The 62,168-nt window shown below is 47.8% G+C and overlaps 2 protein-coding genes across 4 annotated transcripts; both read right to left on the bottom strand.

Moving 5' to 3' along the window:
- Positions 1–3,753: 3,753 nt before the first annotated feature.
- On the bottom strand, positions 3,754–12,453 carry RBP7 (retinol binding protein 7). The gene is made up of 4 exons (XM_088482418.1): positions 12,331–12,453; positions 6,717–6,895; positions 4,561–4,662; positions 3,754–4,004 (listed from the first exon to the last, which is right to left on the bottom strand). The coding sequence occupies exons 1-4, from the start codon at positions 12,404–12,406 to the stop codon at positions 3,942–3,944; spliced, it is 420 nt and encodes a 139-aa protein (XP_088338544.1). The 5' UTR covers positions 12,407–12,453; the 3' UTR covers positions 3,754–3,941.
- A 7,948-nt stretch (positions 12,454–20,401) lies between these two features.
- On the bottom strand, positions 20,402–50,659 carry NMNAT1 (nicotinamide nucleotide adenylyltransferase 1). Of its 3 annotated transcripts, none has more exons than XM_088482412.1 (6): positions 50,396–50,659; positions 33,383–33,556; positions 31,721–31,904; positions 31,498–31,634; positions 30,777–31,109; positions 20,402–20,489 (listed from the first exon to the last, which is right to left on the bottom strand). In XM_088482412.1, the coding sequence occupies exons 1-6, from the start codon at positions 50,601–50,603 to the stop codon at positions 20,431–20,433; spliced, it is 1,095 nt and encodes a 364-aa protein (XP_088338538.1). In that variant the 5' UTR covers positions 50,604–50,659; the 3' UTR covers positions 20,402–20,430. The 3 variants fall into 3 exon arrangements, with proteins under 3 accessions (XP_088338538.1, XP_088338539.1, XP_088338537.1); XM_088482413.1 differs by lacking the exon at positions 20,402–20,489 and adding an exon at positions 29,473–30,485 and having other exon boundaries at positions 50,396–50,658; XM_088482411.1 differs by lacking the exon at positions 20,402–20,489 and having other exon boundaries at positions 30,540–31,109; positions 50,396–50,657.
- Positions 50,660–62,168: the final 11,509 nt, after the last annotated feature.

Raw genomic sequence — 62,168 nt, 5'->3', positions numbered from 1 at the left:
GGGGGGAACCCCGAAACATTGCACAAGTAAAGCTCGGTCTTTTTTTGATTTATCATCAGTCTGGGAGTGATGCTTTTTTATAAAATATATATATATATATATATATATATATATATATATATAATGGAAACCCCCCCTTAAAAATCCTGCGTTTGCCACTGAGCTAATAGAAGCAGAAGGAGAGATATAAATATATTGGTGGGATTTGTATGATAGATTTTTATGGCGACAGGTTGTGGATGTCATTGTCAATGTGTATAGAGAATTTAAAAGCTCATGTGTGTTTGTAAGAGGAGAGTAGATTAATGAGGCAGCAATATGTACAGAAGGATGAGCTGCAGGGAGAGTAAAGGATGTAGTAGCCTTAGAGGATTCCATGGAGTGAGATAAGAAATAGAAGTTTGTGAAGCATTTTTTTTCTTAATATAAAAACACAATGTTGAGTAATGGTTTTGTAATTACCTGGTAATAGATGTTGTTCAATGTTTTTCAACTTTTTTTTAACTGTTCATAAGGCACACGTGATTTTAACCACACTTAATGCATAACCACACCAAGCTGCACTAAGACTGAATTTTATCCATTATTCCAGCCCTTACTTCTTCTGGCACGCCTGACCTCGCTCTATCATTTGCCGCTGAGAAAACGTTTGCTCTTGTGTCATGGGATCATCTATTTCCGTCTCAGCTGAGGTTTGACTTCCCAGAGGAATTCATATTTTACGTTCCCTTTATGTGGGGGCTACGACACAAATAGTGGGGGTCATATCTCTGACTCGTTACAAATACATAGCGGAAGCGGGCAAGGATGCCCACTTTCTCCCCTCGTCTGCTCCGAAGACTTTGGTAATTGCACTTTGGCAGGGTACACTTTTTACTGGTCTTACTATTAAGCCCCATTGAGGCCAAATTTGCACTTTTTGCCAATGACATGATGTTATTTGTGTCTAGGCCTGAAACATCAATTCCCTCTATTATCGCTCTAATAAGCCGGCTTGTCTCCTTCGCTGGTTATAAGGTTAATTCGGATAAATCTGAGATGATGCCTCTGTCTGGTTGACAATGTAACCCCCAAATAGCACAAACTTTTGAAGTAATTACTCATTACCTTATATATTTAGGTATCAATAATCGCTCTGTTCTTGAGGACTTATATCGGTTCAACATCCCCCTCATCTTTCACAAGGTCACCAAATTATTATATACTGTGAATCATTTACCCTGCCCTAATACAGATTTCAGGTGAAACTCAAATAATAAATCTTTGGACTAAAATGTCTTCCAAGTGGCAAATTAATTTGGTTATGACGTTCTCACCCACCTAAGTTTACATTATGAGAAAACAAATTTTACACTCTGCTACAAGTGCGTTTCAAAACCTTGCAGAGAGCTTCTATATCTCAGGGGCAGAGGAGACCCATGGCAGTCTCAGGGGCAGAGGAGACCCATGGCAGTGAGTGAGGCTGGAACAGCCTACGGCTAGTTTTCTCCACCAGTTCTGGGAATGGCAGAAAATGTGGAACCTCTGGGACAAGGCCCTTTTGTCTATAGGTTCCATCACAGGTCCAAGGCTGGGGTTGACTTGACATTGTGCCAAACGAGCGGCCGATTCAGGTAAGTACACACACTTATTGATCAGCTGCTTGACATGTCCTGACATCACAGCTGAACTCAAATGCCCACCCAGCAGGGTAGTTGTCCCTGCAGCAATTGTATGGTTGGCCCGTACACACAGCCAGATATGCCAATGTCTGCATATATAATGGCCAAAGGCTGTGCTGCACAGCGATATGCCTGAACCAGGGGTTAAAGTGGGCCGGAACGGGGAAGAACTATGTTCCGTCAGTTCTAATTGGAGGCGAAACCAGTTCCACCTCCGTCCGCCCACCTTTAGAAACTGGCAGGTGCGCGCCTGCACCTACTACTATTAGCTAAGCCTGCCCAGCGTGCCTGCCCACCTTGCCCAGCTGGACAAACACCTGACGTGATTGAGACAGAGTGTAAGTACAGGCAGCCGCTGCTGCACTGCCTGATTAAGTGATGGTGGCATTGTCCACTGTTTTGTTTGAAAGTCAATGTCTGGGGCTCAGCGGTAAGCCAGCCGGCATGACTGCCATCTGCCCCACCCACCAGCACTGCTGCCCAAAGTGCCCGTAATGGGGGGCTCTGCATATAAGGAGCACGCGGTGTAACATGAATAAGGGGCAACACTACTGTGGGCACAGTGTATAAGGGGCACCACTATGTGGTAATGTGAATCAGGGGCACAATGGATACATTTATGCTACTGTGTAGCATAATTTGAATTGAGGACATTGTGTGACCATGCCCCTTTTCACAGCACTCACTGTCCCTTTATTAGAAGAAGGATTAAATAAAAAAAAACATAATTCATAATCTGCATTGGGCACCAAGGATGGAGGGGGGGGTGGGGGAATCCCGTGTGCGCGCGCGATTTCCACCACGTATCTACGACCACTTTAAGCACTGGTTGGAACTAAGTCGTTCAGACACATTGGGGATACACACCCGCCGATGCGCTCACAATATATTGGCCATTTCATTGATTATCACCCAGCGTGTTCCCAGCGTTAGACTTAGCCGCGATGCTTTGTTGTAGTTTTAATTACTGCTCCCCAGGCCCTGAGCGCAATAAGGTTATACAGTCTCACACGTCCTGACCGCTGCTGAAAAAGTTATTCTGAAAATCAGGACGGTAGCTGCCCCCTCCCCCCCTTTCTAGGGACACAAATCTATTTTACTCCAGATCTTACACTGGCCGTAGAGCCACTTATACAGTAAGTGAAAAGGGAATTGTTCATTATTATAAAACGAGTTGGGTCTATATTTGAATGCTGGAAACCTCAACTCAAGGTCATATAAAGTTCTAGTGAACAACATCTTGATATCTTTATAGAAAACGCACTTAAAGGCTGTTTACCTTATGTCCAGGTATCCTTGTATTACAGGGGGAATAGAGGACTGAGTAATGTCACCTTATTCTTAATTATCTTCATATTTCTTTCTTGTAGTAGAATGTGTGAGCGCAGTATACTATTATTTTCTCTCTATTGCCTTTATTATAGGTGTATATTGATCCTTTCACCAATGTTTAGCAAACAGACTGTCATATCCCAACTCTATTACTGGGACATCTTTTATGGCCTTGCAATAATAGACTTTTTATTAATAAATAAAGGCTTAGTGGAACAAGTATGGCCTATTATGGGTGGAGGGTGGGGTCGGTGTCACTCAGACACCTATGGTTCTAAGTTAGGGATGAAAGTCTCATTTTCAGGGGTTACATGTGAAATTTGTGCCTGGACAGGTGCTGTACAGCGGTTTATGGTGGAGAAGAGAGGGCGGATGTTGTGTGTTTCACCGCCGGCCGGGGGGAGGGGGGCAGAGATTGCTTTGTGTGGCATAATGGGGCAGCATGGTGGTAAGGAAGAGGTAGCCCCAAGAGTAAAGTATCTATAATTAGGAAAGATTGTGTGAGGGGTTATGCTGGGGGTAGTAGTGTTTATAGTATGTGCACCACATGTACTTGTGATGCCTACACCCCACCCCATTTACATGATTATGTTGTGCCATCCATGTTCTCCATTGAGGTGATCAAACACGGAGGCCAGTCACCTCACACGTGTTTTTCTCCATCACTGCAGAGTCATCGGTCATCTAGGGGGGGCAGAGGAACAGACCCTGCAGTCACCGGTACTTGTTTTAGGAGCTCAAGACACAAACATCACATAAGTTATCATACAAATGTTTTATTTTGCAGTTGCAGGGTGGAAATAATGAAAACCCCAATATCCATTGTCCCTGTAATACAAGAAAACCAGTCTTACAAAATATAAATATATACTAAGTGGTTACGGCATAGATACTTGTACAAGCATTGCGTTTCCCAGAACAGGTGGTGCTAGAACCATCACATAGACATCAGGAGGCCTCCTGCACCTTCCTGTACAGCTGCTTGCACACCTGGTCCTCACAGGTCAGCTCCTGGGGAGGAAACCAGGAGATTAGTATTATATGGTATTCCCGGTACAAGCCGCGTTGTCAGAGGGGATGTATCAGCGTGCAGTGGAAGCAGCCATTTTGCGCCCTGCTGTGTACAGGTAATAAGTACCTTCCTATGGTTCTGGATATAGACTATATATTGGCCAGTCTTGGGATCCGCAATGACCATCATATAGTTTATTTGGTGAATTGCGTGGTTGCATCTGCTCATCCGAGGTGCGACGTACGATGCGGTTTGCCAATATTAATACATCGTGCAGGCGTATGGAGGATTGTGTAGTATGTACGCAGGCACGATCGTATTAGCCTGTTGACGTTACAGCTACACAACATCTGGCAGGGAACAGTCTTACACGGTAAGGGGCGGCACGTGACAGACGTTTAATGCTTAGGAGGGATAGGATTTATGTATCAGTTTGGATTGTGCTCTGCGGCGTTCATGAAGAATTGTCGGGGGGCCCATTACTACCTACACATAGGAGACAGTGATTGTTACGCTGCCTAATCATACAAGACCCGTGTGTCACATAAGACGTACCAGATGTAGGTCATCTCCATCAATCCAGTGCACCCAGCCCCGGTTCTTCTTCTCTCCTTTCTGAACACATTCTAGACGCCCATTTTCCAGGGTAACCAGGCTCTGCAGGGAGGGATACATTGCAACTTGTTGGAAAAGTGGTAAATCTATATTTTTATAGATAATTAGTTTCATGGCCATCAGCACATCACATGCAAAACTGGACGACCAACTAATACAGCAAGATAACTGCAGCACAGCCACTGTACCACATAACGCACAGCCACTGTACCACATAACGCACAGCCACTGTACCACATAACGCACAGCCACTGTACCACATAACGCACAGCCACTGTACCACATAACGCACAGCCACTGTACCACGCGCGCAAAGAGGAAAAGCTACAGACTTCTTTAATTACAGCATAACGGCTATCAGCATGCCGACACATTGCAATCAGATAGTGTGTGTGTAATAAAGCTATTTTTGGAAAGTGTGTGTGTGTGTGTGTGTGTGTGTGTGTGTTCGTTCTCAAGAATTGCATTGCAGTGTATTGGAAGACAGACAATGGGCGTCTTAGTCAGAAATGGACAATACCATGAGTAGCTGCCAATGGAGCACGAGCCATTTGATATACAAATGTTTTGTCTGCAGTATTTCTTAGGGGGTGTAAGTTACACTTTGTGGAATCATTAAAACATCAAAATGCAAAATCTACAGTAACTTCACAGGGCTGAGGAGCAGAAGAACGTGGACGTAGTAGCAGCTACTGTACCCATCTACAGGGGATGCACTCGTATGACCCCAAAGCGGAAAGCTGGCTAGGGATTTATGATAGGAGTCGGTATTTCGATGCCTATCATAATCCCGATGCCAGAACGCTGAAGACGCCATCCCGAACGAAGGTAAGTCCAGGGTGCCCTTAGCGTTAGCCGCAGGTTTTTATTTTTCCCTCTAGGATTAGGGAGTCTAGCGGGGTTAGGGTTAGGCACCCTCAGGGAGAGGTTAGGCACCCCCGGGGGTAGGTTAGAGCTAGGCACCACTAAGGGAGGGTGTTAGGGTACTTACCTGCCCCTGTCGGGATCTTGATCCTGTCGGGCATCCGCTGTCGGGATTTGAACCAGCTAATGGCCCTCTGTCCCTATACACTAGTATGGGGACAGAATACATCAAGCTCCGAAAATACTATATTTTCGGAGCTTGACTGCAGGAGCATTCGCCATCCTCAGAGGACATTTGCTCAGGGTCCACACCCCGCTCCTTCTCCTTCCCTGTCCGGCTTCTTCCGCCAGACGATGGGGCTCTTGTGCGCATGTGTGACCTGTAGGTTATGCATGCGCACTGCACTAAAGATTTACGGCTCCGAAAGGAGCAGTGAAGCCGCTCGCTGAGACATGAGATTTTCAAATCAGCAGTCTCCACGCCGGAGCGTTAGTATGTGGCTCCAACTCTATGGAACTCTTCCCCGCACAGTTCGAGAGGCCTCCACTCTAGAGTCCTTCAAAAATAGACCCTAGACTCACCCAGCATTTCCCTAACGTCCATTGTTAAGCTGGTTTTGTATTTTGTGCTGTAAAGGCAAATGTAAAGCACTGAGTCCTTTTAGGAGAAAAGCGCTATATAAATAAAATTATAATTATCCGTTCGGACCCCGAAAATGAATAGACCTCTAAAGGGCTCAACACAGAACAGCCTGAAGCAGCAGACTCTGGTCATTTTCTCAAACACAAGTACATCAGTTAGGGCTGATCTACATTTCTATGCTGTAGTCTTCTGATCTACAGCCCCTGGCAATGGATCATTGCAATGAGTATATACACAGGGCAGCAGAATCACAAGTGTAATACAATTGTTCCTCCTGTACTAGTGTTACACTGCCACCTACTGGTGCATTGAGGTATTACCTACACCAGACGGGGAAATACATACATTCCTGACAACTGGCACTGCCCACATACAGCGTCATACATTCCTGACAACTGGCACTGCCCACATACAGCGTCATACATTCATTCATTGTATTCTATCAAATTCAATCAGATTTTGGTCTGTATAACATGTAATTATAAGACAGGGAAAGGATTGTGTGCAGCTTTAATCACTGGACAGGACATTATATTATATTGGCACATAGGTGGTGGCACCAGAGGCAGCGCTGCACTATATACAGTACCTTGCATTTCCTATTATCCAGGCCCTTTGTGTCCTCATCAAATTCCTCGCCCAGCGTGAACTGAACATGGTAATTGCGCAGACTGCTCAGCGTCCGGATTACAAACGAGTCTCCATTATGTTCAATGACTTTCTGAGGCTTCACCAGCTTTGCCAAGTTCCGTGTGATGATATCAATACCTGAAGGAGATGGGGAACCAGAGCCAGGTTACACACACCGCTGCCAGGCAGATTGGCAGCACTACTGTATTACAGGGGCATTGGCAGGTACGGTTTTGTTTGAAAGTCAGTGTCTGGGGCTCAGCGGCTGGCTTACCGCCATGACTGCCATCTGCCCCCCACCACTGGCACTGCTGCCCAAAGAGCACTACTAATGGGGGCCACCACTCCTGTGGGCTCTGCATATAAGGGGCACCACTACTGTGGGCATTGTGTATAAGGGGCACTACTCTGGGCCTGACATGAATAAGGGGCACCACTACTGTGGGCTCTGCATATAGGGGGCACGTGGTGTAACATGAATAAGGGGCACCACTACTGTGGGCATTGTGTATAAGGGGCACTACTGTGTCATAACATGAATAAGGGGCACCACTACTGTGGGCTCTGCATATAAGGGGCACGTGGTATAACATGAATAAGGGGCACCACTACTGTGGGCATTGTGTATAAGGGGCACTACTGTGTCATAACATGAATAAGGGGCACCACTACTGTGGGCATTGTGTATAAGGGGCATTACTCTGGGCCTGACATGAATAAGGGGCACCACTACTGTGGGCTCTGCATATAAGGGGCACATGGTGTAACATGAATAAGGGGCACCACTACTGTGGGCATTGTGTATAAGGGGCACTACTGTGTCATAACATGAATAAGGGACACTATATGGTGTAATGTGATGACACTATGTGCGGTGTAATGTGGATAAGTTTGTGCTACTGTGTGGCATCATTGAGTTGGGGACATTGTGTGACCATGATTTTTGCAGCACTCACTGTCCCTTCATTAAAAAAAAAAAAAAAAAAAAGCGCAAATTTATAGTCTGCAGGGGCAACAAGGACAGGAGGTGGAATCACCATTGTGGGGGAAAGGGGGATGTTCCACCACATATCTACCACCACTTTAAGCTCTGGTTGGAACCAAGTCGTTCAGACACATTGGGGATACACACTCACCGATGCACTCACAATATATTGGCCATTTCATTGATTATCACCCAGCGTGTTCCCAGCGTTAGACTTAGCCGCGATGCTTTGTTGTAGTTTTAATTACTGGTCCCCAGGCCCTGAGCGCAATAAGGTTATACAGTCTCTCCCTTGTCCTGACCGCTGCTGAAAAAGTTATTCTGAAAACCAGGACGGTAGCTGCCCCCCCCCTCCTCCTCTCCCCCTTTCTAGGGACACAAATCTATTTCACTCCAGATCTTACACTGTGGCCGTAGAGCCACTTTAGCAGAAAGTGAATAGGGAATTGTTCATTATTATAAAGAGTTGGGTCTATATGTAAACGCTGGAAACCTCAACTCAGGGTCATATCATAAAATTTATATTAAACAACTTTATATCTTTACAGACAACGCTCTTTAGGGCTGATTATCTCATGTCTTCCCATCGCTCATGGGAACAGACAAAGGGATCTATTTACTAAGCCTGGGAAGGAGATAGAAGCTGGTTGGGTCTTTTATCACTGTTCACTAAACGCCATTTTTCAGAGACAGCCTGTGACATGGCCGTTAGGAGCCGATTGGTTGGGACTTTATCTCCGTTCACTTTTGTCTCCATCCAAGGCTTAGTAAATAGACCCCAAAGAACCGGGACCTGGCCACTATGTGAGGACTTTGGCTTTCCTGTGTGCAGAGAACATTAAACATCACCAGACACAGAAGAGATAAAGGACCCTTTACAGGATGGGATCTAGCGATGGCGGCCAGTACAGAGTACACCAGCGCTTTGCGGGTCTACATGGTACAGCCAGAGGCACTGAGCACATGTGCAAGTAAATGGAAGATTCAATGAGAGTTTCCTAGCAGCAACATACATGACACACGGGCAGCTGGGACAGCACAGAGGACATTATTCCTTTATGTTCCCTCTGATACATGTTCTGCTGGATGAGGGCTCTGATCTGTGTTATGGAACACGGCCTAGAAAAATAATTTCATAGAGATTGTCAAAGCAGCAGCAATGAGTGCGGTGGTAAAGTGGGCGTGTACTGCTACATCCGAGAGGCGTGTCATACATGCGATGGGCGTGTACTGCTACATCCGAGAGGCGTGTCATACATGCCGTGGCGTAACTAGGGTATTTGGAGCCCAGGGCAAATTTGAAAACGGAGCGCCCCCTCCCCCTAATATACCGATATGTGCGCACGCCATAGGCGCACGTGGGGAAAAAAAGGGCGTGGTCACTTAAAAAAGGGGTGTGTCAACATGACACACCCCTTTATTTTCACGCTGAACATTCCTATCCATATGCACCTTAACCCCAGTAGTACCCCTTATACAGAACCCCCAGTACGCAGTCCCTCTTATGCAGGCCCAAAGTAGTGCCCCTTATACAGTATCCCCAGTAGTGGTCCCCCTTATACAGCCCCCAATTAGTTCCCCTTACTCAGTACCCCCAGTAGTGGCCCCCCAAATGCAGTGCCCACAAAGCAGTGCGCCCAGTAGCAGTATCCCCTTATGCAGTGCCCTTTATATGGTGCCCCCAGTAGTAGTCCCCCCCTTAAGCAGTGCCCTTTATATAATGCCCCCAGCAGTAGTCCCCCCCCCATGCAGTTTTCCCAGTAGTGGTCCCCTTATGCAGGCACCCTGTAGTGATCCTCCATATCCAGTGCCCCCTGTAGTGGCCCTTCCTATTGTTGCCCCCAGTAGTTGTCCCCCGAGTGCAGTGCCTCTAGTAGGCCCCTTTTATAATGCCCCCAGTGGTAGTTCCCCCCCCAAGTAGTAGTCCCCAGTAGAGTAGGTCCTCCCAATGGCCCCCCCCAGCAGTAGCCACCCCTCCCCCAGTAGAGGTCCCCCCAGCAGTAGCCACCCCTCCCCCGTTGTGCAGATAAGTGTGTGTGTATATATTAGATAGATACATATATATTAACCTACCTGAATCTCTGGTCCTGCTCGCGACGCCGCTCCGGGCGCGCGCGCTCAGCATTACGGGACAGACGTCGTGACGTCAGTCCCATTACCCACTGCAGGAGCCAGACGGAAGCCCGGCTCTTGCAGTGGGTGCTGCAGCAGTCAGAGTCTGACTCTCATTGGCTGCTGTTTAACACACGCATCGCCACCAGCGCTGGCTGCGATGCGTGTGTTATGCACAGCCTGAGCCCGCCTCCTGGCGCTATTGGGAAAACGCTCAGGGGGAGGGAACGGGCTCAGGCGTGCAGCACAGGACCGGCGCTGGAAGCCTAGCGCCGGTCCTGTGTAAATGTGTAGCGCTGACCGCACTCATTGTGGTCGGCGCTACACTGGCTAACTAGGGCGGGCCGGTACCGTGGCCGGTGACGCCCCCCCTGCGCCACCGGTCCAATGGCGCTCAGGGCACGAACCTCGCCAGCCCTGCCCTAGTTACGCCACTGCATACATGCGATGGGCATGTACTGCTACATCCGAGAGGAGTGTCATACATGCGATGGGCATGTACTGCTACATCCGAGAGGCGTGTCATACATGTGATAGGAGTGTACTGCTACATCTGAGAGGCGTGTCATACATTTGATGGGCATGTACTACTACTTCCGAGAGGCGTGTCATTCATGTGATAGGCATGTACTGCTACATCTGAGAGGTGTGTCATACATTTGATAGGCATGTACTGCTACATCTGAGAGGTGTGTCATACATGCGATGGGCATGTACTGCTACATCCGAGAGGCGTGTCATACATGTGATAGGAGTGTACTGCTACATCTGAGAGGTGTGTCATACATGCGATGGGCATGTACTACTACTTCCGAGAGGCGTGTCATTCATGTGATAGGCATGTACTGCTACATCTGAGAGGTGTGTCATAAAATGTATTTACATCCAAATGTAAATTAGTCCCAAAGCAGGTAACAGGATTTACTTGTTGATGAAAACAGATACATTTCTGAAAGTGCATGTAGCCATAGGGATCATTGTGTCTTACAACAAACACAGAAATTATACTTATGATCTAATTTGAATGTATTATATCAGTTTAGTTATAAAACTACATAATGGGGGTAAGGTGCAATCAGGGAGATTACTAGACTCCTCAGGGAGACAGGGAGATTACTAGACTCCTCAGGGAGACTGCTACTATTACAGGGAGGCTCCCGTACAATCAGGGACAGTTGGCAAGTCTGTCTAGATTATGAGTCTCTAATCTATCACATAGGTCATCTGAGGGCAGCGCCCACTTCATGCAATAAGACAGTGACTCTCAAACTCGGTCCTCAGGACTCCAAACAGCTCACGTTTTCCAGGACACCCAGCAGGTGCGCAGGTGTAATTCATTATAGGTGGAGCATATTATTTAACCTGTGATTCTGTGAGGAGACCTGGAAAACATGCACAGTTTGGGGTTCCGAGGACAGAGTTTGAGAACCTGTGCAATAAGACTTCAGGGGCTGAGAGAAGCTCTTGTAGTGACTACTGTCCAGGATAAGAAATGTTATTATAGTCCCAAATGAAATGTCCATTACATCCCTTTATTATAATCACTGTATACTTTATGGGCCTTTCATGCCTCAGATTACCCTACAACACAGAGTCCATTAATTAACCAGCAGCATTTTCTTCGTGACACTCAGGTCAGCCTGACCCAGATTATTCTGTACATAGGCGTCTGCACCACTCAGTAGCTGAAGGCAAAGCCTTGTCTTAGGTCAGGTGAGGAGTTCAGCCCAGGCCAGGCAGAGCCAGTGACATGCAAGACAGGTCAGGCAGAGAGCCAGTGCCAAGCCAGGCAGAGAGCCAGTGCCAGGCCAGGCAGAGAGCCAGTGCCAAGCCAGGCAGAGAGCCAGTGCCAAGCCAGGCAGAGAGCCAGTGCCAAGCCAGGCAGAGAGCCAGTGCCAGGCCAGGCAGAGAGCCAGTGCCAGGCCAGGCAGAGAGCCAGTGCCAGGCCAGGCAGAGAGCCAGTGCCAGGCCAGGCAGAGAGCCAGTGCCAAGCCAGGCAGAGAGCCAGTGCCAGGCCAGGCAGAGAGCCAGTGCCAAGCCAGGCAGAGAGTCAGTGCCAAGCCAGGCAGGTCAGGCAGAGAGTCAGTGCCAAGCAGACATGTCAGGCAGAGAGCCAGTGCCAAGCAGACAGGTCAGGGAGAGAGAGCCAGTGCCAAGCCAGGCAGGTCACGCTGCCCTCTGTACACTAGCTCAGTAATAAGCAGTTATAAACACCCCAAACAGTGATTTGTAAGAAAGTTCTGAATGATAAAATGTAATATGGTGACACTATATCAGTAGTAATAATTGAGTACATACCATAACCAGCTGCACTGTAGGTTGTACATCATGTTCTACTTCTCCTATGGGATCTTACATTAGCAGCAATCAGTGACCTGGCATTTTCCAATACACCACCCAGGTTATACAACCTAAGCTACCACCTGGCATAATACAGCCATTACTAATCCCCCGCCCCATCCCCAGGTCATCTTACCCAGACACTGCATGTAACGGTCAAAGTTCTCATTGCTGACCATGTTCCAGGTGCCACTGAAGCTTGGGGGAGCCATGATCAGCTTCTAGGAGAGCAATTCACTAATGACTGAGAACCAGCAGCTGGACCTAAAGCACCTCTGCTCACAGCCAGCCAGTCTTATAGTCCCTGGGAGGAGTGTGGGAGGTCTGGTGGGCTGTGATTAACCCCTTCTCCTCAGCTGGTATACAGACCGACATGTTACATATAATAATAACACAACGTTTAGTAATAGCTCAGTCTGTTCCTCTGCATTTGCAGTTTTCGTTGGTTCATGATTTTCTATAACATATATTGTTGAATTATTAAAAACTGCTGAAAAGTTCCTGAGTGGATAAGTATATATACATAAACACACATATATATATAAATTAATTCATTTATTTGTTATTAACAGTTTCTTATATAGCCCAGCATATTCCGTTGTGCTTTACAATCGGATCAGGAGACAATTCATTATTTCATATATTTTTGCACTATGTATGAAGTCTGTCTACTATATCAGCAATCAAAGCAGCTTCATTATTAATTCCTGTTATATAAATAAGCCTTATAAATTATAACATATGTGCACCAAGTAGTGGTACTCACGCCGTTACAGAGGGTGTAGTGGAGCTCCCGCCGTTACAGAGGGTGTAGTGGAGCTCCCGCCGTTACAGAGGGTGTAGTGCTACTCCCGCCGTTACAGAGGTTGTAGTCGTACTTTCCCCGTTACAGAGGGTGTAGTGGAAGTCCCGCCGTTACAGAGGGTGTAGTGCTACTCCCGCCGTTACAGAGGGTGTAGTGGTACCCCGCCGTTACAGAGGGTGTAGTGGAACTCCCACCATTCCAGAGGGTGTAGTGGAACTCCCGCCGTTACAGAGGGTGTAGTGGAACTCCCGCCGTTACAGAGGGTGTAGTGGAGCTCCCGCCGTTACAGAGGGTGTAGTGCTACTCCCGCCGTTACAGAGGTTGTAGTCGTACTTTCCCCGTTACAGAGGGTGTAGTGGAAGTCCCGCCGTTACAGAGGGTGTAGTGGTACTCCCGCCGTTACAGAGGGTGTAGTGCTACTCCCGTCATTACAGAGGGTGTAGTGGAACTCCCGCCGTTACAGAGGGTGTAGTGGAACTCCCGCCGTTACAGAGGGTGTAGTGCTACTCCCGTCGTTACAGAGGGTGTAGTGGTACCCCGCCGTTACAGAGGGTGTAGTGGAACTCCCGCCATTCCAGAGGGTGTAGTGGAACTCCCGCCGTTACAGAGGGTGTAGTGGAACTCCCGCCGTTACAGAGGGTGTAGTGGAACTCCCGCCGTTACAGAGGGTGTAGTGGAACTCCCGCCGTTACAGAGGGTGTAGTGGTGCTCCCGCCGTTACAGAGGGTGTAGTGGAGCTGCTGCCGTTACAGAGGGTGTAGTGGAACTCCCGCCATTTCAGAGGGTGTAGTGGAGCTCCCGCCGTTACAGAGGGTGTAGTGGAACTCCCGCCGTTACAGAGGTTGTAGTCGTACTTTCCCCGTTACAGAGGGTGTAGTGGAAGTCCCGCCGTTACAGAGGGTGTAGTGGTACTCCCGCCGTTACAGAGGGTGTAGTGCTACTCCCGTCATTACAGAGGGTGTAGTGGAACTCCCGCCGTTACAGAGGGTGTAGTGGAACTCCCGCCGTTACAGAGGGTGTAGTGCTACTCCCGTCGTTACAGAGGGTGTAGTGGTACCCCGCCGTTACAGAGGGTGTAGTGGAACTCCCGCCATTCCAGAGGGTGTAGTGGAACTCCCGCCGTTACAGAGGGTGTAGTGGAACTCCCGCCGTTACAGAGGGTGTAGTGGAACTCCCGCCGTTACAGAGGGTGTAGTGGAACTCCCGCCGTTACAGAGGGTGTAGTGGTGCTCCCGCCGTTACAGAGGGTGTAGTGGAGCTGCTGCCGTTACAGAGGGTGTAGTGGAACTCCCGCCATTTCAGAGGGTGTAGTGGAGCTCCCGCCGTTACAGAGGGTGTAGTGGAACTCCCGCCGTTACAGAGGTTGTAGTCGTACTTTCCCCGTTACAGAGGGTGTAGTGGAAGTCCCGCCGTTACAGAGGGTGTAGTGGTACTCCCGCCGTTACAGAGGGTGTAGTGCTACTCCCGTCATTACAGAGGGTGTAGTGGAACTCCCGCCGTTACAGAGGGTGTAGTGGAACTCCCGCCGTTACAGAGGGTGTAGTGCTACTCCCGTCGTTACAGAGGGTGTAGTGGTACCCCGCCGTTACAGAGGGTGTAGTGGAACTCCCGCCATTCCAGAGGGTGTAGTGGAACTCCCGCCGTTACAGAGGGTGTAGTGGAACTCCCGCCGTTACAGAGGGTGTAGTGGAACTCCCGCCGTTACAGAGGGTGTAGTGGAACTCCCGCCGTTACAGAGGGTGTAGTGGTGCTCCCGCCGTTACAGAGGGTGTAGTGGAGCTGCTGCCGTTACAGAGGGTGTAGTGGAACTCCCGCCATTTCAGAGGGTGTAGTGGAGCTCCCGCCGTTACAGAGGGTGTAGTGGAGCTCCCGCCGTTACAGAGGGTGTAGTGGAGCTGCTACCGTTACAGAGGGTGTAGTGGAACTCCCGCCATTTCAGAGGGTGTAGTGGAGCTCCCGCCGTTACAGAGGGTGTAGTGGAGCTCCCGCCGTTACAGAGGGTGTAGTGGAGCTCCCGCCGTTACAGAGGGTGTAGTGGAACTCCCGCCGTTACAGAGGGTGTAGTGAAGCTCCCGCCGTTACAGAGGGTGTAGTGGAGCTCCCGCCGTTACAGAGGGTGTAGTGGAGCTCCCGCCGTTACAGAGGGTGTAGTGGAACTTCCGCCGTTACAGAGGATGTAGTGGAGCTGCCGCCGTTACAGAGGGTGTAGTGGAGCTCCCGCCATTACAGAGGGTGTAGTGGAACTTCCGCCATTACAGAGGATGTAGTGGAGCTGCCACCGTTACAGAGGATGTAGTGGAACTCCCGCCGTTACAGAGGGTGCAGTGGAGCTCCCGCCGTTACAGAGGGTGTAGTGGAACTTCCGCCATTACAGAGGGTGTACCACGGAGGGAGTACCACGGAGCTCCACTACAGCGGCTACGGGTCCCAGAGGTGATGGAGAAGAGAGTGGGGGTCACATGTGGACAGACTGCATTGCTGGACCCCCCTCACATTTTGCTATGGACCCCGGTAATGTACTGTTACCTCCTTGTGAGCTCTCTAAACATCACCTGTTACGGGATGCAATCTGGAAGCCAGCTGACAGGAATTGGTATGAAATACCGTCGGCCGCATGGCCGGCGGTTCGAGATTCCCGTCAGCGGCAGCCCGACAGAAGCAGAGTGCGACGCAGCGGAAGCCCGACAGCGCTGGAAATCCCGATCGTGGATAGGAAAGTATCCACTAACCTAACCCCCCTAACCCTCCTTAGGGGTGCCTAACCCTAACTTCCCCCCAAGTGCCTAACCCTAATCCCTCCTCTAAGTGCTCAACCGTAACCACCCCCTTCCCCGCTGCCTAAACCTAAGTCCTCCGGGGGGGTGCCTAACCATAAGTCCCCCCCGGGGGTGCCTAACCCTAACCCTCCCGGGGGGGTACCTAACTCTGTCCCCCCTGGGAGCCCTAAAACTAACCCTCCCCCCCGCGGCTGTCCGCTCGCGGCGCCCGGCATCACTACAATCGTGATGCCGGGCGCCGGTCTCCCGGTGTCGGGGAAATGTGGGTGTCTATATCTAGACGCCCGGCATTTCACCCATGCCGGGATAAGACAGTCGGGAAGCCGGCTGCCGGTATTTAGGCAGTCGGCTTCCCGATTGCCTCCCAGCTGACATTATACCGACAGCCGGCTTCCCGACTGTCATTTCCCGGCGAGGGTGAAATGCCCGGCGTCTAGATGTAGACGTAGCTCATTTCACCGACTCCGGGAGACAGGCACCCGGCATCCCGATTGAAGGGATGCTGGGCGCCGCGAGCGGACTGCCGCGTGTCCATGCTGTACACTATGCATCAGTGACAGATCACCGGCTGTATGTCCATGCTGTACACTATGTATCAGTGACAGATCACCGGCTGTATGTCCATGCTGCACACTATGCATCAGTGACAGATCACCGGCTGTATGTCCATGCTGTACACTATGCATCAGTGACAGATCTGTATGTCCATGCTGTACACTATGTATCAGTGACAGATCACCGGCTGTATGTCCATGCTGTACACTATGCATCAGTGACAGATCACCGGCTGTGTGTCCATGCTGTACACTATGTATCAGTGACAGATCACCGGCTGTATGTCCATGCTGTACACTATGCATCAGTGACAGATCACCGGCTGTATGTCCATGCTGTACACTATGCATCAGTGACAGATCAGTATGTCCATGCTGTACACTATGCATCAGTGACAAATCACCGGCTGTATGTCCATGCTGTACACTATGCATCAGTGACAGATCACCGGCTGTATGTCCATGCTGTACACTATGCATCGGTGACAGATCACCGGCTGTATGTCCATGCTGTACACTATGTATCAGTGACAGATCACCGGCTGTATTTCCATGCTGTACACTATGTATCAGTGACAGATCACCGGCTGTATGTCCATGCTGTATACTATGTATCAGTGACAGATCAGCGGCTGCGTGTCCATGCTGTACACTATGCATCAGTGACAGATCACCGGCTGTATGTCCATGCTGTACACTATGCATCAGTGACAGATCTGTATGTCCATGCTGTACACTATGCATCAGTGACAGATCACCGGCTGTGTGTCCATGCTGTACACTATGCATCAGTGACAGATCACCGGCTGTATGTCCATGCTGTACACTATGCATCAGTGACAGATCACCGGCTGTGTGTCCATGCTGTACACTATGCATCAGTGACAGATCACCGGCTGCGTGTCCATGCTGTACACTATGCATCAGTGACAGATCACCGGCTGCGTGTCCATGCTGTACACTATGCATCAGTGACAGATCATCGGCTGTATGCCCATGCTGTACACTATGCATCAGTGACAGATCACCGGCTGTATGTCCATGCTGTACACTATGTATCAGTGACAGATCACCGGCTGTATGTCCATGCTGTACACTATGCATCAGTGACAGATCACCGGCTGTATGTCCATGCTGTACACTATGCATCAGTGACAGATCACCGGCTGTATGTCCATGCTGTACACTATGTATCAGTGACAGATCACCGGCTGTGTGTCCATGCTGTACACTTTGTATCAGTGACAGATTAGCGGCTGCGTGTCCATGCTGTACACTATGCATCAGTGACAGATCACCAGCTGTATGTCCATGCTGTACACTATGCATCAGTGACAGATCTGTATGTCCATGCTGTACACTATGCATCAGTGACAAATCACCAGCTATATGTCCATGCTGTACACTATGCATCAGTGACAGATCACCGGCTGTGTGTCCATGCTGTACACTATGCATCAGTGACAGATCACCGGCTGCGTGTCCATGCTGTACACTATGCATCAGTGACAGATCACCGGCTGTATGTCCATGCTGTAAACTATGCATCAGTGACAGATCACCGGCTGCATGTCCATGCTGTACACTATGCATCAGTGACAGATCACCGGCTGTATGTCCATGCTGTACACTATGCATCAGTGACAGATCACCGGCTGCATGTCCATGCTGTACACTATGCATCAGTGACAGATCACCGGCTGCATGTCCATGCTGTACACTATGTATCGGTGACAGATCACCGGCTGTATGTCCATGCTGTACACTATGTATCAGTGACAGATCACCAGCTGCATGTCCATGCTGTACACTATGTATCAGTGACAGATCACCGGCTGTATGTCCATGCTGTACACTATGTATCAGTGACAGATCACCGGCTGCATGTCCATGCTGTACACTATGTATCAGTGACAGATCACCGGCTGCATGTCCATGCTGTACACTATGTATCAGTGACAGATCACCGGCTGTATGTCCATGCTGTACACTATGTATCAGTGACAGATCACCGGCTGCATGTCCATGCTGTACACTATGTATCAGTGACAGCTCGTTATTGATTCACACACACAACTGCATAAGCAATGTCAGGCCATGGGCTGCGGAGGGACTGCTATTTGTCTAACCTTACATACAGACAGGCCTCCGGAGCTTGTTGGGAAAGAGTTCGCGGTGACATGGTGTCACAATGGGACTCCCAGGTGTAATGAGACTGGCGTGATAAGCTCGGTTTTGTCTCAATAGACTAATATTTATGCTGCACAAAAGTATACTGTTTACTTTCTCCTTCCACTTTCTCACTAATGAAACTCCCCCAAAGTATTACGTGTACAAGGAATTCACTACCATTCGCCAAACCTAGGCGGTGGCCTAGGGCGCCAATGAATAGCGAGTGCATAAAACGACATAATGTGCTTTCAATTCCCCACCTCCAAATGGAGTGAGGCCACTGAGAGGAAAAGCAGCCGGAAGTTTCTTAACGGTAACACTGCTGACCACTGCTCCACCGCGTCAGTGATACTCCAGGAATGTGGGGCTTGGCTATACTGTCACCGGCCAGTCCTAGTCTGAGGTGCTGAGATTGCTGCCACCACCTGCTAAGGTAAGAAGCAGCAAGGGTGGGGGCTTAATACGGGTAGGGGCCACCAGGGCCCCAGGGAGAAGCTTGTCAATAAGCCCCAGCCCCTCATGGCATAAGTCCGTGAATCCATACATGCCAACTTCTGACCTGCCCCTTCCGAGAGAAGTGACATGTGACTGGGGGCGCGATTACATCACCGTGGCCCCAGCCCGTGCTATACAGTGCGACTACCAGCAATCAGGTCATCGGCCTCCTAGACTACCCACTTCACGCGGTAACGGGCGGCCGTGGGCTGCCTCCAGGAGACTTGCCTACTCTTCTGGGGCACTTGGGAGAGATACCCGAGATGAATGAGCCTCCTCCTATATGTTCCAGGCCCGTAGGCATATATGAGCGGGGGTGGCCATCTTGTTGTGCCATTGGTTCCTGGATCTGAAAAGTTGGAAGGTATGCACCCATTAGTTTCCTCGTGTGTCCCTCCCGTGCCCTTTGTCCCTATCCTGCCTCACCCATCTCCCGCTTCTTACCCGCTTAGAGTGTGGCGGCCTCATCATCATCTGCTCCTCTGAGTACCGCTGGCTAGTGAGTGTCTCAACACAATGACTCAAATCATTCAGATGTTGGAATGATTCGAGTCACTCAGCGATTGGTGTGTTGAGACACTCCCCTCCCCGCGCCTCTCTGCGGGCGTCAGTGGCAGCTCCGCCCCCTACACTGCTGATCCGACCAACCTGATCATACTTCTGCGCTGTGTCAGTGGGATCAGGTCAGATAGATCAGCAGTGTAGGGGGCGGAGCTGTCAGCGACTCACTGAGTCGCGCTGCTACTGCCAGGGCTCGGGGGAGTGCGCTGACTCAGGAGAGTTAGTTCAGAACCCTGAGCTGTAGTGTTGGGCTGCGGAGCTGTCAGCGACTCACTCAGAGTCGCCGGCACCTCGGCTTCCTACAGCTCTAAAGAGCCGTGTCCCCAGACACTTCACTGAGTTGAGCCATGTGGCGCCTCTGAGCCAGCCTAAGACTGTGACATCATAACCCAGCGCCAGCTCCTGGAGGAGCTGCAGGCAGCAGCATCACAGGTAAGTAGCTGCTGGTTGCTCGCGGGTCCTCCATGTCAGAGGCTAGCGTTCAGTGGGGAAAGCAATCAGTGAATGACGTATTTAGGGGTCTATTTACTAAGCAGTTATGAGACAGAGTGAAAAGTGATAAGGTACCAGCCAATCAGCTCCCAACTGTCATCTCACAGGCTGTGTTTGAAAAATGACAGTTGGGAGCTGATTGGCTGGTCCTTATCACTTTTCACTCTGTCTCCTAACACTGCTTAGTAACTAGACCCGTTTGTGTTTAAGGCTGACAGCACCTATGAAAATACTGGGGGAAAAAAAAAAAGTGTAATACTGTAATAATTACTTTTATTTATACCAAAATGCTCAGATTTTATTTTTATTTATTGATTTGAATATTAAACTTGGAACTGAAAGCCCCAGACTGCGCAGATGGGTCCAAGCACTATTACCGGTTACCGCTGCCTCTGCTGCTCTGGCGATAGTCTCTCGCAGCGATAACGGATTCCAATGGCTGCAATAGAAAGTGTCTATGCTATCACTTCTTACTAAATAAGGGCAGCGAGAATCATAAAAGCAAAGAAATATAATGCAACATCGTTAATAAAAGCTGCAGAGCCGCGTGTACGTAACACTACATTAGAACCACCTGACGGTAAACGACCCATTTAAATCTGATTGTTTTGCACTTTACTTGCTTCAGGAATAACGTTTTCCAGTACATAGTTTATGGAAACTAGAAAAGGTTTAATATGTTAGTTAACATAAGGGTTAAACGTCTTTGCCTTACTCTAACAATCCATTGTTTGCTTGTCCTGTATATTTTTGAATGAAATCATTTTCTCTGGCTGTAAATTGCGTTTCCCGCTGATTGTTTGTGTGTTATACATTGGTGACGTCAAGCCTCCATTGTCTCCTGAGCTAAATGCAGCCTGCTGTCCCGCTATTAGAGGAAATCTCTTACGGCGCGCACAGATGACTCTCCTATAGTAGCGTTACACATGAATGGGCAGATTACAACTAGATGTCTATGGTGTTATTTCATCACAGGACTCTGTATGGTGGCATGCTGGACCTATGGCGAGTAATAGACCTGTAACGTTATGTTTTTCCTCATTGTGATGTCTCTTCTGTGGATTCTCATTTCTATACAAATTCTCCTGTATCCCTCACGATTGTATACTCCGGATCTGGCCAGCTGTGTTTGGTTTATGATTTCTGTGCTCCACCCGCTACTGTTTGTCCTCGTTTGTTACTCAACTGATCTAACTACCTGCTGTGTGTGCGCCAAATCTTGTCTAAAAAAAATACAATAAAAAATGTAAATTAAAAGAAATGTTAAATAAGCATAATTTTTGCTATTACCAGTGTTTGCAACGCGTTTCGCGGATCCACATTCCGATTCCTCTGACATCCATTTTTCTCCACCAATTACAATAGAGCTAAGCTACAGTATATCGCCTTTTAAAAGGACTTTAGCTCTCACTTACCAAACCACAACCTCAGAAAGTGGACCGTGGATCTGCGAAATGCGTTGCAAACACTGGTAATAAAAATTATTTTCTTCTACATATCTTTTTATTTTTGATTTGTCTTTATATGTTTATACATTAATAATATTGCCTATGATATTTTATGTGTGGAATTCAATGCTGCTTGGTCTTCTAGCTCAGAGAGGCTTTAACATAATTCATTTTTTTATACTTATTTTTTATTCTTCATGACTGTGATGTTTGTGTGTAAAGAAGTTATCACCATAAACGGCATAGAAATATTATTGATTTATTGTTGTTTTGTAAGTGTTACATTGAATATTGGACTGCCTGCTGGGAATAAAGACACACTCCAGCTACTATATAACATTATTGCTTTACCCAATAAAAGCCATATTAATTATTAATTGCTTTTCAGATGGTCTTTAATTATACTGAAAGATTGTTGTACGTAAGGAAGATGCTTCCTTTAGGCTTTACAATACCCTGAATAATAGCCGCCCTTATTTGCACCCATGGTTTGAAAATTCAGGGTTATCCGTCTTATTAATAAACTAATAACCCCCCTCCCCCAGTAAGATCCCGCGGGTGAGAAAGCGGGAGTGTGCACTGGCAGTGGCTTGCCATTGGAAGCGCTATCTGCTAACAGAACGCCAGACAGGCACTCTCAGGAAGAAGGGTTTCTCCCGCTGTGGCTGCCAGTCTGAGACGCGAACAGGCTAAACGCAAGCCACGCCTCTGCCTTTCCGACAACCGTGCAGATTATGCAGTCCCTAGAAGTCGGTGTTTGCGTGCATGCACCGGTACCGACGCCTGCAGGATCCATTGCGCAGGTGCCCAGGCAAAGGACTGTCTTCTCTCCAGACTGCAGCATGGGCAGATCAATCTGACTCCCTGCTCTGTGTATCGCACCCTGACCAATCTGACTCCCTGCTCTGTGTATCGCACCCTGACCGATCTGACTCCCTGCTCTGTGTATCACACCCTGACCAATCTGACTCCCTGCTCTGTGTATCACACCCTGACCAATCTGACTCCCTGCTCTGTGTATCGCACCCTGACCAATCTGACTCCCTGCTCTGTGTATCGCACCCTGATCAATCTGACTCCCTGCTCTGTGTATCGCACCCTGACCGATCTGACTCCCTGCTCTGTGTACCGCACCCTGACCAATCTGACTCCCTGCTCTGTGTATCGCACCCTGACCAATCTGACTCCCTGCTCTGTGTATCGCACCCTGACCGATCTGACTCCCTGCTCTGTGTATCGCACCCTGACCGATCTGACTCCCTGTGCTGTGTATCACACCCTGACCAATCTGACTCCCTGATCTGTGTATCGCACCCTGACCAATCTGACTCCCTGCTCTGTGTATCACACCCTGACCAATCTGACTCCCTGCTCTGTGTATCACACCCTGACCAATCTGACTCCCTGCTCTGTGTATCACACCCTGACCAATCTGACTCCCTGCTCTGTGTATCGCACCCTGACCAATCTGACTCCCTGCTCTGTGTATCGCACCCTGACCAATCTGACTTCCTGCTCTGTGTATCGCACCCTGACCAATCTGACTTCCTGCTCTGTGTATCGCACCCTGACCAATCTGACTCCCTGCTCTGTGTATCGCACCCTGACCAATCTGTCTCCCTGCTCTGTGTATCGCACCCTGACCAATCTGTCTCCCTGCTCTGTGTATCACACCCTGACCAATCTGACTTCCTGCTCTGTGTATCACACCCTGACCAATCTGACTCCCTGCTCTGTGTATCGCACCCTGACCAATCTGACTCCCTGCTCTGTGTATCGCACCCTGACCAATCTGACTCCCTGCTCTGTGTATCGCACCGTGATCAATCTGACTCCCTGCTCTGTGTATCGCACCGTGATCAATCTGACTCCCTGCTCTGTGTATCGCACCCTGACCAATCTGACTCCCTGCTCTGTGTATCGCACCCTGACCAATCTGACTCCCTGCTCTGTGTATCGCACCCTGACCAATCTGACTCCCTGCGCTGTGTATCGCACCCTGACCAATCTGACTCCCTGCTCTGTGTATCGCACCCTGACCAATCTGACTCCCTGCTCTGTGTATCGCACCCTGACCAATCTGACTCCCTGCTCTGTGTATCGCACCCTGACCAATCTGACTCCCTGCTCTGTGTATCGCACCCTGACCAATCTGACACCCTGCACTGTGTATCGCACCCTGACCAATCTGACTCTCTGCTGTGTATCGCACCCTGACCAATCTGACTCCCTCCTGTGTGTATCGCACCCTGACCAATCTGACTCCCTGCTCTGTGTATCGCACCCTGACCAATCTGACTCCCTGCTCTGTGTATCGCACCCTGACCAATCTGACTCCCTGCGCTGTGTATCGCACCCTGACCAATCTGACTCCCTTCTCTGTGTATCGCACCCTGACCAATCTGACTCCCTGCTCTGTGTATCGCACCCTGACCAATCTGACTCCCTGCTCTGTGTATCGCACCCTGACCAATCTGACTCCCTGCTCTGTGTATCACACCCTGACCAATCTGACTCCCTGCTCTGTGTATCACACCCTGACCAATCTGACTCCCTGTGCTGTGTATCACACCCTGACCAATCTGACTCCCTGTGCTGTGTATCACACCCTGACCAATCTGACTCCCTGTGCTGTGTATCACACCCTGACCAATCTTACACCCTGCTCTGTGTATCACATCCTGACCAATCTGACTCCCTGCTCTGTGTATCACACCCTGACCAATCTGACTCCCTGCTCTGTGTATCACACCCTGACCAATCTGACTCCCTGCTCTGTGTATCACACCCTGACCAATCTGACACCCTGCTCTGTGTATCATACCCTGACTAATATGACTCCCTGCTCTCTGTATCACACCCTGACCAATCTCCCTGCTCTATGTATCGCACCCTGACCAATCTGACTCCCTGCTCTGTGTATCACACCCTGACCAATCTGACTCCCTGCTCTGTGTATCACACCCTGACCAATCTGACTCCCTGCTCTGTGTATCACACCCTGACCAATCTGACTCCCTGCTCTGTGTATCACACCCTGACCAATCTGACTCCCTGCTCTGTGTATCACACCCTGACCAATCTGACTCCCTGCTCTGTGTATCACACCCTGACCAATCTGACTCCCTGCTCTGTGTATCACACCCTGACCAATCTGACTCCCTGCTCTGTGTATCGCACCCTGACCAATCTGACTCCCTGCTCTGTGTATCGCACCCTGACCAATCTGACTCCCTGCTCTGTGTATCGCACCCTGACCAATCTGACTCCCTGCTCTGTGTATCGCACCCTGACCAATCTGACTCCCTGCTCTGTGTATCACACCCTGATCAATCTGATTTCCTGCTCTGTGTGTCCCTTTAATTCCTGGACCAATAAGGTAATGGTGTAACTGCCTGTAACGGGTCAATGTCTGCAGACAGTGACCCAGCCTACAGTCTGGTCACATTTACAGTTCAAAGACGAGTGAGGAGATAAATGTTAAAATATTAACAAATAGCCGGGATGTGTTACAGAGCTGTCTGGTTCTACGTCCCCTCCCCAACTTTCTTATCATTTGCAAAATGTGCTTTTTCTTTTTGAAACCCGGTATCTTATAGTAGAGCCTCATTCTGTATATTCAGAGATGTACTGTACACTGGCAGCCTCATTCTGTATAGTCAGAGATGTACTGTACACTGGCAGCCTCATTCTGTATATTCAGAGATGTACTGTACACTGGCAGCCTCATTCTGTATATTCAGAGATGTACTGTACACTGGCAGCCTCATTCTGTATATTCAGAGTTGTACTGTAAACCGACAGCCTCATTCTGTATAGTCAGAGATGTACTGTACACTGGCAACTGCTGTGCTACAATGTGTTAATGCTGTATATGGTAATCAGATGTACTGTACACTGGCAGCCTCATTCTGTATATTCAGAGATGTACTGTACACTGGCAGCCTCATTTTGTATAGTCAGAGATGTACTGTACACTGGCAGCCTCATTCTGTATATTCAGAAATGCACTGTACACCGGCAGCCTCATTCTGTATATTCAGAGATGTACTGTACACTGGCAGCCTCATTCTGTATATTCAGAGATGTACTGTACACTGACAGCCTCATTCTGTATATTCAGAGATGTACTGTACACTGGCAGCCTCATTCTGTATATTCAGAGATGTACTGTACACTGGCAGCCTCATTCTGTATATTCAGAGATGTACTGTAAACTGACAGCCTCATTCTGTATAGTCAGAGATGTACTGTACACTGGCAGCTGCTGTGCTACAATGTGCTAATGCTGTATATGGTAATCAGATGTACTGTACACTGGCAGCCTCATTCTGTATATTCAGAGATGTACTGTACACTGGCAGCCTCATTCTGTATATTCAGAGATGTACTGTACACTGGCAGCCTCATTCTGTATATTCAGAGATGTACTGTACACCGGCAGCCTCATTCTGTATATTCAGAGATGTACTGTACACTGGCAGCCTCATTCTGTATATTCAGAGATGTACTGTACACTGACAGCCTCATTCTGTATATTCTGAGATGTACTGTACACTGGCAGCCTCATTCTGTATATTCAGAGATGTACTGTACACTGGCAGCCTCATTCTGTATATTCAGAGATGTACTGTAAACTGACAGCCTCATTCTGTATAGTCAGAGATGTACTGTACACTGGCAGCTGCTGTGCTACAATGTGCTAATGCTGTATATGGTAGTCAGATGTACTGTACACTGGCAGCCTCATTCTGTATATTCAGAGATGTACTGTACACTGGCAGCCTCATTTTGTATAGTCAGAAATGTACTGTACACTGGCAGCCTCATTCTGTATATTCAGAGATGTACTGTACACTGACAGCCTCATTCTGTATATTCAGAGATGTACTGTACACCGGCAGCCTCATTCTGTATATTCAGAGATGTACTGTACACTGGCAGCCTCATACTGTATATTCAGAGATGTACTGTACACTGGCAGCCTCATTCTGTATAGTCAGAGATGTACTGTACACTGGCAGCCTCATTCTGTATAGTCAGAGATGTACTGTACACTGGCAGCCTCATTCTGTATATTCAGAGATGTACTGTACACTGGCAGCCTCATACTGTATATTCAGAGATGTACTGTACACTGGCAGCCTCATACTGTATATTCAGAGATGTACTGTACACTGACAGCTGCTGTGTTACAATGTGCTAATGCTGTAGCCAGATGAAAATGCCCACAAGACCCAGATGCCCACAAGAGCTTTGCAGAACCAAGCAAGTGCGTACAAATACCCAGCCGCCATCGCAGATCATCTGATAGTAGCCCTATGGTCACATTGAAGGGTCACCTGACCTGAGGCGTCGGATCCACTTTATCTGCATACGGGGTGGCACGTGCAGGCTACGTCGAGCCTTGAAAATGGATAGGACACGCCTGCTTTATTGCCGTCACTCCCCATTACCTACCCTAAATGGTCTCTGTCAATCACTTTGCGTAGTCATTTTCTCTGCGAGCGGCATGGCTAGGGTACCTTGGCACGTGCGCCGTCGACCAATAATCACTCAACTGCCAAAATATGGGAATAGCGTACATCTCTGAATGAGGGGATAGGGATATAGTGGTTCTCGTTTGCCCTTGAATTTCCGCAGCTCAAAATTGGTAAAAATTTAAATTGGGTGGGTATATGAGCGCTTGTGTAAGAATGTACAATAACTGCCTATGAATCTAAAATATGTTGGTAGATAATGGTGCAAGTGTTACTGACGTCAATAATTATTGATTGAATGACAGTAGGTGCAAACCAAATAAAATAAAAATATGAAAATGGAATTAAAAAAAAAAATCCCCTTTTAAATGAGAAAAAAAAATTGAAAATAAAATGAAAGTTCAACAATAAATGATTAATAAAAGTGAGAAAAGGAAGGAGTCAAGAAAAGAGATTGGCATACAAGTTTTAAAATAATGTTAAAATAATGTTTATAGTCTTAATAGACTATTTGGAGGTGTGCCAGTTCTGTAAGTAGCCCAGTTGGATCCGCTATGATACAATCCTAGTGCCACCTAACTCACCCTGACTACCTTTGTGTTATAGTAGACTTCAGCTGCGGACTCCGGTCTGAGCCGCGACCACGTGATACGCCAGGTTGGCGTCGCTTGATGACACGGCGCGCCGGGGGATGTTCGGTGGACTGGTAGCGGTGGCTGCAGTGTTGTTGTCCGGGCACTTCCTCAGACTCTCCAACGCATTTCAGACCTCCAAGGGTCCTTTGTCAAGACGTGTCACGTGGTCGCGCCTCGGACGGGAGTCCGCAGCTGAAGTCTACAATAACACAAAGGTAGTCAGGTGCAAGGAGGGGATGAGAAAACGGCGGTGGGTATCTTCAAAAAACATGGCGGCAGCTTCTCAGATCTGCAGGGTAAGAAGACGCAGCACCAATGGCCCAAAATCAAGCAAGAAACTAATATCATTCACCACCAAGTCTCAAATCATTGTCCTGCCTAAGCCGGGGAAGGATCCAAAACTTCCAGACTCCTTTTACCCTAGATCTTTTCTCCCTATGGATGTTAAGATATTGGCTAAAGTATTGGCCCCTAGGCTAAAGCATGTCATTACACCGAGGATTTACGCCAGGCCAGTTCACCTCGGTTAATCTTCGGGGTCTGTTCACTTATTTGTAGGTCTCTCATGGGTCCTCCTCCTCCATAGTAGTCTCCTTAGATGCTGCTAAAGCATTAGACTCTGTGGAGTGGCCCATTCTGTGGGGGGCTATGTGGAGTTTTTATGTGGGCTCAAGGTTTGTTGGGTGGATTCTGCTTTTATACTCTATTCCTCCTTTCTCATAAATAGAGGTACGAGACAGGGCTGCCCTGTCTCACCTACTTTATTTGCCATAGCAATCAAACCCTTGGCCTGTCTTCTACAAGCCCAACAGGGCATCAAGGGTCTTGCTCTAAGTTCTAGAATGGACAAAGTTGCATTATGACACTTCCCTTCCCAATGTTCTCCTTTAAATAAATCAATTTGGTTCCATTTACGGACCTTACCATAAAATGGTATAAGTCCAGCATTCTCCCTCTTAGAGGTAACTGTCCAACATGTCCTCCCATTACAGTAGGGGGATACCTTAAATATTTGGGAAATGTCCCCCAGGATTAATGTAAATCTGGGCTGGTCACATTGATGCGTATTTTAGGACATTGGAGGAGATTTATACGACATCTCCTCCAAAAGCCCTGTGATAAATTTATGTGAAACTAAATGTGAAAAGGGTGTGAAACCCTATTTTTGGTAGAAAAAAAGATTGATAAATATGCCCCCTAGCTCACCTAGGCTGGGTGGCCTGGTGTTACCTCACTTTAGGTTCTACTACTACACCTCTGAGGACGCTCATTTACGGTTGCGGGTCCAAGATTATGACAGCAATGCGCTTCACAACCAGATGGTAGATCAGGTATTTCTGGAACATACCCCTCTTCAGGTGCAGCTCAGTAGGCTGGAGCCTAAGCCGGGTATCCATTTCTTACTCAAGTCATAAGAATTTGGAATTTAGTCTCCAAAACTTGCAGGGCTCAGTGTTTGGATCCTGCAGCCCATTTATGGAACGCAGGGGAGTCTCTCCGAGTTGTCTGTGCTGCAGACCAGTGCGGTGTGGGGCAGGTGGGGAGTGCTCTGTAGGGCGTAGGGCAGCTATAGGTCACTTGTATTTCCTTCACCCAGTTTTACTGCTGCCTACAGCTCCGTCACGTCCTGACCGTTCCCTTTTCTGATGTATTGTTCAGAACTCTCTGCTCCAGAAACTTTTGTACACATATGGCTCTCCGTCATATTGTTTCCTATATATATCCCGCTATTCTACAAGCTCACCATAGGGTGGCATTTACCAGCTCTTACGGTTAAATGGGAGTTGGATGTGGGGTCCTGGCAACATGAGGTGCGGCAGGTGGCTCTGGAATATTTACTTCCATACGCTTCCAATAGATTCAATTATTTATTCTCCATAGAATTTATATGACCCCTGTTCACCTATGTAGGTTTGGAGGACGGTCTAGCTCTGTATATCCTAAATGTACTGCACCCCTGGGCACCTTCTGGCAATGGATATGGGCTTGTCCTACAGTCCGGGACCTTGGGAGAGGGTGTCGACGGCAATTTCGTCACGGGGGATTCCTCGTGCCTTACTTACCCCCTACTGTCTGTACATTGGGTGTGGTGGTTGAAAATCTGTTTGACATATATACTAGACAGTATGTTATTAATACATGTATACTTGCAAAAGTGCGTAGTGGTATGGTGCACCTCTCATTACCATGTATGCTGCTTTTTGCTTCCTTTTTGTAATCAATATGTATCACGTTGTTTTATTGTTTTGTTTCTAAATGAAATGCCATCACGATGTCTCTATTATTATGTGATGCATGTCCTCTGTACATTGATTAGCTTTTTCTTATGTCTTTGTTTTCTATACTTTCGTTTTATTTGCTTTCTTAATAGAAACCTTAACAAAGATTACTTAATCTAAAAATAAAAAGACCTGAAAACATTCCCCTCCGTTGACCCATGTTATTGCCACCACACACGTTTACGGTTACCGTGCGACGATAGAAGAGAATCGGGAGGACTGGATGTATTTTTGGTTGGAAATAGCGGATTCATCTTTGACTCTTTAATCCCATCCTTTGTAGCCAGCACGATAAGCTTCTACATAATAGACAATATGGCTGATTGCGTGTGGTGTAAGACGACATCGTAACATATACTTTGGGGAGGAATACAGTTCAGCGTGATGCGCCACGGCTGTACATATACTGGCCATATACTGTAGGGCTGACATCTCAAGTTTTCCCTCACATCTCTATGGGATCCGGGGGGTAGAGTTGCGATGCTAGCGGGTGCGAGGTGGCGTTTCGGAATGACACATTGCTTCCATCGCGCTGAATTGAATCCCCACCTTTGAATGTGCGCAGATTGTTACATTTTCAGTTTACTAATCACCTGCCAGAGAATTTTTTGTTTTGTTTTATTCCTGTGTTAAATTGTAAAAATGGATCACAATTTCTATTTTTATTTTATGAGGCACAGACCTTTTTTGAGTGTTAATTTTTTGTATAAGTGAGATTTTGATTACTGTGGTCTCTGTTATTAATTCTGATTCTTCTAATAAATAAAAATAAAAAAAAATCACCTGCCAGAAACTAGGAAGGAAGTGACAAAATCATACATGTTGAGGGTTCTGGTTGTTCCTCACTAGAGGCTCCAGGATGAGCCCCGAGTTCTTTAACTCACTCTGCTCGTTGTATAAGTCATGTTTTTGAATGTAGTCCAACACCGGATCTGGCACAAGGTATCGGACACTAAGGCCCCTCCTCACGGCTCTCCGGACCTTCGTAGAGGAGATGTCATTGGTAATCCACTCCTCCACCAAATGGATGTTGTCCTTGTACTTCCACAGGACGTCAGATTCATAGATGAACTTACGGCCATCGCTTCCCAACCTGGTGATGCACACCAGTCCAAAGGATAACACAATCTCTACCACATCTTCTGGCTTCCAGAGGTTGGGTGTCCCCAGAGACTCCAACATATCTGCCCCACAGAGAAGCTTCACCTGGGGGGCTGCTGTAGAGTGGAAGGAAGGAATGAGACAATGAATACTGGTAGTATTAGGTGATCCTTACATTGCACACAATGCAAGATACCGTCAGTATAAACTCCTGTAAATAATACGTTCTGATGTGGCTGGGACAGAAATGTTACTGAGTCCCCATCCTGTCCCGGGCCTGTATCAGGCCTCACTACGCTTCCTGCATTCTTATGATCAACGCTTCAACCAAATGACAGCTGAGCCCACAGAGTGGGGCGTTGGGGCCACTTCAACTACAAGAATGGGAAGGATTGCAGGTGGGCCTTATTGCTTTTGGCTTAATATGTGACGTTATTTCCAGGATGCAATAAGATCACACCTTGAAGGGACTACAAGAGGTAACCTGGAAGACCAATATAATACCTTTACTCTCTGGACAGTTATAGTCGGTGACGTCTTGGCAGCTGTTGTGTCTCTTCCTCTTGTGACCCTTCTTGTAGCCAGTTTTTTTCTGGCCCCGGCCAGTGTCGGCACATACAACCTGCTGCTGCTGGTGATGTCTAGAGGGGACACAAACCCATAAATATCTCTCATCAGCCTTTCATCCTATGGGAAGACGTACATCACTACCGTGGCTCCCGGTTACCTTAATGCCAGCACGGTCTCCGTCCATTCCTTCTTGGTACATTCCCAGGTATCCACCTCTATCCAATCAGAACTCTCGGTGGCCAGTTGTGCCATAGCCAGCCGGTGAGACCCCTCCACAAGTCCTTTCTTCTTGTACCCATCACTCACCGGAGATATGATGCCCTTCACGACCTTGTATCTTCCTGTGCCAGAAAGTACGTTTTCAGAAGATGTATTTACAGTGTACAAATAACATTACACCAGCACACAGCATCCCTGATCACACCAGCTAAGCGATGCACCCACACTGACTGCATGAGGCTTTTCTGAGTGCACAACAGACTCACCCTGGTCTACACTCTGCATCATACAGAGATCCTGGGCCAAATGTCATAGGGTCTGAGTTTAGCTGTAAACCTCGGACAATGTAATAGAATGAGAGAACATGCGAATCCGCATTTTATCTGGCATTCCCACAACTCGCCATGGCAAAACACGCAGCCAGATATTCTGCCATTGTGAACATATAACTCGCCCTATAACAGGGTCCGAGTTGCAAAGACGCACAAAATGTGTGCGGCAAAACACGGAAATAAATAGACCTGCCTCAGGTTAGCGAGCAGGTGCGTTAGAGAGAAACCTTCACAGATCAGTGTGATCCGTGAAGGCTTCTTTGTAAAAGCAAGTAAATAGGTAAAAAAATAAATAAATTATATAATATAAACATATATATATATATATATATATATATATGATGCCCCTCCCCCCACAAGCATAATCAGCCCCGTAGGTTCCCCCTGTATTTTAAGAATTAGCTGTGAGCCAGTCCTGGTTGTGGAAATACGGGAGACAAAATGAGTAGGGGTTCCCCGTATTCTCCGCAACCAGCACTGGACTCTTTCTAGCGGGGGTGAAACGCCGTGGCTGAGCCCTCATTCGCGAGGTACCATCCTTAGAGGAGGGAACCTGTCTGTGGGCTCTGTTTTTTCAGGTGTCATGGATGCTACATGGAGAACAGGACGTGAATGGCTACAGGGATTATAGCTATGTGTTAGTGTGAGTGCAATAAACTTGTACTTTCACGGTATGTGTGTCCTTTGTATTATTTTAATATTTCTTTTGCAGGTGAACTAGAGGTACCAGAGGGTCCTTAATACCCCGCCTGCTGGTACTTGTGATACTCCAAATATCAGCATGCGGGGGATGCTTGCTGGGACCTCTAGTTCTACGGTAAAAGGCAATATTATTAATTCTATATTTTACACAATCAACCAGACACCCACCTCCCAGGGGTGCCGTGCATAGCCCCGGCCTGGTGTGCCCTGAAAAGGGAGAACCCCTTTATTGGGTCAAAGGGTACCCCGGCTGTAACATTATACCCCCGCTAGAGAGAGTCCGGTGCTGGTTATGAAAAATACAGGGGACTCCTACTCATTTTGTCCCCTGTATTTCCACAAGCAGGACTGGCTCACCGAGCCCGGTGTTGTTTGTGCTTTTACGGGGGAACCCCACATCATTTTATTTACATATATTTTTAAACATAGAATCTCACTGCAGTTTAACTCGAATGCGAAAGGACTGTAACACTGAAATATCTACTCTATTACATTGTGCACGTTGCAGGACAACTCGCAAAAAAACTGGAACCCTATTACATCCCGTCCCCTCTGTTTTTATGTACCTGTTCCTTGCAGATAGTCACGGGCCAGTTCAAACAGACGCAGGTGCATTACAGTGATGGGGTTAAAAGAGCCGGTGGCCAGCAGTACCACCTCCGTCAGGTCATCCGCCTTCTCCATGTCCTCTCCCAACAGCCAGGAATTCAAGTGGACGGCGTCGGGGTTTCTTGTACAAGCTGGAAAGGAGACAATGGACCAAAGATCTTGGGTTATATTATAATCCTATCGGGATGATCTACATAATAATACCATAAATGTCTACTCCAGGGGTTCTCAACTCCAGTCCTCAGGTACCACCAGCAGCAGCTTATGTTTTGGGGATCATGCACAGGTGAGCTAATCTGTATTGCTGGGTCAGTAATTATCTCACCTGCTTACCCAGGCAGAAATCCTCCAAAACAAGAGGGATGAGAATAAATGTTCTATTCTATTACTACAACACGAGGCAGCGATATGCCAGGAGATCAGCCCAGGCCACCAAACGAACAGGCACAGGGCAGGTATGAGAGGAGATAGAGAAGAGACACACTCAGTTCAGTGGCACCTAATGGATGTGATGGAGGACAGGGAGAGTGCAAGTCTTGTGATAGAAACTACAAATGTAACGTAGGATGTAGTCAGCAAACAGGATATTACATTACAGAATGTTGCAAAATATCTTCCTTAGAGCCGACCATTATGACAGTAATATTCACTTTCATTATCCTATGTCAGTTTCCTTCTACTCTCCTACAGATAGCAGTACTACCAGACCTAATGTGCAGCTCATATTACATGCTACAGGTACATCGGTACACTAGTAACGTCCCGGAGTAGGATCACTGTGGGAACGCCACCAAATAAGACGTCTGTGCGCTAGTAACGTTCCGGAGTAGGATCACTGTGGGAACGCCACTAAATAAGACGTCTGTGCGCTAGTAACGTTCCGAAGTAGGATCACTGTGGAAACGCCACTAAATAAGACGTCTGTGCGCTGGTAACGTCCCGGTGTAGGATCACTGTGGGAACGCCACTAAATAACACATCTGTGCGCTAGTAACGTCCTAGAGCAGGATCACTGTGGGAACGCCACTAAATAAGACGTCTGTGCGCTAGTAACGTCCCAGAGTAGGATCACTGTGGGAACGCCACTAAATAAGACATCTGTGCGCTAGTAACGTCCCAGAGTAGGATAACGTTTGGGGCAGGTAATGAGAGAGTCTGTTTGGGGGATAACAGAGACTCGGGGTGTGACCTCCCTCAGTCCTCCTTATGGGGATTAAGGACAACGTAAATAAATACAAATATAATACAGAAATCTGGCTTTTTCTTTCTTTATGTATGTGTAAATGTCCCTTTAAGGTCTCGGATAGCTATGGTCAGTGTATAGCATTGTACAGAGAGTGACCTTTGTCGCTGGTCAGAGTTACACTTTGGCATGACACAATGATTAGTGTTGTAATACAGTCTGCTTGGGGAGGTTACACAAGACACTGTACACATCATACACACAATGACCCCTACACACAACACACCAGGCCGGGAAATGGGTGAGAGGTAGGAAGGAGCAACAACAGCCAATAATGAGCAATCATTTCATCACGGCATTAAAGTGACTGATCCAACGTCTGTGCTGCATAATGTGGAGCCCCGTAAGTCTCCCCGATGTCCCCAAATGAGTGGAAAACCACAGAGGTGTGTAATGCAGAACATTGATGGAGTGGTGCAGGCGGCAGACCTGGGGTGTGGGTCTCTCAGCAGGCAGGAAGGGTCCCGCAGAGATCGGGGTGACAGGATTGCCCTACGTGGTACTATGGGGCATAGGCTGGGAAATGTGGGATTGTAAATTCAGAAAATAAGAATACTGCGGCGGAGCCCGGGGGCGCGGGAATGTGACCAATGAGACAATAGGAAGCCGCAAGTCCGGACACTATAGGTCAGCGCAGTCTGTGGGTGTCTGGCCCTGTGCATCCTTAGGGCGGATGGGACAGAGCCTTGGGCCTCATATAACTCCTTCCAGCATATGCACATTGCCGGCTGCCTTTATTATTACATGTGCAATATGTGTTCATGTCCTTATCTTACATACATATGTTTTACATCCACCTACCCATGGGTAACAACGTCAGGGAAGCTACTTAGCTCATTCTATGGCCACTTTGGGCACCATGTAAAATCAGGAAAGGCCTCATATACGCGCATACTTGCTAACTCTCCCTCATTGTCAGGGAGACTCCCTGACATAGCAGAAATCTCCCCGTCTCCCTGACATAGCAGCAATCTCCCCGTCTCCCTGACATAGCAGCAATCTCCCCATCTCCCTGACATAGCAGCAATCTCCCCATCTCCCTGACATAGCAGCAATCTCCCCGTCTCCCTGACATAGCAGCAATCTCCCTGTCTCCCTGACATAGCAGAAATCTCTCTGACTCCCTGACATAGCAGCAATCTCTCTGACTCCCTGACATAGCAGCAATCTCCCCGTCTCCCTGACATAGCAGCAATCTCCCCGTCTCCCTGACATAGCAGCAATCTCCCTGACATAGCAGAAATCTCTCTGATTCCCTGACATAGCAGAAATCTCTCTGACTCCCTGACATAGCAGCAATCTCCCTGTTTCCCTGACACACTGTAGCAGCAATCTCCCTGACATAGCAGCAATCTCCCTGACTCCCTGACATAGCAGCAATCTCCCTGTCTCCCTGACATAGCAGCAATCTCCCTGACTCCCTGACATAGCAGCAATCTCCCTGACTCCCTGACATAGCAGCAATCTCCCTGACATAGCAGCAATCTCCCTGACATAGCAGAAATCTCCCATTCTCCCTGACATAGCAGAAATCTCCCTGACATAGCAGAAATCTCCCTGACACAGCAGCAATCTCCCTGACACAGCAGCAATCTCCCTAACTCCCTGACATAGCAGTAATCTCCCTGACACAGCAGCAATTTCCCTGACTCCCTGACATAGCAGTAATCTCCCTGACACAGCAGCAATTTCCCTGACTCCCTGACATAGCAGTACTCTCCGTCTCCCTGACATAACAGAAATCTCCCTGACTCAGCAGAAATCTCCCTGACATAGCAGCAATCTCCCTAACTCCCTGACATAGCAGAAATCTCCCTGACTCCCTGAAAGAGCAGCAATCTCACCGTCTCCCTGACATAGCAGCAATCTCCCTAACATAGCAGCAATCTCCCTGACATAGCAGCAATCTCCCTGTCTCCCTGACATACTGTAGCAGCAATCTCCCTGACATAGCAGAAATCTCCCTGACATAGCAGAAATCTCCCTGACATAGCAGTAATCTCCCCGTCTCCCTGACATAGCAGAAATCTCACTGACATAGCAGCAATCTCCCTGACATAGCAGCAATCTCCCTGTCTCCCTGACACAGCAGCAATCTCCCTGATACAGCAGCAATCTCCCTGATACAGCAGCAATCTCCCTGACATAGCAGCTGACTCCCTGACATAGCAGCAATCTCCCTGTCTCCCTGACATAGCAGCAATCTCCCTGACTCCCTGACATAGCAGCAATCTCCCTGACTCCCTGACATAGCAGCAATCTCCCTGACTCCCTGACATAGCAGCAATCTCCCTGACTCCCTGACATAGCAGCAATCTCCCTGACATAGCAGCAATCTCCCTGTCTCCCTGACATAGCAGCAATCTCCCTGTCTCCCTGACAAGCAGCAATCTTCCTGACTCCCTGACATAGCAGCAAATCTCCTTGACTCCGACATAGCAGAAATCTCCCTTTCTCCCTGACATAGCAGCAATCTCCCTGACATAGCAGTAATCTCCCTGTCTCCCTGACATAGCAGAAATCTCCCTGACTCCCTGACATAGCAGAAATCTCCCTGACATAGCAGCAATCTCCCTGACATAGCAGCAATCTCCCCGACTCCCTGAAATAGTAGTAATCTCCCTGACATAGCAGAAATCTCCCTGACTCCCTGACATAGCAGAAATCTCCCTGACATAGCAGCAATCTCCATGACATAGCAGCAATCTCCCTGTCTCCCTGACATAGCAGCAATCTCCCTGTCTCCCTGACATAGCAGCAATCTCCCTGACATAGCAGCAATCTCCCTGACTCCCTGACATAGCAGCAATCTCCCTTTCTCCCTGACATAGCAGCAATCTCCCTGACATAGCAGAAATCTCCCTTTCTCCCTGACATAGCAGAAATCTCCCTGACATAGCAGCAATCTCCCTGACATAGCAGCAATCTCCCTGACATAGCAGTAATCTCCCTGACACAACAGCAATCTCCCTGACTCCCTGACATAGCAGTAATCTCCCTGTCTCCCTGACATAGCAGAAATCTCCCTGACATAGCAGAAATCTCCCTGACAAAGCAGCAATCTCCCTGACAAAGCAGCAATCTCCCCGACTCCCTGAAATAGTATTAATCTCCCTGTCTCCCTGACATAGCAGAAATCTCCCTGACTCCCTGACATAGCAGCAATCTCCCTGACATAGCAGCAATCTCCCTGACATAGCAGCAATCTCCCTGACATAGCAGCAATCTCCCTGACATAGCAGAAATCTCCCTGACATAGCAGAAATCTCCCTGACATAGCAGAAATCTCCCTGACATAGCAGCAATCTCCCTGACATAGCAGCAATCTCCCTGACATAGCAGCAATCTCCCTGACATAGCAGCAATCTCCCTGTCTCCCTGACACAGCAGCAATCTCCCTGATACAGCAGCAATCTCCCTGACATAGCAGCTGACTCCCTGACATAGCAGCAATCTCCCTGTCTCCCTGACATAGCAGAAATCTCCCTGACATAGCAGAAATCTCCCTGACAAAGCAGCAATCTCCCTGACAAAGCAGCAATCTCCCTGACAAAGCAGCAATCTCCCTGACAAAGCAGCAATCTCCCCGACTCCCTGAAATAGTATTAATCTCCCTGTCTCCCTGACATAGCAGAAATCTCCCTGACTCCCTGACATAGCAGCAATCTCCCTGACATAGCAGCAATCTCCCTGACATAGCAGCAATCTCCCTGACATAGCAGCAATCTCCCTGACATAGCAGCAATCTCCCTGACATAGCAGCAATCTCCCTGACATAGCAGAAATCTCCCTGACATAGCAGAAATCTCCCTGACATAGCAGCAATCTCCCTGACATAGCAGCAATCTCCCTGACATAGCAGCAATCTCCCTGACATAGCAGCAATCTCCCTGTCTCCCTGACATAGCAGCAATCTCCCTGACATAGCAGCAATCTCCCTGACATAGCAGTAATCTCCCTGACACAACAGCAATCTCCCTGACTCCCTGACATAGCAGTAATCTCCCTGTCTCCCTGACATAGCAGAAATCTCCCTGACAAAGCAGCAATCTCCCTGACAAAGCAGCAATCTCCCTGACAAAGCAGCAATCTCCCTGACAAAGCAGCAATCTCCCCGACTCCCTGAAATAGTATTAATCTCCCTGTCTCCCTGACATAGCAGAAATCTCCCTGACTCCCTGACATAGCAGCAATCTCCCTGACATAGCAGCAATCTCCCTGACATAGCAGCAATCTCCCTGACATAGCAGCAATCTCCCTGACATAGCAGAAATCTCCCTGACATAGCAGAAATCTCCCTGACATAGCAGCAATCTCCCTGACATAGCAGCAATCTCCCTGACATAGCAGCAATCTCCCTGACATAGCAGCAATCTCCCTGTCTCCCTGACACAGCAGCAATCTCCCTGATACAGCAGCAATCTCCCTGACATAGCAGCTGACTCCCTGACATAGCAGCAATCTCCCTGTCTCCCTGACATAGCAGAAATCTCCCTGACATAGCAGAAATCTCCCTGACAAAGCAGCAATCTCCCTGACAAAGCAGCAATCTCCCTGACAAAGCAGCAATCTCCCCGACTCCCTGAAATAGTATTAATCTCCCTGTCTCCCTGACATAGCAGAAATCTCCCTGACTCCCTGACATAGCAGCAATCTCCCTGACATAGCAGCAATCTCCCTGACATAGCAGCAATCTCCCTGACATAGCAGCAATCTCCCTGACATAGCAGCAATCTCCCTGACATAGCAGCAATCTCCCTGACATAGCAGAAATCTCCCTGACATAGCAGCAATCTCCCTGACATAGCAGCAATCTCCCTGACATAGCAGCAATCTCCCTGACATAGCAGCAATCTCCCTGTCTCCCTGACACAGCAGCAATCTCCCTGATACAGCAGCAATCTCCCTGACATAGCAGCTGACTCCCTGACATAGCAGCAATCTCCCTGTCTCCCTGACATAGCAGCAATCTCCCTGACTCCCTGACATAGCAGCAATCTCCCTGACTCCCTGACATAGCAGCAATCTCCCGGACTCCCTGACATAGCAGCAATCTCCCTGACTCCCTGACATAGCAGCAATCTCCCTGACATAGCAGCAATCTCCCTGTCTCCCTGACATAGCAGCAATCTCCCTGTCTCCCTGACAAGCAGCAATCTTCCTGACTCCCTGACATAGCAGCAAATCTCCTTGACTCCGACATAGCAGAAATCTCCCTTTCTCCCTGACATAGCAGCAATCTCCCTGACATAGCAGTAATCTCCCTGTCTCCCTGACATAGCAGAAATCTCCCTGACATAGCAGAAATCTCCCTGACATAGCAGCAATCTCCCTGACATAGCAGCAATCTCCCTGACATAGCAGCAATCTCCCCGACTCCCTGAAATAGTAGTAATCTCCCTGACATAGCAGAAATCTCCCTGACTCCCTGACATAGCAGAAATCTCCCTGACATAGCAGCAATCTCCATGACATAGCAGCAATCTCCCTGTCTCCCTGACATAGCAGCAATCTCCCTGACATAGCAGCAATCTCCCTGACTCCCTGACATAGCAGCAATCTCCCTGACTCCCTGACATAGCAGCAATCTCCCTGACTCCCTGACATAGCAGCAATCTCCCTGACATAGCAGAAATCTCCCTTTCGCCCTGACATAGCAGCAATCTCCCTGACATAGCAGCAATCTCCCTGACATAGCAGAAATCTCCCTTTCTCCCTGACATAGCAGCAATCTCCCTGACATAGCAGCAATCTCCCTGTCTCCCTGACATAACAGCAATCTCCCTGACTCCCTGACATAGCAGAAATCTCCCTTTCTCCCTGACATAGCAGAAATCTCCCTGACATAGCAGCAATCTCCCTGACATAGCAGCAATCTCCCTGACATAGCAGTAATCTCCCTGACACAACAGCAATCTCCCTGACTCCCTGACATAGCAGTAATCTCCCTGTCTCCCTGACATAGCAGAAATCTCCCTGACATAGCAGAAATCTCCCTGACATAGCAGCAATCTCCCCGACTCCCTGAAATAGTATTAATCTCCCTGACTCCCTGACATAGCAGCAATCTCCCTGACATAGCAGCAATCTCCCTGACATAGCAGCAATCTCCCTGACATAGCAGCAATCTCCCTGACATAGCAGAAATCTCCCTGACATAACAGAAATCTCCCTGACATAGCAGCAATCTCCCTGACATAGCAGCAATCTCCCTGACATAGCAGCAATCTCCCTGACATAGCAGCAATCTCCCTGACATAGCAGCAATCTCACTGTCTCCCTGACATAGCAGCAATCTCCCTGTCTCCCTGACATAGCAGCAATCTCCCTGACTCCCTGAAGAGTCTAATAATTTCCCTGATTGCACCTTACCCCATTATGTAGCTGTTATATTAACAAAAAACATATATATATATATATATATATATATATATATATATTACACAGTACATTCAAATGTGATCATTAGTATAATCTCCCTGCATTGGGTATAAGGTACAATGATCCCTATGGTTACATGCATTTTCTGATAAGTATCAGTGTGTTACTATCATCAACAAATAGATCTTACTAACTGCTTTGGGGCATGGTTACATATGGATGTAAGTCAGTATTATGACACGCCTCTGAGATGTAGCAGTACACGCCTATCACATGTATGACACGCCTCTCAGATGTAGCAGTACACGCCTAGCACATGTATAACACACCACTCAGATGTAGCAGTACACACCTATAACATGTATGACACACCTCTCAGATGTAGCAGTACACACCTATAACATGTATGACACACCTCTCAGATGTAGCTGTACACACCTATCACATGTATGACATGCCTCTCAGATGTAGCAGTACACACCTATCACATGTATCTCAGATGTAGCATTACACACCTATCACATGTATGACACGCCTCTCAGATGAAGCAGTACACGCCCATCACATGTATGACAAATCTCTCAGATGTAGCTGTACACACCTATCACATGTATGACATGCCTCTCAGATGAAGCAGTACACACCTATCACATGTATCTAAGATGTAGCATTACACACCTATAACATGTATGACACTCCTCTCAGATGTAGCAGTACATGCTCATCACATGTATGACACACCTCTCAGATGTAGCCGTACACACCTATCACATGTATGACACACCTCTCAAATGTAGCGGTACACACCTATAACATGTATGACACGCCTCTCAGATGTAGCAGTACAACGCCCATCACATGTATGACATGCATCTCAGATGTAGCAGTACACACCTATCACATGTATGACACGCCTCTCAGATGTAACAGTACACGCCTATCACATGTATGACAAGCCTTTCAGATGTAGCAGTACACGCCTTTCACATGTATGACACGCCTCTCAGATGTAGCAGTACACGCCTATCACATGTATGACACACCTCTCAGATGTAGCAGTACAGGCCTATCACATGTATGATATGCCTCTCAGATGTAGCAGTACACACCTTTCACATGTATGACATGCCTCTCAGATGTAGCAGTAGAGGCCTATCACATGTATGACATGCCTCTCAGATGTAGCAGTACATACATTTCACAGGTATGACATGCTTCTCAGATGTAGCAGTACATGCCTATTACATGCATGACACACCTACCACATGTATGACACGTCTCAGATGTAGCAGTACACACTTATCACATGTATGACATGCCTCTCAGATGTAGTACACACTTATCACATGTATGACATGCCTCTCAGATGTAGCAGTACACACCTATCATGTATGATATGCCTCTCAGATGTAGCCGTACACACCTATCACATGTATGACATGCCTTTCAGATGTAGCAGTACACACCCATCAGATGTATGACACGCCTCTCAGATGTAGCCCACTTTACCGCAGCGCTCATAGGTTCACAATCTCCCTGACATGTTCTTTCAAAAGTAGGCACGTATGTATATGCCCCACCTGTACCCCTGCCATACACATGACCCGTATCGCCCCAGAGCGCGTAGTCACCCGTCATCCTGTGCACACTTACTGCTCGTGTATTGTTACATATACATCCTGTGTACACTTACTGCTCGTGTATTGTTACATATACATCCTGTGTACACTTACTGCTCGTGTATTGTTACATATACATCCTGTGTACACTTACTGCTCGTGTATTGTTACATATACATCCTGTGCACACTTACTGCTCGTGTATTGTTACATATACATCCTGTGCACACTTACTGCTCGTGTATTGTTACATATACATCCTGTGCACACTTACTGCTCGTGTATTGTTACATATACATCCTGTGTACACTTACTGCTCGTGTATTGTTACATATACATCCTGTGTACACTTACTGCTCGTGTATTGTTACATATACATCCTGTGTACACTTACTGCTCGTGTATTGTTACATATACATCCTGTGTACACTTACTGCTCGTGTATTGTTACATATACATCCTGTGTACACTTACTGCTCGTGTATTGTTACATATACATCCTGTGCACACTTACTGCTCGTGTATTGTTACATATACATCCTGTGTACACTTACTGCTCGTGTATTGTTACATATACATCCTGTGCACACTTACTGCTCGTGTATTGTTACATATACATCCTGTGTACACTTACTGCTCGTGTATTGTTACATATACATCCTGTGCACACTTACTGCTCGTGTATTGTTACATATACATCCTGTGTACACTTACTGCTCGTGTATTGTTACATATACATCCTGTGTACACTTACTGCTCGTGTATTGTTACATATACATCCTGTGTACACTTACTGCTCGTGTATTGTTACATATACATCCTGTGTACACTTACTGCTCGTGTATTGTTACATATACATCCTGTGTACACTTACTGCTCGTGTATTGTTACATATACATCCTGTGCACACTTACTGCTCGTGTATTGTTACATATACATCCTGTGTACACTTACTGCTCGTGTATTGTTACATATACATCCTGTGTACACTTACTGCTCGTGTATTGTTACATATACATCCTGTGCACACTTACTGCTCGTGTATTGTTACATATACATCCTGTGCACTTACTGCTCGTGTATTGTTACATATACATCCTGTGCACACTTACTGCTCGTGTATTGTTACATATACATCCTGTGTACACTTACTGCTCGTGTATTGTTACATATACATCCTGTGTACACTTACTGCTCGTGTATTGTTACATATACATCCTGTGCACACTTACTGCTCGTGTATTGTTACATATACATCCTGTGCACACTTACTGCTCGTGTATTGTTACATATACATCCTGTGCACACTTACTGCTCGTGTATTGTTACATATACATCCTGTGTACACTTACTGCTCGTGTATTGTTACATATACATCCTGTGCACACTTACTGCTCGTGTATTGTTACATATACATCCTGTGCACACTTACTGCTCGTGTATTGTTACATATACATCCTGTGCACACTTACTGCTCGTGTATTGTTACATATACATCCAGTGCACTCTTACTGCTCGTGTATTGTTACATATACATTTTGTGCACACTTACTGCTCGTGTATTGTTACATATACATCCTGTGCACACTTACTGCTCGTGTATTGTTACATATACATCCTGTGCACACTTACTGCTCGTGTATTGTTACATATACATCCTGTGCACACTTACTGCTCGTGTATTGTTACATATACATCCTGTGTACACTTACTGCTCGTGTATTGTTACATATACATCCTGTGTACACTTACTGCTCGTGTATTGTTACATATACATCCTGTGCACTTACTGCTCGTGTATTGTTACATATACATCCTGTGCACACTTACTGCTCGTGTATTGTTACATATACATCCTGTGTACACTTACTGCTCGTGTATTGTTACATATACATCCTGTGCACACTTACTGCTCGTGTATTGTTACATATACATCCTGTGTACACTTACTGCTCGTGTATTGTTACATATACATCCTGTGCACACTTACTGCTCGTGTATTGTTACATATACATCCTGTGCACACTTACTGCTCGTGTATTGTTACATATACATCCTGTGCACACTTACTTCTCGTGTATTGTTACATATACATCCTGTGCACACTTACTGCTCGTGTATTGTTACATATACATCCTGTGCACACTTACTGCTCGTGTATTGTTACATTAACATCCTGTGCACACTTACTGCTCGTGTATTGTTACATATACATCCTGTGCACACTTACTGCTCGTGTATTGTTACATATACATCCTGTGCACACTTACTGCTCGTGTATTGTTACATATACATCCTCTGCACACTTACTGCTCGTGTATTGTTACATATACATCCTCTGCACACTTACTGCTCGTGTATTGTTACATATACATCCTGTGTACACTTACTGCTCGTGTATTGTTACATATACATCCTGTGCACACTTACTGCTCGTGTATTGTTACATATACATCCTGTGCACACTTACTGCTCGTGTATTGTTACATATACATCCTGTGCACACTTACTGCTCGTGTATTGTTACATATACATCCTGTGTACACTTACTGCTCGTGTATTGTTACATATACATCCTGTGCACACTTACTGCTCGTGTATTGTTACATATACATCCTGTGCACACTTACTGCTCGTGTATTGTTACATATACATCCTGTGCACACTTACTGCTCGTGTATTGTTACATATACATCCTGTGCACACTTACTGCTCGTGTATTGTTACATATACATCCTGTGTACACTTACTGCTCGTGTATTGTTACATATACATCCTGTGCACACTTACTGCTCGTGTATTGTTACATATACATCCTGTGCACACTTACTGCTCGTGTATTGTTACATATACATCCTGTGCACACTTACTGCTCGTGTATTGTTACATATACATCCTGTGTACACTTACTGCTCGTGTATTGTTACATATACATCCTGTGCACACTTACTGCTCGTGTATTGTTACATATACATCCTGTGCACACTTACTGCTCGTGTATTGTTACATATACATCCTGTGCACACTTACTGCTCGTGTATTGTTACATATACATCCTGTGCACACTTACTGCTCGTGTATTGTTACATATACATCCTGTGCACACTTACTGCTCGTGTATTGTTACATATACATCCTGTGCACACTTACTGCTCGTGTATTGTTACATATACATCCTGTGCACACTTACTGCTCGTGTATTGTTACATATACATCCTGTGCACACTTACTGCTCGTGTATTGTTACATATACATCCTGTGCACACTTACTGCTCGTGTATTGTTACATATACATCCTGTGCACACTTACTGCTCGTGTATTGTTACATATACATCCTGTGTACACTTACTGCTCGTGTATTGTTACATATACATCCTGTGCACACTTACTGCTCGTGTATTGTTACATATACATCCTGTGCACACTTACTGCTCGTGTATTGTTACATATACATCCTGTGCACACTTACTGCTCGTGTATTGTTACATATACATCCTGTGCACACTTACTGCTTGTGTATTGTTACATATACATCCTGTGCACACTTACTGCTCGTGTATTGTTACATATACATCCTGTGCACTTATTGCTTGTGTATTGTTACATATACATCCTGTGCACACTTACTGCTCGTGTATTGTTACATATACATCCTGTGCACTTATTGCTTGTGTATTGTTACATAGACATCCTGTGTACACTTACTGCTCGTGTATTGTTACATATACATCCTGTGTACACTTACTGCTCGTGTATTGTTACATATACATTCTGTGCACTCTTACTGCTCGTGTATTGTTACATATACATACTGTGTACACTTACTGCTCGTGTATTGTTACATATACATCCTGTGTACACTTACTGCTCGTGTATTGTTACATATACATCCTGTGCACACTTACTGCTCGTGTATTGTTACATATACATCCTGTGCACACTTACTGCTCGTGTATTGTTACATATACATCCTGTGTACACTTACTGCTCGTGTATTGTTACATATACATCCTGTGCACACTTACTGCTCGTGTATTGTTACATATACATCCTGTGCACACTTACTGCTCGTGTATTGTTACATATACATCCTGTGTACACTTACTGCTCGTGTATTGTTACATATACATCCTGTGCACACTTACTGCTCGTGTATTGTTACATATACATCCTGTGCACACTTACTGCTCGTGTATTGTTACATATACATCCTGTGCACACTTACTGCTCGTGTATTGTTACATATACATCCTGTGCACACTTACTGCTCGTGTATTGTTACATATACATCCTGTGCACACTTACTGCTCGTGTATTGTTACATATACATCCTGTGCACACTTACTGCTCGTGTATTGTTACATATACATCCTGTGCACACTTACTGCTCGTGTATTGTTACATATACATCCTGTGCACACTTACTGCTCGTGTATTGTTACATATACATCCTGTGCACACTTACTGCTCGTGTATTGTTACATATACATCCTGTGCACACTTACTGCTCGTGTATTGTTACATATACATCCTGTGCACACTTACTGCTCGTGTATTGTTACATATACATCCTGTGTACACTTACTGCTCGTGTATTGTTACATATACATCCTGTGCACACTTACTGCTCGTGTATTGTTACATATACATCCTGTGCACACTTACTGCTCGTGTATTGTTACATATACATCCTGTGTACACTTACTGCTCGTGTATTGTTACATATACATCCTGTGCACACTTACTGCTCGTGTATTGTTACATATACATCCTGTGTACACTTACTGCTCGTGTATTGTTACATATACATCCTGTGCACACTTACTGCTCGTGTATTGTTACATATACATCCTGTGCACACTTACTGCTCGTGTATTGTTACATATACATTCTGTGCACACTTACTGCTCGTGTATTGTTACATATACATCCTGTGCACACTTACTGCTCGTGTATTGTTACATATACATCCTGTGCACACTTACTGCTCGTGTATTGTTACATATACATCCTGTGTACACTTACTGCTCGTGTATTGTTACATATACATCCTGTGCACACTTACTGCTCGTGTATTGTTACATATACATCCTGTGCACACTCACTGCTCGTGTATTGTTACATATACATCCTGTGCACACTTACTGCTCGTGTATTGTTACATATACATCCTGTGCATTAATGACCCTTATATATTCTACGGGAGACATACTAAGCCTTGGAGAAAGATAAAGTGGAGAGAGATAAAGTACCAACTTATCAGCTCCTAACTGTCTTGTTACAGGCTGTGTTTGGACAATGACAGGAGCTGTTTGGTTGGTACTTTATCTCCCTCTCTGTAACTGTGCTGGCAAATAGCAACTGAATTTTTTTCTTCTTTAAATTACATAAACATGACGCCGCTCCCGTGGGGTCGCACATCGCTCCTCCACATCTTACTGCATACTGCATGCTCACTTCATCTGGGGATGCGATGTATGATCCCATGCAGCGATATGCGCGGGGAGGGGGGTGCCGGCATACTGGACAGTCAGGCAGCGGATCACTCCGTGTGCGGGGACCGCCTTTACATATCGCACCGTGTATGGGCACCTTTACATATCGCACCGTGTATGGGCAACTTTACATATCGCACCGTGTATGGGCAACTTTACATATCGCACCGTGTATGGGCGCCTTTACATATCGCACCGTGTATGGGCGCCTTTACATATCGCACCGTGTATGGGCGCCTTTACATATCGCACCGTGTATGGGCAACTTTACATATCGCACCGTGTATGGGCAACTTTACATATCGCACCGTGTATGGGCGCCTTTACATATCGCACCGTGTATGGGCGCCTTTTACATATCGCACCGTGTATGGGCGCCTTTTACATATCGCACCGTGTATGGGCGCCTTTACATATCGCACAGTGTATGGGCGCCTTTACATATCGCACAGTGTATGGGCGCCTTTACATATCGCACCGTGTATGGGCGCCTTTACATATCGCACCGTGTATGGGCGCCTTTACATATCGCACCGGGTATGGGCACCTTTACATATCGCACCGTGTATGGGCACCTTTGCAATCCATAGGAAAGAACTGGAAATATCCTGCAGGCGATTGTCACAGCAGCGATGCTAAACTATGCTACAGCCGCGGGGGGTGTGCCTTATGTAAATACGCTCCACATGTACCTCCGCTATACGCAGCTTCACTTCAGCTGTAAATGTAAATAGCCGCCTCCTGACGGCTTCTGTCATCCGCTAGTGCGTCCTAGGACGCGGCATCAGATCACTCTGCGTGCCCATCGGTCATCTGAGTGACCTTCAGGTTACTCAGGAAGGCCGGTGTTTATATACAGCTGAGGCCAAGTGAGGCTGCGTATAACGGAGGCGCATCCGTACACCTTGGATAGGTCCCTATTTTCCTGTCTAAATTACCACCTGCTCATTAACCAGCAATTATTTTATTTTATTATATTTTTGTTTACACAAAACTTCGCTGAGGATTTGTACAAGTTCAAACAATTTGAATAAAATTACTTTTCACATAGGTCACTAAGTACCCTTACTCGGCTTCGAAATGTCCCCCAACCTTGTATAGGTAGCAGCGAGGGGTGATGGGGTATTTGAGGAACTTTTGCGCGGATGGCCAGGATTCCCCGTGATATAGTATAGTCTCCCAATGAGCTGGTCTTACACTGAACCTACACTGGGCTTATAGCAAACATTAATAACAGACAGATAAGGAAACCCTGTATAAACGGCTTGGTCATGCTTAAAGTCTAACATGTAAATGAACGCAGTATTTTGCAGGGCTGCAACTTAGCCCAATACGACCAGAAATCACTGTAAATGGGGCCTCTGCTCATCGCTATCTATAGAGGAAAATGATTAAACTAAAGGCCCCCATACACGGTGCAATATGCACCTTGCAATGCGACAGCCAATCCGATGGCCGACATATCGGGCGGTCGCCACACATGGAGCGATTGGGTGGCCGACCACCTTATATGCCGCCACCTCCCTCACCCACCGGCATAGCGTTGCATGGGATCGTACATTGCTCCTCCAGATCAACTGAACATGCAGAAAGAGCTGGAGGAGCGCTGTACGGTCCGGCCGATATCATACCCACACACGGAACGATATAGCAGCGATATCGTTCCAATCCGTCGGATCGGTTGCTATATCGCACCGTGTATGGGGGCCTTTAGATTCTTATCAGCTCCGGTTAAATTGCAATCAGCTGACAAATGCACCAGTGGGGTTATCGCCTCTTTAATGGCTGAACAGCTGGACTGGTCCAATTCTACAACGTTCTGTCATCTAGCGCCAGATTCTTATAGTGTAACCGTATCATCTGTCTGTTCTACGTCCATTATCTCCCCGTGGGCCTGATTCAGAGCCGCACGCAATACTAGCGATGCAGACACATGATATCATTAATGTTGTGATGGGCGCTCCTGGATGGCGACTAGTAAAAATGGGCCGTTCAGTGGGCGTGTTAAGGACGCACCAATCGGTATTACAGCGCGTACAGACGTGTCGGCGTCTCAGACCTTCCACTTTTGGCTGCATTTGCATAAAGTTGTAGACGGGCAAAAGCCAATAGACGCGGCTGCTTCTGCGACCACCGATGAATGGGGCCCACTAGCTGCCGTGATTACATAACAAAGACAACTTACAAGGTGCAGAAATAAAGTATATCAGAATAATAAAACTGGGACTCACCCTCTGCCCACTGCGCGGTCCTTCCTCGGCCGTCACCGCCAGACCCAGAACATGCAGGGTGATCACAATGAGGCGTTAATGAGCCCCCCCAGGTCAGTTGGCGCCTGTGGTTGTTAAGCAACCAAGTGCAGACTTTATTTTGACCCCCGGGTCTGAACTTGATGATTTGGGGGCAGAGGGATAAAACTATCCTGGACAGCCCCAGCATACGGGCAACGGAGGACAGATCGCGGAAAGTTGGCCGCACAGAGAAAATAAAGAGAGTTCTGCAGGCAAAATGATCAAAACTGCAAATAATAAAAATAAAATACAATAAATTGTCTACAAAAAAAACTAACAAAAACAGCAACAACAAAAACAGAAAAACGAAGAAGGTACCAGCAGCAATAAGGGCCGTATTCAATTTCAGGCGAAAAGCCCGGATTTGCGATACTTTTTCGCTGATGACGTCATTTTCACCTGTTTTGGTTTTACCACGTATTCAATTTGAAAGACTTTCACCTAGGCGGAGTCAATGCAATGTAATAGGCGGAAAAGTTTCGCCTATGATTAGGAGGCGGAAAAAAGTGCAGAATTGGGGTTTTGGGGTACAATGTTGCGGGAACACCCCTGCAGCCTTCAGACAGTCCCCCAAAGGTAAACTGTGTCAAAAAATGTCAAAAAACACTTAAGGACACCCCAAAAAATGATTGTGAAAAAGGGGGGCAAAAAAAAAAAATTGTGGGTAAAAAGTTAAAAACTAGAGAACTTGACTCTGGGGGGTCCCCAAGTATGCCCCCAGTGTTTTTTTTGATTGCAGGTGCTTGTGGCAGGTGGATTTTTCACGATTTTTTCAACTTCACTTTTAGCAACTTTTAAATATGCTGACCCCCATTTTCAAGTACCCGAAATTTGCTGGGAATAGTTATTTTAACCAAAAAAACTTGCTAAATACTATTCTTCACCACTTGTAGAAAAACTCAAAACGGCACCTATTGACCCCTTTTAAAAACCCCAAATACCTTCAGCAGGGCTATTCGGGGGTACCCCCCATGTCCATGCATCTTTTGGGGGGTGTCAGGCTGATTTCACCAAATCTGACAGTACTTTCCGCCTGTTTCAGTTTCGCCGGATGCCATTTTCGCCTACTTTCAAATTTAACACTGGGATACGCGGGCACTAGCGCAATACTTTTCCGCCTGCAAAACAGGCGAAGTAGGCGAAAAGTCTGGGCCAAGAAAAAGTATCGCGGCTCAGCTCAAACTGAATACTGCCCTAAATGTGGAAAATAAATAATAAAGCATATATCCCCCTCATGCTGTGGTATACTATAGGGGCTTATTCACACAGTTTTTGTTACAATCTGAAATGCTGCCCCACCTGCGTCCTGTACATAGACAACCACAATATTAAAATGACAAAAGCAGTACACATTTCCAAAAAGATAAATTTGATAAAAGTCAAATTGCCAAATTCAATCATAACACACAGGAATCTTTATTATTCACGGCGGCTCTCGTCAGATGGTCCAGTCACTTGCGGTCACTGCACGCGATGAAACTGGGATTCATGGCGTGTTAGCTCACTCAGTAACCAGGGCATGTCAGATACAGACACTGGGGAATATGTAGGATATTGAGGTATCAGTAACCAGGGCATGTCAGATACAGACACTGGGGAATATGTAGGATATTGGGGTATCAGTAACCAGGACATGCCAGATACAGACACTGGGGAATATGTAGGATATTGGGGTATCAGTAACCAGGACATGTCAGATACAGACACTGGGGAATATGTAGGATATTGGGGTATCAGTAACCAGGACATGTCAGATACAGACACTGGGGAATATGTAGGATATTGAGGTATCAGTAACCAGGACATGTCAGATACAGACACTGGGGAATATGTAGGGTATTGGGGTATCAGTAACCAGGACATGTCAGATACAGACACTGGGGAATATGTAGGATATTGGGGTATCAGTAACCAGGACATGTCAGATATAGACACTGGGGAATATGTAGGATATTGGGGTATCAGTAACCAGGACATGTCAGATGCAGACACTGGGGAATATGTAGGATACTGGGGTACAGGAACTCTGCTAGATTATTCCAGCACAATACGTGCAGCAGGGGGCACTGTGTACTAAGCCAGCACCGGCAGGAGAATGGTAGCACTGACCAGCCAGTGGGTCCCACACATCACATAGCTTCTCTACAATACATTTCTTTGTCTCCAATCCACTGCACAAACTAGTGAGAGAGAAAGCCATGGGTGGGCCCCTCCGGCAACGCTGACCCACACCATAATTACCCTGCAGCCACCATGCTCCTGTGGCTGGTGCAGTCTCTCGCCCTCACCCTGATGGTCTGTGTAATAGTTACTAACTGGTTAGTGGTGAAAAGTGCCCAACTTTTCCAGGGGGCGATCCGCCAGCTGTACCGGTGACATGTGAGGAATTAACCCCTGCAGTGCCCGGCACAATTAGATGCCCTAACATTCCCGCATAACTAATGTTCTTAACTTAGATGGAGACATGGTACCCCATCATCCAAACACCACAAGAGAATAGGCATTGTGGCACAGATACCAGTTACCATGGGGGCAAGGAACCCGACGGAGGAAAAGAACTGGTTGGTGGTTGTAGTTTGCCGTCAAGTGGGACCTACTGCGGGCAGGTACTGTGCCACTGTTCCTTCACTATCTGTACTTGTGTCTTCATGACTGTGCAATGTACGTATCGGTGCAAAGTATCTATTCACGTAAACTCCGCAACGTATCTTGGCATACAAAGTTCTATTTGCTTTATGCACCTATTTCCCAGGTTCTAAGCACGGACACAGACAAGCAGCACTTGGCATAGTGGGCAGGGAGGGCCCAGAGGGTAAATCTATCCAAAATTCAGGAAACGTTGCAGTCAAAAGATTTTTCAAGCCAGGCGGAAATTGTCAGGAGCCCAGTTATACATACTGACAGTCACCAGCATCATACCTTACACTGTGACCAGCATCATACCTTACACTGTGACCAGCATCATCCCTTACACTGTGACCAGCATCATCCCTTACACTGTGACCAGCATCATACCTTACACTGTGACCAGCATCATACCTTACACTGTGACCAGCATCATACCTTACATTGTGACCAGCATCATACCTTACACTGTGACCAGCATCATACCTTACACTGACCAGCATCATACCTTACACTGTGACCAGCATCATACCTTACACTGTGACCAGCATCATCCCTTACACTGTGACCAGAATCATCCCTTACACTGTGACCAGAATCATCCCTTACACTGTGACCAGAATCATCCCTTACACTGTGACCAGCATCATCCCTTACACTGTGACCAGCATCATCCCTTACACTGTGACCAGCATCATACCTTACACTGTGACCAGCATCACACCTTACACTGTGACCAGCATCACCCCTTACACTGTGACCAGCATCACCCCTTACACTGTGACCAGCATCATCCCTTACACTGTGACCAGCATCATACCTTACACTGTGACCAGCATCATACCTTACACTGTGACCAGCATCATCCCTTACACTGTGACCAGCATCATCCCTTACACTGTGACCAGCATCATACCTTACACTGTGACCAGCATCATACCTTACACTGTGACCAGCACCATACCTTACACTGTGACCAGCATCACACCTTACACTGTGACCAGCATCACACCTTACACTGTGACCAGCATCACACCTTACACTGTGACCAGCATCATCCCTTACACTGTGACCAGCATCATACCTTACACTGTGACCAGCATCATCCCTTACACTGTGACCAGCATCATCCCTTACACTGTGACCAGCATCATACCTTACACTGTGACCAGCAAACGAGACATTAACAGACCAACTAACAGTATACTATCCACAGCCTGCACAAAAACACATTATAGAACACCAGCCTGTGCCAAACAGATGATTGTACCGGTCTGCACCCTCAAACACCCTGTGCCCCCAAGAAAGCAGCAAAAAATATGAGATATGGTAAGAACTTACCCTTGTTATCTCTATTTCTACGAAGTCCATAGGGTTCCACAGGATACCTTGGGGTATAGGTGTGACGTCAGTCGCAGGGCACCAAAGAGTTAAGCTTTCAGCCTCCCAGGATGCACTAGGTCCCCCTCCTATACCCCGCCCCCAGGCCAAGGCACCTCAGTTAGTTACCAAGCCATAGGCCGGAGGAGGAGAAGGAAGAGAGAGAACAAAGATCTGGACACATACAAGAATCACATTCTCACCAGAGGGAGACGGAAAACCGGTGACCAGAGCAAAGCCCATCTGCAGCACAGGTGCGACAGGGCGGGAGTCCTGTGGAACCCTATGGACTTCGTAGAAATAGAGATAACAAGGGTAAGTTCTTACCATATCTCATATTTTCTACTTCAGGGTCCATAGGGTATCCACAGGATACCTTGGGGATGTCCCAAAGCAGTATCCTTTAAGGGTGGGGACGCTCCTGTGCAGAAAGGAGAATCCGCCGCCCGAAGGAAGCATCCTGAGAGGCGAAGGTGTCAAACCTGTAATACCTCACGAAGGTATGGACAGAAGACCACGTAGCAGCCTTGCAGATCTGAACTGCCGAGGCACCACGTCAAGCTGCCCACGAAGGACCCACAGACCTAGTGGAATGAGCCTTCAGAGAAGGAGGGACCGGTAGGCCTTCATGAAGATAAGCTTCAGAAATAGCCATACGGATCCAGGCTGCCAAAGTTTGCTTTGAAGCAGGCCAACCCTTTTTACAGAAGCCATAGAGGACAACAAAGCGTCCGACTTCCTAAACAAAGAAGTGCGGTCCACATAAGTCCTTAAGGCCCGCACAACATCCAAAGAGGCCTCACCCACGGAAAGACCCGGTGAGTTAAAGGCCGGAACAACTATTTCCTCGTTAACCTGAAACTGGGAAACAACTTTGGGGAGAAACTCGGGCCGAGTGCGGAGCACTGCCCTGTTCCCATGAAAAAAACCAAGAAAGGGGGTCTAACCGCTCTGCTGCGGTCCGCTGTCCCAGGGGGTAGTGGAAGCGCAGGTTGGTCGCCTGGCTCCACGCTGCAGCCAGTCCCCAGGGAGCCCCCTGCCTGGGGACTTAGGACCATGTGATCAGCGGGGACCCACCGCGGGACCCCGCTGCTTACCTCTGTCCCCCTTGAATCCGGCCATGGTCCGGAACATCTGGGGTCACCGCTAGCTGTGACCCCAGATGCCCACCAGCATCCCCGGATCAGTACCGGCGTTCTGGTACCGGCGGGGTGTAGGGAAGACAGCATGGACGTCAGGACTGACTGTCCATGCTGTTCATCCAGTTGTGCAGCCACAGCTGCATGAAGAATAAGCTTCAGGGGCTCTTCTAGCCCCCACTCCAACAGGTGCACCCGACTCCGGCCGGGCACCAAACTAAACTGAGGTGCCTTGGCCTGGGGGCGGGGTATAGGAGGGGGACCTAGTGCATCCTGGGAGGCTGAAAGCTTAACTCTTTGGTGCCCTGCGACTGACGTCACACCTATACCCCAAGGTATCCTGTGGATACCCTATGGACCCTGAAGTAGAAAAAACTGATTACACTAGCTGGTGTCTCTACCGACTACATCACCACCCCCCAGTGACCCTATTGGGAATTACTAGTAGGATAAGACATTTGGTGCTTGCATACAGTGGCTAGAGCATATCTCACTCCCATAGACCGCTGCCTGTGGATGTAGTGACAGTGATGCACAGCGCTGACCTCTCTCCCATAGACTGCTGCCTGTGGATGTAGTGACAGTGATGCACAGCGCTGACCTCACTCCCATAGACCGCTGCCTGTGGATGTAGTGACAGTGATGCACAGCGCTGATATCACTCCCATAGACCGCTGCCTGTGGATGTAGTGACAGTGATGCACAGCGCTGATATCTCTCCCATAGACCGCTGCCTGTGGATGTAGTGACAGTGATGCACAGCGCTGATATCTCTCCCATAGACCGCTGCCTGTGGATGTAGTGACAGTGATGCACAGCGCTGACCTCACTCCCACAGACCGCTGCCTGAGGATGTAGTGACAGTGATGCACAGCGCTGACACCACTCCCATAGACCGCTGCCTGTGGATGTAGTGACAGTGATGCACAGCGCTGACCTCACTCCCACAGACCGCTGCCTGAGGATGTAGTGACAGTGATGCACAGCGCTGACATCACTCCCATAGACCGCTGCCTGCGGATGTAGTGACAGTGATGCACAGCGCTTACCTCTCTCCCATAGACCGCTGCCTGTGGATGTAGTGACAGTGATGCACAGCACTGATATCTCTCCCATAGACCGCTGCCTGTGGATGTAGTGACAGTGATGCACAGCGCTGACCTCTCTCCCATAGACCGCTGCCTGTGGATGTAGTAACAGTGATGCACAGCACTGACGTCTCTCCCATAGACCGCTGCCTGTGGATGTAGTGACAGTGATGCACAGAGCTGACCTCACTCCCATAGACCGCTGCCTGTGGATGTAGTGACAGTAATGCACAGAGATGACCTCACTACCATAGACCGCTGCCTGTGGATGTAGTGACAGTGATGCACAGAGCTGATATCACTCCCATAGACCGCTGCCTGTGGATGTAGTGACAGTGATGCACAGAGCTATAACTCCCATAGACCGCTGCCTGTGGATGTAGTGACAGTGATGCACAGCGCTGATATCACTGCCATAGACCGCTGCCTGTGGATGTAGTGACAGTGATGCACAGCGCTGATATCTCTCCCATAGACCGCTGCCTGTGGATGTAGTGACAGTGATGCACAGCGCTGATATCTCTCCCATAGACCGCTGCCTGTGGATGTAGTGACAGTGATGCACAGCGCTGATATCTCTCCCATAGACCGCTGCCTGTGGATGTAGTGACAGTGATGCACAGCGCTGATATCACTCCCATAGACCGCTGCCTGTGGATGTAGTGACAGTGATGCACAACGCTGACCTCACTCCCATAGACCGCTGCCTGTGGATGTAGTGACAGTGATGCACAGCGCTGACCTCACTGCCATAGACCGCTGCCTGTGGATGTAGTGACAGTGATGCACAGCGCTGACCTCACTCCCACAGACCGCTGCCTGTGGATGTAGTGACAGTGATGCACAGCGCTGATATCTCTCCCATAGACCGCTGCCTGTGGATGTAGTGACAGTGATGCACAGCGCTGACCTCACTCCCACAGACCGCTGCCTGAGGATGTAGTGACAGTGATGCACAGCGCTGACCTCACTCCCACAGACCGCTGCCTGAGGATGTAGTGACAGTGATGCACAGCGCTGACATCACTCCCATAGACCGCTGCCTGTGGATGTAGTGACAGTGATGCACAGCGCTGACCTCACTCCCACAGACCGCTGCCTGAGGATGTAGTGACAGTGATGCACAGCGCTGACATCACTCCCATAGACCGCTGCCTGTGGATGTAGTGACAGTGATTCACAGCGCTTACCTCTCTCCCATAGACCGCTGCCTGTGGATGTAGTGACAGTGATGCACAGCGCTGATATCTCTCCCATAGACCGCTGCCTGTGGATGTAGTGACAGTGATGCACAGAGCTATCACTCCCATAGACCGCTGCCTGTGGATGTAGTGACAGTGATGCACAGCGCTGATATCACTGCCATAGACCGCTGCCTGTGGATGTAGTGACAGTGATGCACAGACCTGATATCTCTCCCATAGACCGCTGCCTGTGGATGTAGTGACAGTGATGCACAGCGCTGATCTCTCTCCCATAGACCGCTGCCTGTGGATGTAGTGACAGTGATGTACAGAGCCGATATCTCTCCCATAGACCGCTGCCTGTGGATGTAGTGACAGTGATGTACAGAGCCGATATCACTCCCATAGACCGCTGCCTGTGGATGTAGTGACAGTGATGCACAGCGCTGATATCACTCCCATAGACCGCTGCCTGTGGATGTAGTGACAGTGATGCACAGCGCTGACCTCACTCCCATAGACCGCTGCCTGTGGATGTAGTGACAGTGATGCAGAGCTGACATCACTCCCATAGACCGCTGCCTGTGGATGTAGTGACAGTGATGCACAGCGCTGATATCACTCCCATAGACCGCTGCCTGTGGATGTAGTGACAGTGATGCACAGCGCTGACCTCACTCCCATAGACCGCTGCCTGTGGATGTAGTGACAGTGATGCAGAGCTGACATCACTCCCATAGACCGCTGCCTGTGGATGTAGTGACAGTGATGCACAGCGCTGATATCACTCCCATAGACCGCTGCCTGTGGATGTAGTGACAGTGATGCACAGCGCTGACCTCACTCCCATAGACCGCTGCCTGTGGATGTAGTGACAGTGATGCACAGAGCTGACATCACTCCCATAGACCGCTGCCTGTGGATGTAGTGACAGTGATGCACAGCGCTGATATCACTCCCATAGACCGCTGCCTGTGGATGTAGTGACAGTGATGTACAGAGCTGATATCACTCCCATAGATCGCTGCCTGTGGATGTAGTGACAGTGATGCACAGCGCTGATATCTCTCCCATAGACCGCTGCCTGTGGATGTAGTGACAGTGATGTACAGAGCTGATATCACTCCCATAGACCGCTGCCTGTGGATGTAGTGACAGTGATGCACAGCGCTGATATCACTCCCATAGACCGCTGCCTGTGGATGTAGTGACAGTGATGCACAGCGCTGATATCACTCCCATAGACCGCTGCCTGAGGATGTAGTGACAGTGATGCACAGCGCTGACATCTCTCACATAGAGCGCTGTCTGTGGATGTAGTGACAGTGATGCACAGAGCTGACATCACTCCCATAGACCGCTGCCTGTGGATGTAGTGACAATGATGCACAGCGCTGATATCACTCCCATAGACCGCTGCCTGTGGATGTAGTGACAGTGATGCACAGCGCTGATATCACTCCCATAGACCGCTGCCTGTGGATGTAGTGACAGTGATGCACAGCGCTGACCTCACTCCCATAGACCGCTGCCTGTGGATGTAGTGACAGTGATGCACAGAGCTGACATCACTCCCATAGACCGCTGCCTGTGGATGTAGTGACAGTGATGCACAGCGCTGACCTCTCTCCCATAGACCGCTGCCTGTGGATGTAGTGACAGTGATGCACAGAGCTGATATCACTCCCATAGACCACTGCCTGTGGATGTAGTGACAGTGATGCACAGCGCTGATATCACTCCCATAGACCGCTGCCTGTGGATGTAGTGACAGTGATGCACAGCGCTGACCTCTCTCCCATAGACCGCTGCCTGTGGATGTAGTGACAGTGATGCACAGTGATGAGAGGTATGCCTGTAAGTGCTGAGTAGAAATCCCAATGGCTCCCAGCATATGGGACTATCACCCACAGAAAGACACATAGGGGGTGTTGTCACAGAACGGGGGGTCTTCCCATATTACTATTGTGAAGATGGGTTCAGCCCCAGGTGACACTCTGCTCACTATTATATATTCATTGTTTATTTGCCTTAACATATAGCAAATGGGCTTCATTAGTGATTAGTCATTTGTAAGTCTGACATATACTGTAACAGCAATTGAGCGGAAAACTCCAAATTACACAACACATGGAATTTCATAAGTCTCTCAAATTCTGTGTTACCCTATTAGCACCACCTGCTGCGATCCCTCCATTTCCCTGGATGTATCTCCTAAACCTGCTGCGATCCCTCCATTTCCCCTGATGTATCTCCTAAACCTGCTGCGATCCCTCCATTTCCCCGGATGTATCTCCTACACCTGCTGCGATCCCTCCATTTCCCCGGATGTATCTCCTAAACCTGCTGCGATCCCTCCATTTCCCCGGATGTATCTCCTAAACCTGCTGCGATCCCTCCATTTCCCCGGATGTATCTCCTAAACCTGCTGCGATCCCTCCATTTCCCCGGATGTATCTCCTAAACCTGCTGCGATCCCTCCATTTCCCCGGATGTATCTCCTAAACCTGCTGCGATCCCTCCATTTCCCCGGATGTATCTCCTAAACCTGCTGCGATCCCTCCATTTCCCCGGATGTATCTCCTAAATCTGCTGCGATCCCTCCATTTCCCCGGTTGTAGCTCCTAAATCTGCTGCGATCCCTCCATTTCCCCGGATGTATCTCCTAAACCTGCTGCGATCCCTCCATTTCCCTGGATGTATCTCCTAAACCTGCTGCGATCCCTCCATTTCCCTGGATGTATCTCCTAAACCTGCTGTGATCCCTCCATTTCCCTGGATGTATCTCCTAAACCTGCTGTGATCCCTCCATTCCCGCAGGCAGCCGCCTCCCCCATAGGTTTCCGACATATGGAATGTGATGCATTCCGGATATTGGCCCCGCAGCCAACGCCACTTTAAGATGGCGTTAGCCTCTGTACTCAATGGGCTACACATCGCATAATCAGTTAATTAATAATCCTCCGGCACCCTCCCCGGCAATGGCGGCCATACTGTACATGTGCAGCAGCCTCGGCAGCTCTCTGGGCACTTTGCGGGAACGAGATCCTTTCGGAGCCCATGTCCCTGTATGTGCCGGATGATATATCCGGGTGATATGATCGCATATTGCAATAGCGATCATTAATAAATGGGGGCCCAAGTCTGCCATGTTATATACCCAATGGTCACTGTATACCTTGTTTTTCTCTTAAACCTGTCAATGTTTTTGTGAGTTTATGGCACGTAGGTTGGAAGTGTTATGTACAATAAATAAGTACCTGACTGAACATTTCAGACATTTAATCTCATTTCTTAGGGATAACTGCGCAGTCAGACTATTATCTGCAGATTATTGCACATCTCCCTTCTCTGACAGCTGCTAAGCGCCCACTCTATCACTTCTTACCCCTCTTATATACAGGGGCTGTTGTGGGGGCTGGTAATATGGGCAGTATGACAGCTGCTAAGCGCCCACTCTATCACTTCTTACCCCTCTTATATACAGGGGCTGACGTGGGGGCTGGTAATATGGGCAGTATGACAGCTGCTAAGCGCCCACTCTATCACTTCTTACCCCTCTTATATACTGGGGCTGTTGTGGGGGCTGGTAATATGGGCAGTATGACAGCTGCTAAGCGCCCACTCTATCACTTCTTACCCTTCTTATATAAAGGCCGACGTGGGGGCTGGTAATATGGGCAGTATGACAGCTGCTAAGCGCCCACTCTATCACTTCTTACCCCTCTTATATACTGGGGCTGTTGTGGGGGCTGGTAATATGGGCAGTATGACAGCTGCTAAGCGCCCACTCTATCACTTCTTACCCTTCTTATATAAAGGCCGACGTGGGGGCTGGTAATATGGGCAGTATGACAGCTGCTAAGCGCCCACTCTATCACTTCTTACCCCTCTTACATACAGGGGCTGTTGTGGGGGCTGGAAATATGGGCAGTATGACGGCTGGTGCTGATGTAAGTCCTGTCTTACATCTTGCCTAATACACCATGAAATGGGGCCACAATCATCCCAGCGTCGCGGTTCTGCAAGTATGACCAGACAGCACCAAATACGAGTATGACCAGATACGAGTATGACCCGCCTGTCATTCAAGATAATGAAAGTTAGAGCAGCCATAGAAATATCGGTGATTTATGCTTAGTGAAACGTAAGTACTGGAACATTATGTAATTCATTCCATGAGCTTAGGACAAAGGGCCTGATTCAGACCCAGACGATATATGCGGCCGCTTGCTGGCTAAAAGGGGCCGGCTATCTAAATCATGCGCTCGCACTGCGTCGCGTAAAACCACCCACT

This window comes from Taudactylus pleione, unplaced genomic scaffold (genome assembly GCF_031769625.1).
Source record: "Taudactylus pleione unplaced genomic scaffold, aTauple2 ptg000287l, whole genome shotgun sequence".
Taxonomy (NCBI): Eukaryota; Metazoa; Chordata; class Amphibia; order Anura; family Myobatrachidae; genus Taudactylus; species Taudactylus pleione.
This window is presented reverse-complemented; position numbering and strand designations above follow the sequence as displayed.

Excerpts from the sequence above, each read along its gene's own strand:
- RBP7 (XM_088482418.1), bottom strand. The coding sequence starts at position 12,406 with ATGGCTCCCCCAAGCTTCAGTGGCACCTGGAACATGGTCAGCAATGAG. Across the intron at positions 6,896-12,330 it reads CCGTTACATGCAGTGTCTGG|GTATTGATATCATCACACGG; the intron begins GTAAGATGACCT and ends CATCTCCTTCAG. Across the intron at positions 4,663-6,716 it reads TGGATAATAGGAAATGCAAG|AGCCTGGTTACCCTGGAAAA; the intron begins GTACTGTATATA and ends CCCTCCCTGCAG.
- NMNAT1 (XM_088482411.1), bottom strand. The coding sequence starts at position 50,603 with ATGCTGGGGCTGTCCAGGATAGTTTTATCCCTCTGCCCCCAAATCATC. Across the intron at positions 31,905-33,382 it reads TGACTATCTGCAAGGAACAG|GAAGATACAAGGTCGTGAAG; the intron begins GTACATAAAAAC and ends TTTCTGGCACAG. Across the intron at positions 31,635-31,720 it reads GAGACCGTGCTGGCATTAAG|ACATCACCAGCAGCAGCAGG; the intron begins GTAACCGGGAGC and ends TGTCCCCTCTAG.